This window comes from Rhamphochromis longiceps, linkage group LG3 (assembly GCF_057381845.1).
Source record: "Rhamphochromis longiceps isolate RC_006_pf linkage group LG3, R_longiceps_female_GT1.1, whole genome shotgun sequence".
In the NCBI taxonomy this organism is placed as follows: domain Eukaryota; kingdom Metazoa; phylum Chordata; class Actinopteri; order Cichliformes; family Cichlidae; genus Rhamphochromis; species Rhamphochromis longiceps.
Window position 1 is genome coordinate 53164494 of NC_140559.1, and position 72089 is coordinate 53236582.

General features: G+C 40.2%; 1 protein-coding gene and 4 non-coding genes across 6 annotated transcripts; 3 read left to right on the forward strand and 2 right to left on the reverse strand.

Annotated features, from left to right (window-relative positions):
- Window positions 1-5579: 5579 nt before the first annotated feature.
- On the reverse strand, window positions 5580-60180 carry m1ap (meiosis 1 associated protein). 2 transcript variants are annotated; one of them, XM_085400350.1, is made up of 11 exons: window positions 59920-60180; window positions 59545-59742; window positions 55201-55375; window positions 18556-18711; window positions 17428-17587; window positions 14552-14693; window positions 12246-12315; window positions 12007-12149; window positions 10191-10306; window positions 9902-9956; window positions 5580-8237 (listed from the first exon to the last, which is right to left on the reverse strand). In XM_085400350.1, the coding sequence occupies exons 1-11, from the start codon at window positions 60175-60177 to the stop codon at window positions 8007-8009; spliced, it is 1704 nt and encodes a 567-aa protein (XP_085256476.1). In that variant the 5' UTR covers window positions 60178-60180; the 3' UTR covers window positions 5580-8006. The 2 variants fall into 2 exon arrangements, with proteins under 2 accessions (XP_085256476.1, XP_085256477.1); XM_085400351.1 differs by lacking the exons at window positions 9902-9956; window positions 10191-10306.
- On the forward strand, window positions 35860-35931 carry trnaa-ugc (transfer RNA alanine (anticodon UGC)). Its single transcript has one exon. It is a non-coding gene; the product is annotated as a tRNA-Ala (tRNA).
- Window positions 36312-36383, reverse strand: trnaa-cgc (transfer RNA alanine (anticodon CGC)). The gene has a single exon. It is a non-coding gene; the product is annotated as a tRNA-Ala (tRNA).
- Window positions 38963-39034, forward strand: trnaa-ugc (transfer RNA alanine (anticodon UGC)). Its single transcript has one exon. It is a non-coding gene; the product is annotated as a tRNA-Ala (tRNA).
- trnaa-cgc (transfer RNA alanine (anticodon CGC)) lies at window positions 58853-58924 on the forward strand. Its single transcript has one exon. It is a non-coding gene; the product is annotated as a tRNA-Ala (tRNA).
- Window positions 60181-72089: the final 11909 nt, after the last annotated feature.

Consider the following 72089-nt stretch of genomic DNA (forward strand, 5'->3'; position numbering starts at 1 on the left):
TGCTGTCGTATCTCAAAAGTCTTGAGCCACCCTCTTTATATTTTGCCATGAAAATGGCAAATTGGTGCAGAAATTTGGGGGAAAGCCATCCAATGAATGCTAGTGCTCCACTGCATGTTGTTCTATTCATGAATACTTTTACTGCACTGGTGGTGTAGTTGGGATTACTGTCATGCATGCTGTCAATGAAGCCTTTTTTAATCCTACGCTTTCCAGATGGTATTGCACGATGGATGAATATCTGATTGTACTTTTGTGTATTCATATTTCCAGTTTTTAATGAGATCTCCAACACCACTGGCTGAATTTTAGCCCCAAATCATGGCAAATCATTAGCTGTACTTTTTATGCTTTACTGATTCAAAGGTCAATCATTAACAGAAAAAAACAAACAGAAAGAAACCTCTGAAAATGTCAGGTACAAATGTCCAGACCTTCAGAAAGCCTGGAGAACTATTGTTCAAGACCACTTAATTAAAAAAATCTTTAAGCAAAATATAAAAAATGGAGGGTTAGGGTTAGCACTGTACTTGTATAGCAGCTTTCTTGCATAGATGTGTATCTTATGCATGAAAGCACGATTTCATGCATATATCTCCCTTTCAAATGCTGCTACAACCGGCAGCCAGTTAACAACTTTGAGCTACCGTCACTTTTGAAGCTCGCCCAGTGACGCACTTAAATGCTCAATGTGTTCAAAAAGCAGTGCGCTAAAATATCAGCTTGTGGTTTTACAGTTTTTTATGTGCTGGGCTATCAAGCCTGTTTTGGTCATGTGCATTTCCTGAAGTGTGAAGCAGTTGCAGCGCAGCCTCGCAATGAACTCCACGACAGGCTGTAAAGCTAAACTGCCTCTTAACAGGTATGCAGAAGAGGGCTAGGCCGTCACAACTAAATCTGCATGTATCCCGTCAACATATGCTCAACAACAAACCGATGGATTTATCCGTTATCACCAGCTAAGATTCAGATCTTATTTCGACGTTACAGAAAGCACCCCGCTCTTTCTGTCACCTCCTCTTCATTTTTGTTCTTCACACTTTGCTCTTCATCTGTTTGACCTTTCACACATCTGCAACGGGCAAGGTGCACGAACACGTATGAACAACTCGATACTGATGTGTATCAGGGTGTTATTTGCATCTGCATGGATTCCACCATTTGTCCCTTGTTGTGTACATTGTTGTCTTGTATGTGTGTGTGTGTGTGTGTGGTAGCCTCATACTGAAAGGCTTTATCAGACTTCACTTCACAGTTTCAGATCAACTTCTGTGAGTTTTCTCACCGTAAAATGGAGAAAAATGACAAGTTCAACAGTGAGCGCTCTGCTGCAGGTTATGTGACACCAAAAGCATCGAAGTTAAGATGCTGTGAATGATCAACAGACAGCAGAAACATATAGAGGCTTTACTCTACCAGACATGACACCAGTTGTGTATGTGTGTGGGTGTGTTTGCACCATTTCTAGACACATGAGTCTCTCTGGCCAGACAGTTTTATCTGCAGCTTTGAGGTCTATGTGTTACTTACTGCATGTCTACACAAACACACACACTCACACATACTATATTAACTATTATCATGTCAGTCACAGCCTTCCTGTTCTTTTCACTGTCTATTCTCAACACTGCGTGACTGTCTTCTTCCCACCAAGGTCTCCTGCTCGTCCTCTTTAGTCAAAGGTCACGTCAGAGTTTAGTTTCGGAAAGAGAAAAGGACCAGCCCAACAACATGAGGCACTGAAACTTGTTGTTTTTTTTTCGCAAACACATGCTTCTGTGGAAAGAGAGAAGGAAAACAAAACTCCTTTCCAGAAGGCTTCATATTGAAGGGCAGTAGGTGCTTGGCCAACAGGGCAGTGCCCTATGATACGCAAATGTGCAACCAAATGAATCATAAAAATATGTAATAGATAATATATACATAGCTCACTGTAATGGTTTTTCTCTGTTCCTGTACGACAGAACACAAACCAGCAAAAAGAAACGAAACTGCTGCACTCATATTATCCTAGCTTTCCAAAGATGAGAGGAAAACTATGAGCAGAGGAAAACATCTGTCCCTGATGTCTGAGAAACAAAACAGAAATCCGTCCATCCATAGTTTAGCTAGTTAGCTAGCGCACAGCTGGCATGTTTGCAGTTAGGACACAACAAAGTCAGGAAGTCGGTATAGTAACCTCAAATTGACGTAGCCCCTGGGTTCTGTGCCTAATTTAGAATTGTGTATTCTTATTTAATGGGTGGATGGGTTTTATTTCTAGTTGCATTCATGATTGTTCCAGGGGCTTGTGATCCTTTTGGGTTCTGGGTAACGAGGGAAGTGGGAACGACTGGCGATAAAGGCACACAGGGGGTCATATTAAGAGAATCAGAGCAGGGAGGGAAAACACAAGACAGTGTGAACAATGAACTACCAAAATAAGACAGGCTTTTGCTTTTTATGCAATGTCCCTGATTATGCTTTGCCATGACCCTCGTATTTCTTTCCCTGATTACCCTTCTTTGTATAAATGGTCCTGTTGTGTCTGTAGTCTTTGTTGGATTCCCTGCTGTGGTGCTTCCCTTGTCTTGTTAATTTTTTTAGATTTCAAACTATGATATAAAGTCTTTCCTGCCCTACACACCAGTTAGTTCTTGTTTTCATTCCCCATCCACTTGTCATCTATTCTCAAAGGCCCATGAGCTGCTGAACAAGGCCTTCCAGACTGAAGCTGCTAGCCTAGCTCATTGCTTCTGAAATATCTGTCCACTTCATTATTAGTCAATTGCTTGGCTATCTGCAAATTGCATAAAACTGTGTGATTGTGGACAGTTGTGGTTACAGATTATCTCACCACCTCCATGCATTAGTACTTAAAGTTTACCTAATTTGCTAAAACGCACAAAACACAATATACAAAGGTCTACATATGGTCTCTACTCTGTGTTAATGCCTGTGAACTGACTCAACTGCATCAAATGAGGCTCTAAAAGGAAAATAATGAGCCGAAAGATTTACTGATGCATAGCTAATGACACTATTGATGGTGCAGCTTTGATGTAATCAGAGGAAACTTCATCCGAGAGATTCATCAGGTCAGGAATCCCAATAGCCTCTTAATGATGTAGTTACTCTACTGAATAAAGGAATAACAACAGTATTGTCAGGCTATGGCTTCAAATGTTAAGATCTGTGCAAATGCCATTTTTTATGTGAAACATGGCTGGGTTATTTTGGTCTTGTGAAAACTTGACACCTGTCAGCTGCACCTCTTAATATAAAAACGACTTTGAGCATCGTTTCCTCATTCTGTTTCAACTTTGCGATGCGTAGCATATGACACACTCCTGTTGTGGGCATCTGACAAGACGTTAGTGCTTTCTGACACGGGACACACATGAAACTGTCCGGTTTCCTCTCGTGTTTGACTTGGTCGACCACCAGCGCTCTATTTTTGGCTTTGCGTGGGCAAACCAATTCAGTCATGTGTGTCTGAAATAGAGGTTCATTCACTCTCGCTCTCTTTCAGTGCTACCTAAAGGAAATGTCAGTTTCCCATTCATGCTGCTTCATTTGCAAAACCTCAATGATTATCTGCACAGAGGTTATGTGTGGTGAAGAAGTGATTTTTCTCAGCGAGCTTCAGTGGACCACACTTCAGGTTCAGGTTCTCTAGTTTCTGTGCTTTTCATGATGATAATCACTGGGACGCATACTCTTCAGAGATTTGTGCTCCTGACTTTATGTCACACATGTGCATGCATTTCAGACATGTAGGAGTAGAGACCTTTCAAGATTTCTCTTACGGGTTTCCAATTCAGGTTCTGTAACCTTCTGACTTCACCTCCTCACTTCCTCCTCACAGAGATGAACTTCCTCTTTCAATTCTCGCTCAGCATTGCTGGTAAGACAGATAATTATTCTCTGCCTGTGTATGAACTGTGACTCCTGTGCTTATTCTTCCATGTGTATAGTATCAGAGTCCTGTGGCAAGTCAGGACAATCGCAGGAAAGAGACAATGCGTTACAGTCTGTGGGACAGACAGAGAGTCTGATGCATGTTTTTTTTTGTGCTCTGCAGATTGCAGCAAAAAAGGAAATGGAACATTGAGCATAAAGCAGGAAGTCAAAGCACTAATATTATCCTGACTCAGATATAGATGGCACAAAAAAGAATACAACCGCATTTTTAGACAGCTGAACCACAAAAGCCTTTTTACGCGGCTCAGAATTATCGAGTTTAGTTCGATGCACAGACACGTCTGCGAATTACGTCCCCCAAAAAACCCCAAACCAAAACAAAACACCACCCTTTTAGAAGTTATTAGAATGAATAACTTGGACATGAAGTTTTCCAATATGGTTTCTGCAAGGTGACGATGCATTGCTAATGACACTATTGATGGTGCAGCTTTGACGTGAAAACAAATAAAAGCTAACATTTTATTTTATTTTATAACTTTAACCAATACTTCTGGAGAATTTAATCTTGTCTATATTCATCTTGCTAAAAACAATGATTTAGTCTGTTCTTGAGCAATAAGCGTTACCAAAAAGGTTAAATAGACACTACTAAAAATAACAGTGGCAGAAAGTAGCTTCCTACGCTTAAAAAAACAAACAAATAAATAAAGTAAATTAAGCTTACAAAAGCAACACAGAGACTTGCACACACCATCGCTTCTCAAAATATCACTTCGTGCTCGGTAACAAATAGAGAAGTTTTACTGTGAAGCACCCTTGCTGAATGTTTGTCGGTTCCTATATAATCACTATCTTTTCTGTTAACAGTAACAGTCTGTGAGAGATGTCAGCGTGTATGATTACTAGTCTGAAGAAAATAACAGAATGTGGGAATTAACCACCAAACCCAACAAATATTCTCTGCAGACCAAAGTTCATTCTTTGTGTGGAGCGTTAACAGCTTAGGTCTAAAGACGTTTGTGTGTGTGTTGAAATAAATATGCTAACCAGTTAACTCCAGTAACTAACCACATGTAATGCTAGTTTGTAGCTAAAAGTGTTTTACAAGGTCTTGAACAATCAGGCCAGATCTTATCCTAAAGACCTCACAGTACCATATCACCATACAACATTAGGTGATACTGTATCCTCCCTTAGGTACACTGCAATAGGCCTAGGCTGCTTCCCATGACGCACCCATTAGTATTTCTTCTTCACGCACCTGTTTATACACCACTCAGCATTTAGTTTTCACCTGTCTCCTTTACCTCCACCCGGTCATGGCGGCCCCTCCTTGAGCCTGGTTCTGCTGGAGGTTTTTCCTTTTAAAAAGGAGTTTTTCCTTCCCACTATCACCACATGCTACTGCTACTACAGCATAGATGCTACTACTGCACATTCACCTAAGGTATATGTTATATATATAATATTCTACCTCTATCCCCCCCCCTCCTTTTTGGACAAGTCGAGGAGCGTGTCAGGTTACATTCCACTGTGTGTTTTGTGTTGGAGAAAAGGTGGTGAAAGAAACATTATATGTAACGATGGGTAAAGCTCCTGACAACAGACCACTTGAGAGCAGGATTTGGGCAGGATTGGTTTATTGCTTAGCACACTATTTTCAATGTCCTGTCCTCACCTACTAGTGATGTCTGGTGATAGTAGACAAAAAACCCAGCTGCTTCCTTTGTCACATACCACAGAAATTAAAGAAATATCGATGACAAAACAAAAGTAGCACCAGTTAAGACCCAGAGCTCATGAGTAAGGATAAGGTGCATACTGCACTTTTAAAAAGGTTAATTTCAATAGGTGAATGGCTTAAAACGAAAAGCGTTTTTAGGGTTTTAGTTACACACTGGATGCACTTAATTGTGCGGTGGAGTTTTTTAAGCGATAATGATGAAGATGACAAAGACAATCAATCATTAAATAATAATAAATGCAACAGTTTCATATTTATACACCTTTTCATTCTGCTCTCATCCTTGGGAAACTCAATAATGTTATTAATGTGCAGGGAAACCTGTGGGAGGTAAAAGGTTAAAGGCGGTTAGGTGCCCTTCTTCTACTATCAGCACCTTATGCTATAGAAATGTTACCGCAATCATCCGCCCACAAACTGGCATTTTATTATTCCACAGCAGATGAACAGATCAGATACAGGTTTATACATGTGTGTGTATATATATATATATATACACCTCATATATATGAAAGAAAGCTGAACAGGAACACGATTGAATTAACACTGTGAGATGAGGAAAAAAAGAACAACGAGAAATGCAAAACATTTTTCAGAGAAGACCTTTTGCTTTAGAGCGAAGAATCGAAAAAGTCACCTGACAAGCGGGACACTGTTAAACTTCCTGCAATTTCAAAAACAATTGAACTTTTGTCAGTTTCTGGTAATATCACATTTATCTGTAACAGTTGTGACATTTAATGAGGAGTGTGTCTAACAGTGTGCAGGTCACGCAGAAGAGCTCCGGCTCTAGCCTTCTGACCTCTCCGGGGACAGAGGGACTGCTGTCGTTGCATCTGAACAAATTTATGAAATTCACACCAGTTGACTCAGCTCTCCAGCGCTCGTGAGAATCAAAAAGAAAGTGAAGAGCGAGAGTGAAGAAGCGACGGGGGAGAGAGAGAGAGAGAGAGGGGGGGAAGTGGGGAAAATGTTAGTGGCTAGTTTTGAAGGTCCGGGTGAATTCTTCTCAGAGACAAAAGCATCGTTGTCGTCGTGAATGCGGAAGTAGTGTGACATCACAACGTCATGAAGTCACTGGCCACTGGGATGTGCCAAATGTTATAAGGTTCAGTAAGGGGGTGGAATGGCGGGAGACTCATTAAACTTATGTGTGACAAGGCTCATTCACGGGAAAGGAATTCATAACAGTGACGACGGACAAACGTAACTAATGTGTGAATGTGAATCACTGTCGGGGTGTAAATATAAAACTGTGCACAAACCAGCAGTGATGTAATAACTTCAAATCGCCTCACACACACTCACTCGCAGACACAACGGAGTGTTTTTTTCCAATGCAAAGTTGTCATATTCACGTTTTCACAGAACACACTGGAGATTTTATCAGTTTTCTTCCATCCACCCTCCTCCCCCTCACGCTGCCTTTAAACCCTCTGAGAGAGAGCTGGCGGCGGGGGTAAAGGCGAGCAGAGAGGCCTCTCTGTCTCTGGCTCGTTGAAACAGTGAAGCTGTGTTCGAACGGGAGCTCAAGATGGAATGTGCATGTGTGCGCACTATAAGTCTTTATGCAGCACGTCTCGTTTATTATGCATCAATTGTAGTTTTGTAGCTAGTTTCCTTTTGACTTAAAGCTGTGCGTGCCAGCGTGCGTGCTGTAGCGCGCAGACACTGCTTTTTATACATCCATCAGCTTTTAATCTTCCTCTGATCTCCCACACACCACCCACGTTTGTTCTTTTTTTTTGCAACTTCTTATTACTTCCCCCCATTTTTTTTGGGTGACTGTTTAAGGCTTTCATTGTCCTGCCGCTTCCCTTCTTTTCATCTTTTATCCTGCTTTTTTCTTTTTCATTGTTTACGGTGTGTGATTTTGACGTTTTGCTAACTCAGCAATCTGCACATGGCAGCGAGCTGAAACTTTCCTTTCTCACATTCACGCTCGCACACATACACGCACATGCTTGCAAATGCAGCGACGGAGGCTTGTTAAATTCAGATCTAACTAATATTGTTCGAGCGAGCGGTGAGAATAAATAGAGATGAAAGAAAGTGTCAGAAGAACCACCCAGAGTGCAGTGCAGAGTAAGTGTGCTCGCAGCGTGTTGCACGGCCTCCTGTGTGCATTTACGTGCAAATTAGCTTGTCTCTTCCTTTCTTTAAAGCCTTTATGAGCTGCCTGATTGCTCACCAGCTTTACAGTGGAGACCAATTAGCCAAATATGTGTGTGTGTATGTGTGTGTGTGTGTGTGTGAGGGCCTATATATTTGCAGGTGCGCTAATTCCACTGGAACCCCTTTGAAGTGTGCAACAATGGACTTTTCCTCACTTTCTGCTACTAACCCTGCAGCACTCTTACTGTATTAGCACAGAGTTATCATCATCATCATCATCGTTTCCCTCTTGCCGGGTAGGGGCCCGACTGCTGCCACTGCTGCTGCTGCTGAGGAAGTTCAGAGCTGGGCGGGAGGCCTTGCTGGGAGGAGGTCCCAGCAAGGAGGAAGAGGAGGCGGCGGAGGAGGAGGGTAGCGGAGCAACGGTGGCCCTGACCTTGTTCATTCCCAGTTGGCGACTGTAGTTTTGTAGCTGAATGGAGGCGACACACACACACACACACACACAGACACACACAGACACACACACATTCTGAATTTCAAACTCAAGATCACTTTCTTGTAGAAAACGGGAGATGAAAGAGTGGAAGAGGAGGATGTGAAGGAGTTGGGAGGAAGGACATGTGAACGCAGCAAAAAGGAACATTATGTTTGGACTTTAAGTCTGAGGTCAGCTGGAGTGACAGCTCGCCACAGAACAGAGCGAATAAACACTTTCCCTGCGTTTTCCCACTGAAGTGAACTATTTGCATGTGAGCAGCCTTATCAGCCCCGATGAGTCACCCTGCCAACAGCTATACACCCTCAGGACACAGCAGGCCTCAGTTGATGGGAATACATAAAAAAAAACATTAGGGTGAAAGTTCACGAGCGATACACTGCCTGTGAAATCCACAGGAAATACTACACTCTACTAGAAAATACTCGGAATATACTCCGAAGCACTGAATATTGGTCTGGAATTACAGTAAAAAAACCCAATAGGATGCCACCACAGCAGCGATACATTCAAAACACCAGACAAACCTCGAGTCGAATGATCTTCTGGAAAGTCTGAACCTTTTAGAAGAAGCCCTTGTGATATAAAACCACTTCATCTCAAAAGTGCTATCTTTGACAACATTGTAGAGTATCAGAAAGCACCACAGCACAGACTGTGTGCTCGTTTAATCAGAGTTTATGACTCACTTTGAAAACTCTAAAATAAAACTGAAGAATGATTCACTACACTATCGTTGTTTCACATCAGAAACGCAGTAATCCTCAGACTCAATGAGGTAACTTAACCACTTCCTGAAATAAAATTTAACTTTTAGGTTTTAACTAAACTTCTGACTTCATATGCATCCAAAATTATTCTTGTGATACTTTAGGCACTGAAGCTGCTTAAATGTTTATTTCGCAAACTTTTATCTGGCACTTTTAGTTTCTAGTTTCTTTCCAGGACATGATAAGATTATAAAACACAAAGCACCATTAAACATTAACCACAAGTTCACTTTGTGGCCTCCTTTAAAAACCTGTGATTGTTTTTACTTAGCATTCTCACATTATCTGACAGCTTTCATACATCTCTCAGATGCTCCCATTCAAACAAAACTGCTGACATCACACAACAGTTTACAAAAACAATACCCTCAGAGTGTTTGAGACTGGCTGACCTCTAGTTTACGACTACCTGGCTACAAACTGAGCAGTTAAAACTAGTTCCAGCTCAACCGAGTGCACCAATAATGCCCGATTATCTAAACTGCCTCCGGAGGGCACGCTCGCACAACGCCTTTATCTGTTTGCTTTAACTCGGACATCTGCTCGTCCTCAACCGCTGCCTCCAAACAACAATGTGGTTGTTTTATTGGATTATGTTGCTTTACTTCACATTTTTCATTCTCATGTTTATTTTCACGTTTTTGTCCAAAAGGCTTGTTTGTGTCTGACTGCAGCGAGTGCTGCCATCTAGTGATCAAATGAGGACGTGAGGCTGAAGGGCATTACTAAAGCACACGCTCCATAGAAAGATGTTTAATGTGGTTAATCAGAATGCGGTCAAATGGCTCTTGAACCATAAACTTCCCCCATCTTATATATAAGCATCGCAGAGTGACCTTCAGACTGTCATAAAGCTGCTGTGTTTACCTGCCGTGGCTGTCTGCTGCCTGTGCTTTTAGGGCCCTCCTGTGGTGGCTGAATCCTGGGAACACAAACAGCTTAGCTCCTCAGTATCATCTCCTTAACATATATCTGTAACCTGAACATAATCTTCTTAATAAGCTTCTTTATCATTGGCAACAGCTTGTGGTTACAATCACCTTCACTTAGCTACATCTTCACTAACGGCACTGATCACGTCATTCTTTAAATTAGAGCTTTGATCATCTCTATAAATATCATCACAGACTCATCATGATCCTCCCATGTTGCTGACCTGTATGGGTATCGTGGCTGGGAGAGCAGGCCTCGGCTCCTGAGGTGCTGGTAGAGGTTACTGCTCAGGGTGAGAGGGTTTAAAACAAACTCCTCATCCAGCTGAGTGAGACAGCTCTGACAGAGACAGAAGGCACACGAGTATCATTTGAATATTTCAACTGCGACCTGTTTCGACCTTTAGCGAGTACTCAGAATAAAAAAGTGAGTCACAGTAAATGACGAGGCACCGTGTCCTGTAATGTCCTGTCAAAAATACACATGACGTCTAATACTGTCATCATCACATTCACAGAAGCGTCATCCTGAGACGTCATCGAAACTTTGCGTGCTTCGCCTTCGCGATGATGAGTGTGCAGTTTAAGTAAAGGTCATAATATGAAATTACTATTATAATTCTTTAATATCAGGGCGCAAGTGATAATGTGAGGAAAGTGTTCGAAGGAACAGGGAAAGGAAGAAAGTAGACAGGAATAGTGGGAGTATACGGCAAAGAGAAAGGTGGCAAAGGAAAAGGAAAATGCTTACAGTGAGTTGTTTGTGAGACTAGATGCTAAAAGAAGGAAAAAAGAGGGCCTTTTGTCAGTTGGTTATAGAGAGACCGAGGTGGAAAAAAGATAAAGATGGAAATGTGCTAATGAGTGAAGAGAGTGTGTTGACAAGATGGAAGAAGTAATTTTGAGGAACTGATGGGTGTAGGAAATGTAAGAGAGAGGAAGACAGATGGAAGACAGTTGGTCACAAAGTGCAGATTAGAAAGGAGGAAGTGAGGGCAGCTATGAAGAGAATGAGTGGAAAGGTGGTTGGTCCAGAAGACCTACCTGTCAAGGTGGAGATGTCTGTGAAAGAGAGCAGGGCACTTTTTAACCAGATTGTTTAACATGATTTCTAGGGTACAAAATTTTTAGAATTTTGAAGGAAGAAGAGAAGGAAGCAAGAAATGGCAATGGTGAGGGTGCGACATGAGGACAGTGAGACAGTGCTGATGTGGATGGAGCTGCCCGGCAGGAGGAAATGAGGAAACCCTCAGAGAAGATTCATGGATGTGGTGAAGGAGGACATGAAGAAGGCTGGAGTGACACAAGAGGATGCTAGAGAAAGTGATTGATGGGTATGTGATCCAACAGGTGAAAGAAGAAGAAGACATATAAACAAATGGTGTGGTCCTTAGTTCCAGGTATATACAAATAGAATTGTATGATGATTCCATGGTTCAGTCTTTAAAAGGTTAACTGGTCATTCAGGCGAGTGTTAACATGATACCGAAATCCTCCATTGAGGGGACGTTGCAACAAATCCACCTGAAGAAGATGTAACTCTTAGAGCTGCATCAGAATCTATGGGCCTGAGTTAGCATGATAAATGTTAAAGTTCATGATAGTACAATTAGAAAAGACTGAACAAGTGCGGCTTATTTGTAAAGGCTGTCATAAGAAGGCATTTTCTCCCTAAAAAGAACAGCACAGCTTTGGACAGGTGAGAACCAAGTGGAGATGTTTGGCCACAATGCACAGTGTCCCCTCATATCAGCTTTCACCATGGAGATGGAGGCGTGATGATTTAGGCTCGCTTTGCAGGCACAAGACCCGGGCAGCTTGCAATCACAGAGTTGACCATGAACACCTCTGTATGCCAAAGTATTGTAGATTCAGATGTGAGGATGTCTGTCTAACTTGGCTCACAGCTTGCCTTGTATTAATGTAAAGGTAACCAGTGCTGATAGATTACTGAAGTTGAATCATCAACTTCTGCTTTGAGGTTCTCAGTGTCTCTATCTACTTCTCTAAATTGTTTAGAGCAACCGGAGCTCATCTAACCTGTATAGTCTGCATGGCGTGATGTGCAGGGTCCTGAGCCGAGACCAGCTGTGAGCACGGCAGCAGCAACTCTCTGGAGACCACAGGCTTCAGCAGCAGGGACAGAGATGGAGATGGCTGGAGGATGTAGTGGGAATACACACCTGTGTTGGACACATACACGCGGCCTATGATTGTTCACGAATGACCTTGATAAACAGTCATCTCTCTCACACATAAACATAAACACAAATACACACATGGACCTGAGGCTCCAGCTGCAGACTTCTGAGCCGGCTCCACCTGCAGCAGCAGGAACAGGTCACGACTCTGAAAGAGAGAAATCAAAAACTTTTCGAACCGTGGAGGGATATGCAGAATCTTGCAAGGCTGACAAGCTAAAATGAAAAGACGATCAAACGGTCCAAACAATTTTATGCTATGTTATTACTGCAGAAACACTGGGATGCTGTGTAAAATGTAAACATATCTTAAACACAGCAAATGTTCAAATTGGGACATTTGACTATTTCATGAAAAAAACAACAGAGAACATTTGAATTTAATGGCAGCAACACATCTCAAAAACAGGGCAACAAAAAGACTGGAAAAGTGTTACTGAAAAACAGCTGGAGGAACATTTTGGAACTATTTATATTAACTGGAAACAGAGAAAGAGCACGTTAGAGAGCCCGAGTTTCTTAGATGTAAAGATGGACAAACGTTCGCCTTTCTGCAAAAAAACTGCATCTACAAAGCGGGGATTGCTTTCAGAATAACAAGCCTCAACATTAAAATTGGGAAGTCTTTGAACATCTCATCAATAATATACAGTACATTATATCATCAAATGATTCGGAGAATCTGGAGAAATCTCTGTGTGCAAGTGACAAGGCTGAAAATCCACATTGTATGCCTGTGATCTTTGGGCTCTCGGGCAGCACTGTGTTAAAAACAGAAGCAGAAGCAGATACATTAACTTCAGTAGTGTATTAGCACCAGTTACATTAATATAGGGAACCAAAGAAGTATTAAAGTTGAGGGATATAAGCCATTATATCTGAGGTAAAGTTGGAATCCAAATACAGAAAAAGGCTCAAGGTGGCTCTTATTTACAGATACTCAGAATCATGTAAATATAAAGTACACAGTTTCATTTCTGAGCTTTTATGCATTAGGACATACCGGTACCAGCTCTTTATGATTATGTTATGTTTGACTACATGGGCTTAGGGACACTTCCAGAAAGTTCACTGAGTCGTCCACAAATTCCCTTCCTGTCTCTATCATGCAGAGAAGAAGTTGCGCAGTATGTGAACATGATCCAGAAACCTCTTCTCTGGGTTAAAGCTAAAATGGACAACTGTTGTGTGGTCAGATGAATTTATTGTGAAATTCCTTTGGGGAAAAAAAGCTACATCATCCAGACTAAAGAGCAGAGACCTGACAGCTTGTTATCATCATTATCATTTTAAAAAGTCTTGCATATTTCAGTCATATTTTCAGCCAATGTTAAATCACATGCTGCAGCTAATCCAACAGCATGGCTTCGCAGCAGAAGAGTCTGGGTGCTGAACTGCCTTGCCACCAGTCCAGACCTTTCACCAGTTGAAAACATGAAATGAAAATACAACAAGAAGACGTGGGACTGCTGAGTAGCTAGAATCCTTTATCAGACAAGAACGGGACAACATTCCTCTCTCGAATGTGAAGCAACCGGTCTCTGCAGCTTGCAGACAGTTAAAAATACCCGCCACCTCTAACCCTAGATGCACCTTTGGTAACAATTAAAAATTCTAGATGATTTTCAGAAAAGTTGACCTCTGACCTCTAACATGTCTGAGATTTTTAAGTAGATCCACCTGAGCTATCAATTTGAAAGTCCTCTGTCACCTCGTTCTTAAGTAAGACGGCGCTGGCACGGCTGGCAGCCTTAACCCAATTTCCCTCAGGATGAATAAAGTATGATCAATCAATCACATTCAAGAAATCGCATTTTCAGAAAATGTGACCTCTGCACACCCCCCCCCAGCAGACTGATGTCAATACTCCATCAGCCCTTTATAGCCGAGGGGTAAAAAAACCTGTTGTTAAACAAATAGGCGATGCTTTTTAGTGCTGAACATGGAGCTGTCCCAATTTGTTGAGATGTGTTACTACCATAAACCACAAGATTATTTAATACTGTTCTTAAACTGGCACATTTTCTCTGTTTGATATGTTTACTATGTTCTGCTGTAAACAAAATATGGATTTATGAAATTTACAAACCACTGCATTTTATTTGTACTTGAATTCGCACAACTTTCCAGTGTTTTTGGTGTTGGTTTGTATGAGTTGAGAATCACAACCGTCAAACAAAAGCACAAACATGAATATGATTGCTCTATTCTACCATGACTCCCACGTTCCCACATTCGCTAAAACGGGAACCAGATTTGCATTATGCAAATTCTTTCATGTAGACTGGTCAAATGGGTTTTACTTCTGCATCACATGCGGCCATAAAATGTCAGTTTCTCTTAATAAAGACAATTGTCACAAGATGAAAAAACAGAAACTACACCCTGAGTGTGTGGCAGAGGGCATGGAACAAGTTCTGGTTGTTCTCCATTTCATCCCAGTCCAGCTGCCAGCAGGTGGTTGGGCGGATCACCAGCGGAAGGCCGTACAACACACTCTCACACACTCCGTCTGCACGCAGAACTCTGAAAGACACACACACACACACGCCAACAATGGAAAAAACAATGAAATCCTTTTCATTTCTGAAATGAGCTCCAGCAGAAAACTGTAAGTATGCAAATATATGGAAAACATCATGAGCAGAGAGAATGACATCATCCCTGCTGAGGTGCGTTTGCAGTGTGACCCATTTTCTAACTCAAGTACATAAACAGCACAATTTTCCAACCGTCTGGTATGCAAAACGAATGCCCATTCGTTCACACAAACGCACATTACTTCCTACTGTAGGTCCTGAAAATGTAAAACAAATGCAAATCAAGTTTCTACCTCAGCGCCTGCTTTCTATCATTAGCGTGTGTGTAGCATGCGTGTGCGCATTTAGGGAAAAATTACATCAGCTGTTCACCGAGTTGGAAATAAATTCAGCATTACCTCAACTGCATGAAAACATTACCACCCCACACAGCAGGCAGGTCTGGCCCGGATCTGGTATCAAGCCGGCACTGCTGGTTGACTTCTGGCATGATAAGACGTATGTCATCCAGATATGGGCCAGGCCCGGCATAGATGGCAATGTCTATGTGATGGCATGCCATATCTGGCTCGATTGTGGTTTGGTTTATGTGGCCCAGGCTCATAGAAAACAAGTCTGGGCCAGACTTGGCAACAAGCTGGCACTTCTGACTAACTGGTGTCACAGCAGGGTGTATGTCAATCCAGATGTGGGCCAGGTCTGGCAATGATTGCACTATTTATGTTCCTATTTTCCTATTTTAATTAGAAGAACCAAATGCCATGTTGCAATACTGCTATAGTAGCCAACGTTTCAAAATAAGGTTTGACAGGTTTGTGACTGTACACTTTATCCAAAACCTAGTGACGGTTTACTCATCTGTCACGGTCCACAGTGGCAGACCGTGTGGAGAGTGTGAGGAGGACTCAGGTGCAGACACAAGTGAGGATACGGGAGTGAACTTTAAACAAAAGCGAGCCTTTTATTGTGGCTGATGAACACAAAAGAAACAAACAAGAATGAGGGCAGCACAAGAGCAGTAACTAAACAGAAACCTAAACTGGGAACAAACTATGGTAAGGCTATGGCTTGGAATACAAAAGACTGGGCATGGAAACACGGAGGGTGGGAACACAGACGACGCGACACAGACTACATGAAACACAGAGACTAAATACACATGAGGGATGATCAGGGGAAGTGGCCACACATGGGAGCACAGCTGACACACATGAACCTAACGACAGGACAGGAGAGGTGAAACTAAATACACTGACCTTGAATACAGACTTTCAAAGTAAAACAGGAAACATGGAGATTAGACATGACATGAACTAAACATAACCACGCAGACATGACTCATGACAGGTAGACGCACGAACCAGGGAGACGGAGTACAGGGGAAGATGACAGAAGCGACAGCATGAACTTGACAACACAAGACACACAGACATAAACACATGAAGGGCAAGGGAGGCTTAATACAAGGGTCATATAATTACAAATGAGCTGGAATAACTTAATGAACCTAAACAAACAATAAACATCAAAATAGACTAAACACAAAACACTGGGTCGCACGACCCAGGACCATGACACTCATCTTTGCCAGTGGGTGGCTGTAGCTCGGGAGGTAGAGCAGGTCACCTACTGATCGGAAGGTTAGTAGTTTGATCCCTGGCTTCTCCAGTCCGCATGTCAAGAGTATGAATGCAGTTAGGAAGCGCTCAGTTTAGAGAAAGTGTGTGAATGTTGTATAGAGCACTTTAAGTAATCTGGGAGAGTAGAAAAGCACTACGAAAGAGTCAGTACATTCCTTGTCTAAACAGGGTTTTTCATGTTACTTTTGCACTATTATGTTCCGGCACATGTTGTTATTACATGGCTTGATTAAGGTACACATTAGGCTGACATATGGGCCAGCACAGGGCCAGCAGTGTGTCTGCAACTGGCCCGTGGCTGCACACAACCTACACATGGATTACATACCGGAAAGAGTGACGGCCCTTTGGTGGTCCAGATCAGGATTGTCAGAGGTGGCCCACACATGGGCCAGCACAGGACCACCAGTGTGTCTGCAACTGGCCTTGCGCTGGCCCATGAAACAATCTTCAGTGCACTGCATGAGTTTGTGAGAAAAAAATGGCACGTACACATTCCTCTACTGACAGGTAGGAAAGAGAAGAAAGTGAAAATGTACTGCGCTACATTCAGTTCGTGTGTCCACAATCCCTGTGAGGTTTAAAATAACATGACGAGTTTGTTTTGTAGGAAGCAAATGTAGCTCATTTTTTGTATGACACTGTCCACAGAGGCTATTTTTGACCTACAAGCTTGTAAAACTCTCCATATTTGTTTTGTGATTGGTATGAAAGATTTTATTCATTTGTCAGACTTTTACGATGAGCATTTTCCTGTCCTCTGGAATATATTTTATCTTCTGGTTTCCTCGTCCATCATGCTGATTGTACATTTACGAGGCCAACAAAATTCCTTACAAAAGCGACTGAACTTTGTGCTCATATTGCTTTTACAGCCTCGGAGCACTAACTCCAGCAGAACAAAGTGCACTCAGATGCTCCCAAGTCAAACAAAGGAGCTGTGCATTCAGAGAACGCGTGTTATTGGATCTTGCACACACAAGTCTTCCTTTCTCCTAACAAAGTGATTGTGAGCTGATCCTAAAAACTTTTATTTGTGCTTATAGTTCGAAGGCCCTCAGCATCGATGCCCACGCTTACTTGATCACTTTCAGTGTCTGCGGTGCTGGGCTTTGATTGGCCAAGCCCTTAGGGCCAGGCAGGAAGTCCCGAATGCTCTCAGTCTTCACTCCCAGGTTCGGGGTCAGCGGGATGAGCGCCGGGCTTATCATGCGCTCCTGCATGTCACACTTCACGCACACTGCACATGCAACAGAAACATGCAGTCATGTTAAAAACAAAGTACACGCCATGATTCAGTAGTTTGTAGAACTTAGAACTGTAGAAATTCTAAGTTCCCCATAGGTGAGAAAGTGAATCCAAATGGTTTGTCTCTGTGTGACAGACTGGTGACCAGTCTAGGGTGTTTGTTGATGAATGGCCAACTCTTCTTTATAATGTTGCTTCAGTTCATTGAGGTTTATGGATATTTGTTTCTAAACTGCTCTCGGGTCGGGTTGAGGCCTTTAAAAACTTAAAATCTTGTCTTTTTCAGCTATTCTGCTGTAGATCATATCGGACTCTAGAATACTTCTGTATTCAGAGGAGTTCGTGGTCAACCCAGTAACTATAAGGTGCCCAGACATCTCAACTTTAGTCTCATTTGTCCAAAGGACACTGTTCCAAGAGTCACACTGTTCAGATGTAGCTTTACAAACCTAAGCCATGCTGCCATGTTCTTTTTAGAAAGAAGAGGCTTTCTCCAGGCAACCCAGTTTTTTAGGCTTTCTCTAATTGTACTGCCATGAACTTTAACATTTAACACACTAACTGAGGTCTGTAGAGTCTGAGTTCTTCTGAGCACTTTGGAGATGCTGGGATATCTACTACTGGGAAGGGTTTTCAACAGAAGAAACAATTGCTTCTGCTGCCAAAACCTCTGCTCCTAATGAGATGCTCACACTTGCTTATGATCAGGTAATGAAGTGCATTTGATTAGCAGCATCTGGCTGCAACTTACCCTCTTAATTTCTATGGAAGCTGTAAATTTGTACTTTTTCACGACTACACAGAGTCATGTGAAAACTGTATTTGTCATGTGGCTGTATTTATGTGCATTAAAAACCTTTTTTTCTTTCATGTATTTGTTAAAGTCATAAACTGTAATGCATTTCTGACTTCCTAAAACATCAGTGTGTTCAAGTTCTGTGTGTGGCTGTAGATTTTAACCTGGAATCAGGTTATCCATGGGGCTTGGTAGCAAGAGGTGAAGGTGCTCTCTGTCTCCACCCTGTTCTTGAAGCCATGCCTTGAACACAGTCTCTATGGCAAACACAGTGTTCTCCACCTGCTGCAGGTCGACCTCTGTCCCCAGCATCAGAGAGTCTGCAAACACACATGCACACACATAGTGTTAAAAAGCTGTATCAGACTGTCTGAGGCTCTGTATGTGATAAGTGCATTGTTCTAAAGATTTTAACCTCTTTCATTAGTTTGACATATGTTAATTAAACAATGTCAATTAGAACAAACTGACACTAACATTCTCTTTGACCTGTATTTTGACATTTTTAACATTTTTATAAACTTGTTCAACAACTCCCCAACTTTCAAAGAAGGATTTTTTTAGCCACTAGATGGCAGCAACATATGATAAATCCAAAGTACAGTAGCAAATGGCCTCGGTGAACTTATCAGTACAAGGGTTCAGTGTTTGTGGATTATCTGAAAGCCTTCTTCAGCCTGTCTGATTAAGAATGAATAAAAGCCTCCAAGACTGAAGATGGTTATATTTTGAAGCTTTTTATGCAAACAAATGTGCTTCTGTTCTGCTTCTGAGCTTTTCCCTCATCCCAAAGGACGCAACATACTAAAAGGCCTAACTTGTCTTCCTTTTTTGCCTGATGACTCCCACTCATCATCAGACGAGCAAAAGAGACCCCACGGACTTGCTCCACCCTCATCTCCTGCTTTCTCGCTTATCTCACCCCCTGATATCCATTACCAAATGACTATAGGCAAGCCTTGCAGAATGCCCCTCTCCTCTCTTTCCGTCATTCTGCTCTTTAATAGTTAATGAGCCATCAGGACATGACTAATGGGACTAAAGGGAGAGCAGGAGATCAGGAAGGACGGAGGAGAAGGTTGACAGAAGGGAGGATGGAGAAGAGTAGGCAAAGTGCTTAATCTCATCCTGTGAGGAGCACTGCGGAGAAAGTAAGAAAGTTGAAATTCCTAGACTAAAATATGCCGATGCTTCTTTCATCTGTCAGATGGAACTACAGCACAGAAGATATTTTTGGTTCTTGGCCAAAGTTTGCAAAAGTGCCTTATCTAGAAATAAGTACATCCTCTGAGGGTGGGGGAGGAGGGGGAGATTAGGTTTGCTACTTTTTTTGCTGATGGACACTTGCGGTAGGATTCCTACTGTGTGAAGCCGAGAAGGATGAAGGCTGAGAGGGAGGATTTAGAGGATAACAAAACATGCACTAATGACACTTTAGCTTTACAAGTTGTCCTTTTATGTGTCAGGGAAAGCACACTGTCCTGACACATGCTATGTTGCTCTTGCTCTGAACACGGATAAAGAAGTTTTGGAAATTCTCTGGTACTCGGGGCGAGCTGTGCATCTCACTTTACAACACTGCAATGTTACTGAGCAAAAACCCAGCGACTGCAGAAAAAGAGTCTAAAAGAACAAAGAGACAAATAGAGAGAAAGAATGGTGTATACAGAAGAGACAGGGGAGAAAGTATAAATACAGAAAGACCAAGACCAGGAGGAGGAAGGAGGAGGAGGCAGATGAAGACCAGATGAGTTAGGGAAGAGACGGGTGGGTGTGGTGGGTGATGGATGGTGGACCACACTCTAGCTGTGTGGTCCATCCAGAAGGAAAAAGGAAAGAGAAAATGAGGTGTATTCCTTTTCACTGCGGCATAAATAATTCGAGATGCACCCTTTGTGTCTGCTCTTTGCTGAGCAATACACTGAAGACCGAAGAGAATAGGTGAAAGTAGTTAACCCTGATATATGTGTCTGTGTGTTTGGAGAGATGGCAATGAGCTGAAGTAATGATGCTCTCTGTTTCTCTTTGGCAGGATTATCAGCGCTCATGAAGAATGTGTTTACACTGCTAAATCCTCACACAGATCTCCCTCTGCTCGGTTCACCAAGTGTGTGTGTTTATTGCAAGTGTGCAAGATCAAAAAAATCAATTATGTGTTATCGTTAAATCCTCCTATCGCTATCTCTTCTCGCTCCCTCTGTTTCTGTTCTCTGTGATCTGGTGGTATGAGACACCAAGACGCCATTAAATTGTGAGTCAGAGCAAGTGACCCATACCGCTGATCCACAAGTCTAATAGTGCTCCTGAATTTCATTAGCATTTGCTTGTGTGTGTGTGTACCTGAGAAGATAAACCATGACATGCATGCTGAGGTAAGCATGCAGGGTGGCAGTCGAATCTCATTAAGTGTGTGTGTGTCTCTATCAGATGTCAGAAAGTCAGGGTGGTCACGAAGGGATTTATGATTGCTCCCCTCTTACACTAAGCACTGCACTGTAACCGTGGTGTTTAAATCCAGCAAAAAGACTAAAAATGTGACTAATAAATGAGTGAGATCTACAGTAAGTGATGTGAAGATGTCAAAATAAACAGTTTCTGTGTCAGCTGTAAAATTCATGAACAGGAAATTTAAACGTTCATTTGACTTTTCAGTGCACTGCAACTTTATATATTTGCAGATCATGCTCATTTTTAACACAAAACTATTTTTTTGCAAAAGCATAACACACAATTGTGTGTTGAATAAACCTCAATACTACATATGGATGAGATCACATTTCAAAATGTGGTACTTAAAGACAGAATTATGAAGCTCTATTTAAGAAACACAATAAAACAGCATCCATACTCACATTTTCATTAACGTTTACAACCTGCTTTAGTATGAGAAATGCGTATCTAGTTAGGGTGTGGTTTCTCTTCCAAAGAGCCCGTCATGTGTTTTTACATTAGCACACATCATTTCCGTGTTTTTAAATGATAATAACTGTAGATTCTCTTACAAAAATATACAAAAACACTCCGAATCTAAGTTTAATAAAGGCACAGTTATATCCACTCATCATGGACATCACTTTAATGGTAACTTTGGGCTTTTAATCACTTCTTTGAACTGTTCTTTTCTCCAGGGTGGAATGATTGCACAGCAGACATCTTTAATGGGCACACAACTAATCCACACAGGGTCAAAAGTATACCTACACCTCCACTTCTATTTGGCCAACTGTCCCATAGCAAGTTGCTCTTCAATCAGACGCTTTTGCACATCAACAAGTATAATTCTTTCTCAACTCATTATTATGGTATTAAAACTTTGGGTATATACTCACTAACCTGTTCCCAGCAGCTACAGAAAGCTGATGTGACTGAAAAAGGTGCTTTAAGCCCATTGCACACTTGCTCCTTGCACCAAATACCAGACAGACAAACAGCCACTTATTTTCCCTGGTAAAGTCCAAAACAAACATTAAAAGTGTCTCTACTTTATACTGAGCAGCATCCCATAGCAGCTGTATCCCTCTCAGTCTTGTAGTCTCTATGCATTTGTTAAATAAGATTGCACAAATAGCAGAAACTCTGTTTCTTTAACATAAGTCGCACATTAATAGTTTAATAGTTTAATTATTTATATAGCACATTTAATTACAACAGGAGCGTTGACCAAAGTGCTGTACAAGTGAGGGGTTACATTCATTAGCTGATGAATCTGATGCTGACTTACCAAACGCAGTCAAGTGCAAGATGGCTTCCTTTTACATTAGTGTTCCTCGTCTGTCTCCATTGATCCAATTCTCTGATATCCTCCTGACTCATATGTGATTAAATACCAAATAGATGCAACTAAGTTGCTTCCGATGACATCTTAGAGGGATGTAATTTTTAAAAAAATGATCACACAAACACACAGACACACATATATATACACACAAAAAAAAGAGTCGAATAATTCAGCCGATGAAAATGAAATGAATTCAGATTTTGCTGAAATTTCCCACAAGACTGTTTTCAGAAAAGGGCGGGAGGAGAAATCATTTTGAGTTTGACCGACAGTTTTTTTGCAAGATGCCAAGGGATTTGGCCACCTGCAACACCAAACACATTGGTGTATCTTTACTAATGCACTAATGCAACTATTTCCTTTTGCTTTTCACCTTGGTCATGTACGAGATTACTACCCTGCTGACTCTATGTGTGCGCGTCTTCTAAATCTCCATTCCACGTCCAGTAAAACGTCCTTTTACTCTGTGCATTAGGAAGAGCACATCATTGTCATGACCGCTGACCAGTGCAACATTAGCTTGTGAGTTCAAATTAATGACACTAATGCTCAATTAGAAGAGAAAGCTGAGCTCTTCCATGGAGCCCTGTTTTTACCCCTTCATAGAGATATGGATCAGCATGATGGACACTGTGGCCTGTAATGCCATGAAAGCTTCTGACAGTCATTTTCTAATTCCAGAGAGCTCATGCAAATGGGGGGTTTTAAAGTATGCTACTATGCACATCAATAGTTTGGAATTATGTCCTGTATATTTAGCCATTTAAATTCCTTTAATGCAATCACAACATATATATGAACATTTATATGCAACATTTTAAATTTTATGCAAAACAAGCCATTTAACTTCCCCACCACTGAAGAACAGGACACAAATGTTCTAACCTGGATCTTAATTTTGTAGATGTGGTCTATAATTTTAGAAGTCTTAGTCATCTGTTAGATATGGTTCTATCACTTAAAGTACATTTATCAAAATTATTATCCCATATTCCCAAACATAGACAATTCTTTGCTTCAAAAACAATGACTGCAGCAAAATAACCAACACAGAGATATCATCTCTGGAGTCAAGTTGAGAGGGTTTTTTTTTAACTTAATCATTTACCAGATAATTACCTGATGCATGTGGGTGACATAAATTATGTGTAGTGTATTCTACTGTGGTTAATAGCTGTTAATTAAGTGAATAAAATGTCTGCTTTTTTCAGCCGAGCATCAGAATGGGGAAGAAAGAAGATTTAAATAACTTTAAATGTGGTACGGTTGTTGGTGTCAGCTAGGCTGGGCTGAGTATTTCAGAAAGTGCTGATCTACAGGGATTTTCCAACAAAAACCATCTCTACAGTCCAGAGAGAACGGTCTGAAATGGTCCAAAAGGGAGAAAATGTCAACTAATTGAGTGAATGGCCAGATTGCTTTGGACTGATAGGAAGGAAACGATAACTCAAAGCTATATGCTACAGCTAGGTATGCAAAAAAGCATCTCTGAACCCACAATAGGAATGAAGCAGAAGCTACAGCAGCAGAAGGCTACATCAGCACCTGTTAGCTAAAGAAATCTTGGCACATTTTGGGCCATTTAGTGTAACTGACAGTGATTTAATTTCACGTTCTTTGTTTTATATTTGTTGGAAACATTTTTGTGATTTTGAATGAGCCGCTTATTGTGAGGTATGAAGTGCAGCTTCCAAGATGAACATGCTTTCCTGTTTGGCTACATCAGTCAATGAGGTGCGTTCAATGTGTCTCTGTTAATTTGAGTTTCCATGTAAAACATGTACATTTATATTTGCTGGATTTATCTTGCCATCAGTGTTTTTTGGAAACCCTGTCACACATAATGGTTTAAATTATTTCATTTTCACTGGATATATGAGACAAGCTAAAAGAGAATTATCATTTTATGTTTAAGAAACTGATGTTTCTATATACAATTGCTTTATTTTAATAGTTCTCACGATGACAATGCTGAGTGATCCTGTTGGTGAGCTTGGAATAAGCCATCTGTAAACAAAGAACTTGTCCGCATGGTGACTGGCGGGAGTAACACTTCAGTACCAACTAAACATCATTTAAACACCACAGGCTAGCTGAGTGTTGGTGCTGACCATCTCCTTCATATTATGAGCACAATGTACCAATCTGTACCAATCTACTTTGAACTGCTTTTATCTTTAAAGTCGTGCCTTCTGCTTTTTATTTCTTTGTGAATACTATTTCTATTTCTAACATTCACACTCCAGCAAATGCATCAAGAGCAACGTGTGGTTCAATATCTTGCCGAAGGATACTTTGGCATGCAGACTGAGCAGCAGTGATTGGTAGATTACCTGCTCTACCTCCTGAGCCACAGCCACTACTTTTAATAAGTAATAAGCTTTGAATAAGTAATTTCATTCGTTTAACAGTTACATACAAATAACAGTAACATAGTTATCACAGAGTTACCTCTATTAATTTGTTTCCTTCAAAATGATATTAAGTAAGCAATAATTTTCATTTAACTCAAAAGTATGTTTTGTTTGAACTCTTATCAAATTAATATAGAGAGGAGGCATTACAGCTATGAGCAACAACCTGAAATGAACTCTGATAAATGTACATAAACATAAAGGAAGGGTCGATGAACGTCTGTCTGTGGAATTTCCCTCTGACATCCTTGTTTCAGCACCCACTCTGTCCTCTGTCAGTACGTCTGTGTGAGCGTTAATGATGAATACTTCACTGATGTACTTTGAGACTGTGACAAATAGGACATTGATCATATGGTCTGAAACACGGGCACTCAACAAACCAGCCGCTGTGTGACCCAGTTGCCTCACAGACATTTGTGTTAAAGCCATGCGGTCATGGGGACAATTAAGGAAGACAGACACTTGAAGAGTACAAGCGGATGAGGGGGAAGAACAGCCCTGTTATCTAGCTGTCATCTTAAGAGGAAGAACAAAGGGAGAGAGAAAAGGGAGCGCCAGAACAAGAAATACTACAGAGCTGGTTGAATAATAGGACTATTCATATTTGATGGCTGATTGGGTGTGTTACAGGATTCTGGAGAATTTATTTGCAAGTGGATGTAACGTGAAAAATATTTGAACACAACATGCTACATTAATTAGCACCAAGATATACTTAAGTCAGATGGAGCTACCACAGAAAAAAACTTAGCCTATGAATCTTAGCAGTCAAGTGTTAAAGCTTGCAATCTTTCCACTGGCAACCAGAGGGAGACTTGTCAGGTTGCAAAAACATCAGACTGTATAGAAGTCTATGAGAAAACACCCCAACTGCTCACTTACTATAAAGTAAATACTTTGACGATATAGGCTTAGTTTGTGTTGAATAAATATCGACAGTGTCATATTCCATGCGGTGTGCTATCTGATGTTGTATTTACTTAATTTTAAGCCATGCTCAGGACCAGATTATTTTTTATTAAGTCCTGATACACAAAACCTTATAATTGAAAAAGGGTGCAATTTGTTTTTACCATGACTGTAAGGTCTCTTAAGAGATTTGTTCCCATCCCAGTTCAATAAATCTGAGAACCAGATTCAAATTGAAACCAAGGATATTATTCACAGCTATGTAAACCAGGGGATACGTATATGAATGACATAGAAAACTACAAACTTTGGTTTTATTTCCAAACCAGCCATGGTACACTGAAGATGGCCAATGGATGGAAATAAAGTGACGGCAAAAGATCAACTGCCTCACTACAAGCAGAATCTGGAAATAGCAGGTGGTTAGTTGGAAGAGAAAGACACAGAAAGCCAGAGAGGATGGCAGCTGGGTGACTTCTTTGAAGCACTTGAAAAAGACAAGAGGACAGAGGAGAGGAAGCACTCTGCAGACTGCACTTCATGGAGGCACATAAGAGAGAAGAGGGTTAGAGGAAATGAAAGGAAACCAGAAAAGATGATGCACCAAATAATCTCCTTCAAAGCATACTTTTTATAAGACCTAAAAATGACAACAGCTAATAACGAGTAAAAAAACACTAAAAAGCTCCAGGAATCAAAAAACTGCTTTTGTTTTTTGTGTGCATGTGTCAAAGTGATGTCATTCTGTCATTCTGTTCCTTGCTGGTTTCGGTGAGATGCACCTGACAGTGATTGAGGGAGTAAAAGTGCATGCACAACATTTACCATAGGGGCTAAAGACTGATGAACCTTGTGGAACCCATAGCATTGACCCCAAATAAGTACAACCACACGAACATTTAGTTTGTGCATCTCACCCTGTATTCATATAGAAAATCTGGGCAATGTCAAATAGAGTGCAGCATGCAGAAGACAACAGAAATATTTTCACTACAAAAAAAACTTGATCTCAGACAAGAAGCTGCTATTTGTGTTCTCATATACAATTATGCATAGGAACAACAAGAAAGGTCAGCCTGTGTGAGAGAGCTGTGCTTACCCTTGCACACAAGCTGAGAGACAGAGACCTCACTTTTGTCCGAAGCTGCCCTTTTATACACACAGCACACAACAGGAAGTTGACCCTTAGAGATGCTTTTTCATTACTGGAAATACTTTGTTTGGTTCAGGCGAGGGTGTTCTTTGGATGGAGTGTGCAGGGGGCGGGATATATGACTGCAAATATTGTTATATGGATTCCAACTGATATTAAACTGACTCTGTCCATGGGACTTGGAAGGATTATCACTGCTTAATGTCCAATCTGGCACAATTTATGCTGGGTAATGTCTCAGAAAACTCAGGCGTGAATGTTGGAAACAACCATCTATTAATATTACTGCAAATTAGAAACAAATTGGTCAGGATAAATGTTATTATGTAGATGGTATTTCTGTTTAGGGAATTCTCCAGTTTCTCAGTGAGCTACTCACAAACAGCTTGAGAGACATGTGCAGTGGTAATCTTGTGCGTGCCTGCTGTTGTGACTTGTACAGAAAAATGACCAGGGTGCTCATTCAGACATGAAACCAGCCCGTTTAGATTGCATGAATGCATGTCTGAAAGAGGCTCAGTGACACCCACACACTTCTGTCCTCAAACCATAGAGGACCATAAGCACATGTGGCTTCATGTGAAAGAAAACAGGCAGGAAAAAATATGGGGCGACAGAACAGACCTACACAACAGGGTATAGCAAAGAAATGAGAGCAGATGCTAAAAAAAGAAGAAAACAACACGATCCTTTACTTTGCCTTATATTTTCCACCACAATCAGAATTTTAAGTCTGATTTCCAGTCCTGATGGAGCTGATGGCAGAGGCGAGATGTGACTGATGGAGCAGGACAGTGACAGACAGTGGCAGGTAGATAGAGGATGGTGTTTAATTGCTGTGAACCACTTTGAGTAACCTTGTTTTTTTCTTTCTCTGCTCACTCTTTTGACATTCTCTTTTCCAACTTTGTGTGAACCCAAGAAAGAAAGAAAGAAAGAAAGAAAGAAAGAAAGAAAGAAAGCAAGAAAGAAAGAAAGAAAGAAGATAACTGAAACTGCTTCTTTTGGCTGCCAAAATACTGCACGTGTCTGCAAACCACAACTACAGGAAAATGATGTGGGACCCCACCCTATGTTTTACCAGAGGCTTCCTTTCATGAATAGAAACTGTAGATTTATTTTCTCAAACAGGTGGGGCTAAAATGATTTAAAAAGATCTAGAAGAATGAAGACAGAAGTGTTAGGAGAGATTAGATAAATGATTTTTTGTATTTTAGCGTGACCATGAACCTGAGCAACCAGCCAATCTCAGCAAGATACTAATAGACACCATATACTGGTGTGAACGGTGATACCAGTCTCCATCTGTGAGGCCACCTGCTACTCTGCTAATACAGTGGTGTGAACCGCCTGACCTTGCCGATGTCTGTGTGTAGTGAAAAGAAAAATACGGATTCTGATTTTCAGACAATAAAAAAAAGGTTTCTCTCTCCTTCTGTCCTCTGTACGCATTTAAAGACACAATTATCTAAGCATGTGCTTTCTCTCTTGGTGAAAGCTTTGCGATGGCTACAGTGTGTGCGTCTCTCAGGAGGTCTGGGTGGGGTTTCCTTTGGAGGACCTCTGTGCACATTTAGCCACAATGCACTAAACTGAACTAGCTGACTATGATGGAAAATGAACTGAATGGGAGAGACGGGGAGAAACTGAAGAAAAAAGTTTGTGAGGGAGAAAAGACCCTCGGGTGAAAGACTGCAGGTATGTTGAAATAGTAGCTGAGAAGGAAACGGTTTGGTGGAAAGTTGTTTTTACACAGAGCCAACTACACAAAAGTGTAGAAATGGTGTTTATTAACAGCTCAGAGTTGAGTTGGAGTGAGCTGTATGAGGTTCAAGAAGTGACCCGATCAGAAATACCTTCACTGTTCAGTTTCCTTGTTGAGGTGCTTTGGTGGAAAAAATTAATTTATACCAGACTCTCACATTTGACTCTGTAGTGCAGCATTAAATAGAACTGAGTGGCGTGGTTTGTATGCCTCAAGTGGAGTTGTATCTGTAATTCATCAACGTGTCTTTTAGACCCCATTCCTACAAAACTGCTCAAAGAAGTCCTGCCATTAATCAATGCTTCGATCTTAAATATGATCAACCTATCTCTAATAATCGGCTATGTACCACAGGCCTTCAAGCTGGCTGTAGTTAAACCTTTACTCAAAAAGCCATCTCTAGACCCAGCAGTCTTAGCTAATTATAGGCCAATCTCCAACCTTCCTTTCATATCAAAAATCCTTGAAAGAGTAGTTGTCAAACAGCTAACTGATCATCTGCAGAGGAATGGCTTATTTGAAGAGTTTCAGTCAGGTTTCAGAGCTCATCACAGCACAGAAACAGCTTTAGTGAAGGTTACAAATGATCTTCTTATGGCCTCTGACAGTGGACTCATCTCTGTGCTTGTCCTGCTAGACCTCAGTGCAGCGTTCGATACTGTCGACCATAATATCCTATTAGAGCGATTAGAACATGCTGTAGGTATTACAGGTACTGCACTGCAGTGGTTTGTATCATATCTATCTAATAGACTCCAATTTGTGCATGTAAATGGAGAGTCCTCTTCACACACTGAGGTTAATTCTGTTTACATTATACATGCTTCTCCTAGGAAGTATTATTAGAAGACATAGCATACATTTTCACTGCTATACAGATGACACGCAGCTCTATCTATCTATGAAGCCAGATAACACACACCAATTAGCTAAACTGCAGGAATGTCTTAAAGACATAAAGACCTGGATGGCCGCTAACTTTCTGCTTCTTAATTCAGACAAAACTGAGGTTATTGTACTCGGCCCTGAAAATCTTAGAAATATGGTATCTAACCAGATTCTTACTCTGGATGGCATTACCTTGGCCTCCAGTAACACAGTGAGGAACCTTGGAGTCATTTTTGACCAGGATATGTCCTTCAATGCACATATTAAACTTTTTAATGAGTCAAAAATACACAACAGTGGCAGTGCAGATGTGAAGTTTTACTACTGTTTACATTCAGTTCCGCCATCTTGGATTGTTTTATATTGGTCTGCTCTTTATAAGTGGGCTATACATTTCTCATTGGGAGCTTCCAGTTGCAAATTTCCAACTTTCGACCTCTTGAATAAGTACAGTTACAGTACAACCCAGTAATGGTGTCGCAGCCTACAACTTTTGAGAAATAGAAATATGAATATTACTTTTTTTTCAAAGTTAAACACTAAAAGAAAGACTGTATGTTTTCCTTCATTAGGATACGGATTTGTGCCAGCCAGTGTATGGGACTGTAGCCTAAGGTTTCATTAACATTGAGCTCCTAACTTTGCTGTCTCTGCAGAGAACATCTGAAGCTTTCTGAATGACGTTTAGATCCCTAGTCAACTTCCTAACCACCTTTATACATAATGACAAAATGCTAACAGTGCCCTAGCGTCTGTCAGTGACGGAATACCAAATTATGTTTTCATTAAAAAAAAATAATTCTGGCTACCTGCCCAACTAGAACTCCTTCATGTGACCTAACATATAGCATCAGGATGAAGGGACAACATTCTTCACAACTCCAAATGACCAGAGTTAACATAGCCTCATCTCCAAGCATCATTTCTGGCAAAGCATCTCCAAGCATCGATTTTGCTAAGGCATCGATAGAAAAGCTCACAGGTTTCTTTTATATTAGTATTAACTTCTTGTACAGAGGAAGCCAACTGAGGGGAGTAGTCGCCTCTGGGGATCGATGAAGTTTCATATTATCATTGTAATGTAATACAAGAAATATGACTCATTGTGAGCCCTGAGGATGAAGTCTTGCCTTACTCTTTTTATAATTCTTGACTGTGGGCCAGTGGATTATAATCCTCCTCTCAAGGGACAAAAATTTTCACAGTTATTATTCTTGCGACTCGAAATGGATTTGTGGGATGTGTGCTGATCCAAGTGCAACTGTGTGGGGTGTGGAAATGGCTTAAGTGTTCTGAAGGAGGCAAATAAGGAGAAGGAAAACACTTCTAAACAAAAAGAGCATTTCTTATCCGAGGTGGCAGCCACAACGATAACAAGGCATACAGCACATACTCCAGGCACTGTAACAGTTAATGTGATTACACAATACAGAACACCCACCACAGTTCGTGAAACGAAGATATGGAACCCAAATTCTTCTAAAGAGTTTCCTTGAGGAATGGAGCAGGCAGGTCAGATATTCAATAGGAAAGTATTCCATAAGAATTATGTACCAGATTGTTTTGCTGGGGGTTTGTCATTTATCCAAGATAGAAAAAATGTTTTCCTTATAGCATATGCAGGGATATCGTAAAGTCTATTAAAGATGCCATCAGTAATATTATCCCGACTCGGATGTCCCAACAGCAGAGATACAGTGTCCACTTTCAAGTATTCTTTCCATATCCTGCAAAATATCTATCCAATCGGATTAATTATTTTGGCATGACCAAACACAGTGTATGTAGGTTTCGACTGAAGTCTTACACTTCAGTACGAAAGTTGATGATTCATCTGGTGCCTTTTATTGTGAGCATTTGATCAATGGCCGTGAGTACCATTCACAGATAGTTAGAGAAAAGCTGTAAGCACAGCATTGTAAGATGGTGAAAGATGTACCCTTAGATGTACCCTTAGGCCCCCTCCTCGACTCAGAGATGGTCTTTCCCCTTGACTCAAGATAAGACAAGATATACCTTTATTAGTCCCACGAGTGGGACCGCTCAAACCAGCATTCCTTCCTGTTGAGATATGTGACTTTCAGCTAATAACTCTTTGGGAATTACCTCGTTGGCGCAAAAAATATTCTCTTATTGCTGTCAAACTGTGTTTTCTTTAGTATTTTTCATAGATGCAACTAACAAAATGGGGAAAAAATGATATGCTTTTGCAACCGACTACTAGTAACAAAGTGCCTAAAGATAAAATTTAAAATTGGTTCTTTGCTAAGTTGTCTGTCTTATGTAGATCCCTGGAGTTAGGTCTCTTTTTTTATGTTTGAATGATTTATAGTTCAGTGTTAAGTGGCTTAGAAATTTAAAAAAACATTCCTCTGAAAACGGTCAAGTACAAGGACATTATATAATTGTAATCTGATGCAGAATGTATAGACTGTGGACAGGATTCCTTGACTGTATACATGCTGCCATACTTCTCTTTTTGTAGCATTAATATGCTGATCATTTCATCCTGTCATGCACAAAGTGCAGAATTCCCTTGCAGCTTATCTTCCACAGTTATAGACTGAAAGTAGCGTTTTGCTGAAAGGAGTTTAGTTTTAATCTGAGCAGACCCACTTTTTGAAAAATCACAGATGGTTAAGGCAGAGAGGCACAATAAATCTAGGTTAATACATCGTAAATCTATGGTAATACAAGAGAGATAAAGTGAAAGAAGATAAAAAGAAAGAAGAAATGGAATACTTCACAGAAGTATCCCATTTCACAGAAAGCAAGAAGTATGAGGGAGGGGCAACAGTTAGAGACAAAACTTTCTCCTCCAAAAAAGAACGGGAAAGAGGAAAAGGGAGGTGGTAAGGAGCAGAAAGTAAATAGGTAGTTGGAGAAAGAAGAGAAGAAATGAGGTAAAAAGTCCTATCATCTTTCTGTTACGCTTTGACAGAGCAAGGCAGAAGGGTATGATTAAAAGAAAAGTGAAAATTAACACTGGGAAGGACCACACATGCTTGTAATATATATAAATATGTGCACACATACACACACACAGACTGGAGAAAGGTTCAAAGAAAGACTCATGAGTCATTTAGACATATTTGCACATAGGACACACAAAAGTGTATGATGATTCATAAGCAAATCTAAAAATACAAAAGCAACAACACAACCTGCAAAAACGGAGACATATAAACAGAATTACAAACGCACACAGTTCTGTGTTCCTTTAGGCCTAAAAACAAGACCTGTCATCTGTCCCCCATAAAAGCTTCTTATCACTTGTACAAACTGGACAGACAGCAAAAGAAAACAAAAATCTGGAGGGGAAAAGACTGAGCTGTAGCACTGTGGTTTTGTGAACAGTGAGAAAGATATGAAAAGGACAGGGGAGTGAGAGATGGTAAGAAAAGGAGAGAGAGGATTAGGGGAGATATAATGGGCTATAATCCTTTTCTATTGAGAGATGGATCCCAGAACCGCTGACAGGGTGTCAGTTTGAAAGAGCTATTTGCCCAAGATATGAGACTGCTTTTAGACTGCTTCTACCTTCAGCTCTGAGGTCTTAGGGAAAAAAAAACCAACAACCCCAAAACACAAAAGCACAAAGAGACCAATCTATTTCACTTAATGCTTTTTAAATGAATTGTTTTAATTTAGTAATAATTTTCATTACTATAATCGAACATATACATTAGTAATAGTCATATTAGTGTTTTTAAGAAGGAACTATAGGAAATTCAAACATTGAAACAAAGTCTAATTTATTTTGCTTATGATCAGTAAGCTGTCAACACTATAGATGTAAAATTACATGTAGTTATGGGATGATTTGACAAGGTGAAGAAAATCCCCAGCCATGTAACAGGCTTTTTATCGCTACAACTCAAGACTCCCTGTACTAACAGGGAGATGGAAAAGTCTGGTGTGAAATGGTTTTCTTACATTTTAGAGAAAGGCAAAAAAATATATTTTTAATGTGCGTCAGTCAGAATGATTTTTCTTTTCTCTGATCCGTGACTGTCAAGACATGGGGGAGCAAAAACAAAAATGACATATTCTGATTGCCTTGGGTTAGAAAAAAGGTTAGGGTTAAAGTTATCACCTAACATAATAATACCAGGGCTAATGATAAAAAAATATTAGTGACCATTTTCTTAATGAGTTTCTGCTCCTCAGTGGTGAGTTGGTAATGGTCGTACTAATAGTCTCTTTGAGAATGACATGAAAATGATTTATTGAGAAGAATTTATCTCTTGCATCACTGCACAGTAGACAGTCATGAAAACTATGTGGGTATACAGTTGTTTGTTCCAGAAGACTGCTTCTACAATGGTTTATCAAAGAATGGGTCCTTCTCAGGAGCTCAGTTAATTGCAGGGTGGTACTATGGTAGGATGCCACTAGTCCAGCTGTAAAATTTCCTTGTTATGAATATTCCATAGTCAGTTAATGGTATTTTAACAAAGTGCCACAAGATGGTAGGCCACCTGAGGTGCATAGTGCGCATAGGTCGCCAACTTTCTGCAGAGTCAATTACTACAGATGTCCAAATTTCACATGGCCTTCAGATTAGCTCAAGAACAGTGCATAGAGAGCTTCATGGAATGTGTTTCCATGGCCAAGCAGCTGCATCCAAGCCTTACATCACCACGTTCATTGCAAAGTGTTTGATCCAGTGATAAAAGCTACTGGACTCTAGAGCAGTGGAGATGTGTTCTTTGAAGTGATGAATCACGCTTCTTCATCTGGCAATCGGATAGACGATTCTGGGTTTGGCGGTTGCTTTTGTGGGATTATGGTTTTGGGTTGCTTGTTAGGAGCTGGGCTCAGCCCCTTTGTTCCAGTGAAAAGAACTCTTTACAGTTTTTTCTGAATGCTTAAACCCTAACTGTGATTCCTGTAGCACAATCTCTAAAACTATTCAGACTTATAGCAAAACCACTCACTGAGTTTGCAAAACTAAAAGCACAAAAACTGCTTTGCACTCAGTTTGCAATTTTGTAACACACACTTTGCAAAACTGTAGGCACAATTCACTGCACAACACTCAATTACCAAATTTCCAACACACTCCTAGCAAAAGTATACACATGTATGGCTATCATTAACACTAATTTGCCAACTGTCTGGCACACTTTCACATGTGAAAACTTTTTTAGATAATTAGTTCACTTTGCAATCAGCCTAAGCACTATAATACAGGTAAGCTGTGTGTGCGGAGTACAATGGAGGGAGCAGAAAGAGTGAGAAGTAGAGGAGGCCGAGGAAGAGGACGTGGAGGTGAAGAAGTAGGATGAAGAGGACGACAAGGACAAGGAGGAGCAAGAGGAAGACGAGGAGGGAGGAGAGGAAGATGAGGAGGGGTGAGAGGAAGGGTAGGAAGAGTAAGAAATAGAATCACTGATGACATCAGAGCTACAATAGTGGACCATGTAATCAACCGTGGAATGACCCTGAGGGTAGCTGGCCAACGGGTCCAGCCTAACTCGAGCCGCTACACTGTAGCAAGCACCATAAGGACATCTTGAAATGAGAATCGGTGAGTATAGTCACTTCGCACAAAGATTTGTAGCACTGCCATATGCCAATGAGAAACACACCAATACCATTGATGTAAAAATACTGAAATTGTTACTTTACAGAATTGCTAGATGACCAGATGCTGGGGCAGAGGAAGCATGTTCACTGCAGACCAAGTAACCCATATAGTCATTATGGCGGTTGCAAATAATCCTATACTTGGAAATAAACACTTGTGTTTGTTTTGATGTGTTTGAATAAACACCAGTACTTGAAGTTTGGATCCCTCTATGCTTATGGATCTATGACAGCAGTATGAGCTCAAACTGACATAGCCTACCTTGTGCACAGAGAAAGCAAAAGCCAGATGTGTTTTGTATTCATACCATCAGTGTGCAGTTGGCGCATTGTGTGCTTAGTAGATGATGGCTTGTGTGTACTGTTTGATACGGAAACACCATTTTTACGAAGGTGTGAAGAGTTAATCTAGCTGTGTTTGCTTTTACAAGAGAACTACAATGTTTTGATTATTGGGTGACAGGTTTTCTTATTTGTGTGAAGAGTTTTGCAAAATTAGCCAATAGTTACAAAAAATGTGCTTAAGCAATCAGAAAAAACTGTAATGTTTAAGCATACCAAGGTGTTTTGGACAATTTCATGCTCCCAGATTAGTGGGAACAGTTTGGGGATGGCTCGTTCCTATTCCAACTCAACTGCACAGCAAATGCATAAAGCAAGGCCCATAAAGACATGGATGAACGAATCTGGTGTGGAAAAACTCGACTGGCCTGCACAGAGTCCTTACCTCAACCATCTAGAACACCTTTTGGATGAATTAGTGCGGAGACTTTGAGCTAGGACTTTTAGAAGAACAGTCAAAAATACAAAATATGTATCACCTGTTCATCTTCAGTTACTGGACATCCAGACTAGTCATTTGTAGTCCAAAGAATAAAAGACAGTTTAACCTCTTGTATGACCATCTCACAAGCAACCAAAGGCTAAACAGCGGGATAATATTATGGGATCAGGTACCTGCTACAAGGGGATGTAGCTCAGTGGTAGAGCGCATGCTTTGCATGTATGAGGTCCTGGGTTCAATCCCCAGCATCTCCAACTTTTTAATGCTGTAAGTAGCTTTGGATTGACATTGCTGTGATAAACTATATGTTAGGCCTGCTTTGTAGTAATATAGGTCACCAACACAGTATACTGATTGGCATGACATGCTAATGAAGTTGGTTTTCTCTATTTCTTAATTCTGCATTTTATTAAAAAGAACTGTTGTTAAAAGGTACTTAGGTAGTGACTGCCTTAACATTTGGGTCTCACAAATTATTGTAATTTATTGGACCTCAGCCTCAGGTCATACTATAAGAGAATCAACTTATATTTGGTAGTTATGATGACGATTCATGTTGTATTACTTTAACCCCGGTGAATATGAAAATTGTATATATTTTGACAGTCTAAAGCTGATTAAAGGACTGAAAAACTGGAGATGCTGGGGATTGAACCCAGGGCCTCATACATGCGAAGCATGCACTCTACCACTGAGCTACATCCCCTTCGCCTTGCTTTTGTTATGGCAGCTTTTATGTCAAAGACATTTTGTCTTCTCACATCCTGACTTTGATTTTTTTTAAGTGAACCCCCTACAAAAATAATAACAAAGTATCAATTTTGAATCTTATTGTCACCACTGTTATATCTAGGGATAGGAATTGATAAGAATTTAGCGATTTTGATTCCATTATCCTCATTGATTCGATTCCTTATCGATTGTCATTGGGTTCTCATTGGCTCTGTTGTGAGTCACCACCTTTGCTAAGCAGCAATAAATAAATTACAAATTTATTTCCTCCCTTAGTTGTGATCAGTCTTCACTCAAAAGTCATTATTACATATCCATCCATCCATTCGCTTCCGCTTGTCCTTTTCAGGGTCGCGGGGGGCGCTGGAGCCTATCCCAGCTGTCATAGGGCGAGAGGCGGGGTACACCCTGGACAGGTCGCCAGTCTGTCGCAGGGCCAACACACAGGGACAGACAACCATTCGCACTCACATTCATCCGCACATTCACACCTAGTGACAATTTGGATTATCCAATTAACCTATCCCCACAAGCTGCATGTCTTTGGACGGTGGGAGGAAGCCGGAGTACCCGGAGAGAACCCACGCAAACACGGGGAGAACATGCAAACTCCACACAGAAAGACCCCGGCCTTATTACATATATTACACATATTACACATTACTTCAAAGTAATGTAGTATGTTTCTTAATTACTCCCGGGAAAAAGTAATTTGTTATACTACTCGATGTATTACTTTCACGTTACTCATTAAAATAGCTGAAACACAGTCTCATTATCACCATTTAACAATATAAACCTGAGGCTACAAGCCCATACACCAACACAAATCCCTAATGAGGACACAAATCTAAGATCTTTCTCCTAGAAGAATACAAAGCTGACCGCACAAAGCAAAGATAAAAAAAAAACAACCCTTGTGTGTGTTTTTTCTGAGACAGGAGGATCTGGCAATGACCTTCAGGTGTGGCAGAGGGCAGCCCATGATTTTTTGGGTGGTGTTAATTACCCTCTGCACAGCCTTCCTGTTCTCAGTTGTGGCCCCTGCAAACCAGGAAGTAGGAGAGCACGCTCTCCACTGAGGAGCAGCGTCTGGTCCAAGTTGTTCTTCCTCAGGACACGGAGGAAGTGCAGCTGCTGCTGGGCATTCTTTACCAGGCTGATGTTTTTTTTATATATATGTATAGATTTCTCTGTAATACTTGATATACATAAAATAATGCATTTTTGGTTTTTTTTTCATTAAAAAATGAAAATAACAAAAACAACAAAAAACATTAACAGCATAATAAAAACTAATAAGTAAATGGTTAAAATTCTGAAGCATCTGAACAGTTATAATCAGGAATAAAGGCTGTAAAAACTCATAAAATAATGTTAATTTATACAATGTTGACATTTTTTCCCTCACTGACACCATAACTATATATTTTTAAAGTGATAGGGTTATGTGCTCCTTGCTGAACCTGGGTGCAGGCCTGGGAGTCTGTGTGAGAAAATAGGTTTTCCTCCAAGCTACAGCAGAGAAGCAATAAAGAGGCTTATTGATGTGAGACTAATGCATGGAGGAATGGAGGATAGATCAATGACGGGATAATACACAACCTCCACAATCCATAACAAACACACTGTGGATGGTGTTTTAGTTGAATAAAGGCTGTCACTTGAAAGCTGGATTTTGGGACTAAATGTGGGTGAAATGGTTGTTTTGTCACTTCGAGAAGCATTTGAAAATTCTATATTTGAATAAGATAAATGCTCTGACAAAGCTCAGAAGTGATGTGCAAAAGACTAGAACTGTTTGAATGAGTATTTTGTCAAAATATGACGATAAAGAAACGCATTTTGTCAGCCATTTGAAAGGGATTTTCAGAGAAGCTCAAGAAGCCTGCGTCACATGGATTTTCATAGGACTTAACTCTATCATCAGGCAAATTGTAAATGAGAAAAGATGTTAAAATCTGACACATATACAAGCACAGTTTGGCATGCCGATTTAAATGACTAGTGTAAAAGCAACACAAAAGTTGTGTTCAGTCACATAAACAAAACAGCTACACAATATTTGTGTGAATGCATTACCTTTATGTAGAGCATTTATCAGCCACAGTTCTTAGCTCAGAAATAAATGTGAAGGTTAAAACTTCAAAAAGTTCAAAAAACAGGCTACAAAAATAAAATACTGCTTTTATGGTTAAAACACAGCTATTCCCTGGTATGTGCTAATTTACTACGACTGTGGCATCCAATAAAAAGTGTAGAGTGGAGGTGAAGGAGGAGTGCTTGTGTCAGTGTTTATCTAGTATCTTTCAAAACAATTTTCAGCTCCACACTTCACCTTCTTCGCTGAAAGCACAGTGCCTCTCAGTGCTGCCAACTTGGTGGTAACTAGCGTGGTGAACACAGACAAGTGTGCCTGAAAAAATTTAGGCCAGTTACTGCACAAGTGAGTATCGTGGCCACTGGAAAATAGCTTGTCAAACGCTTTTGCAACGTTTCTGTAAGCTAAAAAGTGAAGCTCAGGACAAAGAGACATTGAGTATAAGCAGAGTTGGGGATGTAGCTCAGTGGTAGAGCGCCTTCTTTGCATGTATGAGGTCCTGGGTTCGGTCCCCAGCGTCTCCAACCTCATCGCTTTTTAATGTGAACAGAAGAGGTTGGCAGCAGCTTAGTGCAGGTAGACATGCTCAAGAAAACCTGCTGAAGCTCAAACTGAGTATCAGAATGGGAAAGAAAATGTTGATTTTGAATATGGTATGGTTGTTAGTGTCAGAGGGGCTCATCTGAGTATTTTAAGAAACTGCTGCTCGATCCACCACTTCACAAAACTCAGTCTGAAACTGCTTTCTACAGTGAATTCACTGTACTCAAACGGCCTCCATAGTCAGCAGATCTCAATCCAATCGAGCAAATCTGGGATGTGGTGGAGCGAGAGATTTGTATCATGATTGCAGCTGCCAAATCTGCAGCAACTGTGTGATGCTATCATGTCAATATGAGCCAAAATCTTTCAGGCATGTTTCCAGCACCTTGTTGAATCTGTGAAGAATTAAAACAAAGAAAAGATGAACAACCTGGAACTGGTAAATTCTAAGTTATGAAGTGGCTGGTAAGTGTATGGTGCCCTCGTCACTTTCCAGATAATTCACTAATATACAACAGAGGCATTAACAATGACCCAATCAGTCTCTGCTGTTGTATATGCTGCAATGGCATTTTAAGGTCTAAAAATCAGCACTGCATTGTAATTCAGATGTTTTTAGCGATAGCTGAATGGCTCTGCCCTGCAAAAGAGCAAAATGTTGCTGGAAAAAGGATCGCAACATACGTGTTCTTGCATTAAACATCCTGCTGCGCTGATAGAGACACATCTGTCAAGCTCTAGGAAGAGCACACTTGTCGAGCATCTTTGATTTGCAATTAAAAAGGCGAGAAACTACTCATGGGATTAACAACTCAGTAAAATAAATATCACAAATGATAATGTCACTAACTCAATAGACAGGTTGGAAAAAGAGACATACATATTAGAGTTGGATGTCTCGAGACCGGTCTTTTACACGGTCTTGGTCTTGTCTTGATCTCGGATCCCTCGGTCTTGTCTTGGTCTCGCTGTCTTGCTGTCTCAGATCGACATAGTGGTCGGGAGATTTGGAGTCAACAGTATCCTGACACACAACGTAACGTTTGATAATGTGTCATGCGCAAAAGCATCAGCTCCAAGAGCCGTGCTTAGAGAGTGCTTTGTAGTGAATCAGAAGAGTCGACTCCCATTCAGCGAGAGCCGGCTCCTCACTTAATTTCCTTTCGCTGCTCAGCTCTCACACAGTGGCTCAGCTATGCTCCAATCCCTCTATATTGTGGCCAATCACATGCGAGCATATAGGACAATATCATTATGTGAAAAACAGAGAGGGTGAGCGACGCGACAGTCAAGTGGAGCGAGCGTCTGTCCTCTCAGTAAGTGAGTGAGACAGTAGGCAGCGGTGAGGAGGGCTGCGCGAGTGCATCGCAAAAACACATAAATATGCCTGACACCCGTAAACGAAGCAGTTTACGGGTGTCAGGCTGCAGTTTAAAGACTTTTTTGTCTTGGTCTTGGTCTCGTCTCGATTTTGTCTTGGTCTTGACTCAGTCTGTCTTGGTCTTGTCTGGGTCTCGATACCCTCTGGTCTTGGTATTGTCTCGGTCTTGGTTTAGGCGGTCTTGACTACAAATCTAATATATATATATATATAATCAGCAAGGAAAACAGTGAAATTCACCCTGCTGTCCACTAATATTTAAAGCTTTCAGCATCTCTTAAGTTAAATTAATTACACAATTAGTTGAATCAGTCTCCAGCATATCAAGCTTGAATTTATTGTCTTCTCTTTGGTCTGTTTTGCAGACGAGGGAAGGAAACACTACCCAGCAAAGGCATGTGGCACAAGGGGGCAGCAGTGACAGTGTGTGCTTGTTGTATGAGGCATGGGGAACAATCTCCAGCATCTCCATTTCCTTTAATCACACATTTAAAAACAGGCTTTAATCACCTCACCAACGCCGAACTAAAAACACTTAAAAAACAAAAGCATAATTAATCACTGTGCATGTGTAATGGCAGCCCTTCATCAGGGTGCTGTCACACAATCAGAGGCTGACAGAAGCTTATGTATGTGGCTATAATTGCAGAATTAAGAAATGCATGTATATGTAATAATAAGTCCGTGTTCACTCTCTGAATGTAGTGTCTTGCTGAGCACAGTTAGCAAAAAGCTCTCTCCAGTGAGAATCTTATAAAGTAAAAAGGCTCTGCTGGGATTCCCTGAGGAACAGCAGGAGATGAGCTGTTCAGAATCATTATGTGAGACTATAAAATACCAAATGATGACATTTTCAGTGGGGAAAAGGTGTCACATTCCATTAAGGGAGTTTTAAAGTGTATTTAGTTTAACAAGCCAATAGCTGCAAGCTATTGCATAGAGATACTTCAGATAGGAGAAGAAACTCAGTAGAAGTACAAACTGTTTGTCAGGTGCGTATTTTTTTTCCAAAGAAAACTATACAATTGGAAATGTCTATTTTTGAGTCAAGCCATTCATGTGCCAGCTAACTCCACGATTCACAGAGAGGTGCAATTTATTTTTTTATTTTTTATCTGGGCTGAATTCTTTTACTCACAGTGTCTTTATGCTTCAGAAGACAGACTCAGCACAGCTCTGAAATGCTGTAAAGAAGTCATACTGTGTCTCACAGCAAATCACCATTACATAACAGACCCGTAACACTGTTACAGTTTCGTAAAGCCAAAAATCAGCAGAACAGCAGCAAACTCCTTTTCCTATAAAGCTAAGACTGCTCCAGTCAGTTGATTTGTGCTATTCAGCTTAGTTTTTAGTTTCAGATATACATATATTTTATGTAATGATGCATACAGACTTTAGTTTAGACATAACTAAAAGTGTACCAGAATCAAAGATATGCTAAGTTATGTCAACAGCCGCTCCAATCAAGATTTTATGCACCCCGTAGAAAAACAGCGAGAAAAACACAGACTGAGATATTGGTAAGATACAGCACAACACATCAAGTTTTGAAGCCTGTTATTTGTTCTAGTCCCACTGCATTTGCATTTAGGTTATTTGCACAGGGCCACTCAAAACCGCACCTGGCACCGAATGCAGCAGAAGAGAGACGGAGGGAACATTTGGCTGATATTATATTCAGGTTTGGTGTAAAGCTGACTGACAAAAAAATCAGATTTTTTACTTTACTTTTTATTAATCTGTGTACAGAATCACCCTGATGTAGTTGCCAATGATTTTGCTGAGTTAAGTTAGAGTCATTTATAAAGCTGTGCTTTGAAGACCCTCTTAGTGCTGGATTCCCTAGATCGCACAGGTGTAATAGGCTATTACCTTCACTACTGCTATGAAGTAAATATATTCTTTAAATCTGAAGCTGGAGGCTTATAGTGTCTCATTAAGTCTTTCGGGGACTAAGTTAAATCCAACAGAGTCTCAAGGTAGTTGAGAAATGGAAAATTGATTTACTTATAAAAAAAGAAAATTGAATCTTTCCAGTCTAGATCGACTGTTGGTGACCTGGCAGCCTATCCCAGATATTCTGTTATACACATACACAAACATATAGAAGACGTAAGGTAGAGAAGTTGTACTGAAATTTTCTAGTCAAAAAACAACTATATTGTTAAGGACAGAGCAGGATCTCATACTATTTGCAATTTAAAGTGTTTCATGATACTTCATCTTGGCACTCTCGATTAGTGTTCCTGTAATTTAACTCTTGCATTGTGTCTACGACACAGAAGCCACACAAACTTCCCTTCAATATCTTACAGTATTTATAGAAACAAGCCTGCAGCATCGCAAAGCAGTTATTTTGATCTAATATGTATGTATTGACTTAATCTCAGTGGTCAAATAAAGAATGCATGTATATAATTACCACTGAAATCTGACAGCAACACTTACATTTTTCTCTTGTGGAATTCTCCAATAAATTTACATGCAGGAATCTTAAAGTGCCATTTCTCTCTCTTATAATATGTCTGTTTATAGCCGGTGCTTTTATGCCTGTTGTCTAAGCACTGCATGATAACATGCACGCTATGCAAGCAGTAGCAGATGACAACACATAGGCACTTTACAACTAGTGATAATAGTCTTTGGGTAACCAACTAAATGCGGGAGATTAAATCCTCTATGCAATCATACTGTTTGTGATTAAACAGGCCCAGAAACAGAAAGAGAGAGAGAAAGATCGAGCTCAGATCACAAAGGTCCAGGTGTTCATAAGAGACACATGGTAATAATCTGTCAGTCTAGCTGCTCCAGATGGTGTTTTTGAGTGACTATGGGTATCTATCACAGAGGTGGCCTCCAGTGCCAACAGTGACTTTGCAAAAAACACTAAAGCATTTTACTTTTCTCATGAATCCCAATCACGATCAAGACTCGTGTATAGAAGTTGCACTGCGCTGAAAACAACACCTAATATTAAAGTGTGAATAGAAACTGTTGAATGGGCTGTATGTAACAGACTGAACATGCACCTGCACGTTCTTTTTCTAAGGAACTAAGAAACAGCAACAGATGGATGAAGTCTGAGAGCTGCAGAAGAGTTCATATTTCTCCAGTCTGAAGGGAGGAAAGTGTTACCCTGTTAAGGCTGGCAGAAACATGATTTGGCATGCTGAATTCATCTTGGATCCAGTCCATCATATTATCTACTCCTAACTTTTAGCAAGCACATCCCAATTGTCTTTGCTTTTGTCTGCCACAAACCCTTAAGATAATCAGTATTTTTAAACTACTGGGGACATTTGTATTTCATTATAAAACTACTAATTGCAGCTGTTTAGTAACGGATTACCCTGCTTTGCTCATCTACGACCAGCTTAATGGCAAAACAAAACAACAACGAAAAAAATCCCAGACTGGTGTAGAAAAGCAAACAGACTCAAAAATTAACTTCATTTCCTGAACACAGGGATTTTTTATCTCATAGTCTCTTTTTTTGGTGACAATCTCTTTATATTATTGAGCCCCAGATGGTGTGAACCAGTCACATATACATCTACTATCTATCTATAGGAGTTTAAATAGGCGTGCTAACAATAGGAGTTTTGAGGTAAAGAAAGCTTTGCATATATGATGTATAGATGTATTTCCTTAGCATTTCCAGGCTATGGAAATAACAGAGAAACACATACAATTTACAGGTCAAGTTATCCTGTGTGATATCTGTTACGTGAAATAATTACATGAAATAATTATTAGGTAAGCATAAGGTGAGGGTTCCACCTCTACCTTGGTTGGAGTTTCTTTTTTCCAGAGGAATCTTTGACTGGTCTCTCCTGCTTCTCACACAAAGGATGTAGTATAAACTGCAAATGGCTATTTGGATTATAGTCAGTCAGCCTCCAGTGACCCCAATGTATTGACTTCAATCAGGTAAAAAGCAAGAGGCTATCTGCCTACCTACTGATACCATTATCAACACCTGTCAGTCAAAATGTGGTCTTTTTTTTCCTGTTTCCTTCTTCTTCTTCTTCTTTTTTCTGGAATCAGGCCTTTATCACCCTTTCTCTGTACTTCTATATATACCATCGCCTCCTCCCCTCTTATTGGTGGAACTATTGCAAAGCAAAAATCCAATTATGTGTTGCTGTATGGAAATGTGTTTATTATTTTTGGTGGGATTGCTGCAAAGAAAACATTCTCACTAATTGTTGTGTTTGCTAAAAATCTGTAAAATTTTTCTCGTACCAAATCAGCATCCTTGGTATTAAGATGGACTGCCATTAGGGATGGGTGATATAGCCTCAAAATTCAATTTAATCAAAAGACTAATAACAGTGAAAACGACATTTCTAACAATACAGAAAACTGTTTTTTTCAGTGCTTGCAGCTTGCATTTATACGCATAAGTAAATGAAGGCTATTTTCCAGCCTTCTTTACGAATTACTTGTCAGGAGCTGCACAGTACTGTCACATGCTTCGTGGCCTGGATGACTCAGCGATGTGTTTTTGCCTTAAGTGGTGCAAAGATTGTTGTTACCAAAGTATTGTGCTTTTAGAAGGTTTTTAAGTAGCCTCCTTTTTAGGTACTAAACATCATTGGAGACAAGCGCAGGCTCTTCTCGTTCCTGCACACATTCGGGAACATAGATGGTGTTGCTATAGCAATGGTATTACGATGTAACATTTATATAGTACGTAAAAAATTATTCTGGTATTATCGTGGATGACATGATGATTTTTTTACTAAACAAAAATGTGTTTTCTCTTAAACAACGTTGTTCACAAAGCCAACATCCTGAGCCTTTTGCTCTGCAGGCACTTGAGTGAGAGGAGTGCCATCTAACAGCTTTATGTAGACCCATTATAATTTGATCAAGGCTTTTTAGCTTTTACCTTGCATCTGTGACATGTTTTTAAAGCTAGGAACACAAACAGAAACACCCCACAGGTCTATAGAGCAACTTTCTCAGGACAGTTTTTGTAGATACAACTTGCTCCTCTAACTTTACAATCAGTATCTTGCGGGTGGTGCTGAAGCAATTTACCAAGATTTTGCTGTCAGTTACACAGAATGCAATCAATATGTTAACTTTAGCTGCCAATTCATTTAATCTTTACATCTAATTGGTTGATTTGAATCTTCTCTCTTGTAATTGGTTGTTACTTGTTGTGTGTTCACATGAGCTTTGCATGCTCTAAAAAGTAGTTTAGATAAAATAGTATGTTTTTTTTTACTAGTTTCATCTCACCGTATATTCACGCCTGGTAAGCGATTTGAGTTATGAGCTAAATGCAGTGATCTGATTGGATTCGGATCTAAAAAATCATTAAAATCCGGCTTGGTTCGCAAAACTAAATGCTGCTAATTCGTGCAATAAAAATAAATGGTCAGTTCGAACTACTACATTAAGAAAGGTGAGTGCGAAAAATCCTTTAAACACACAAAATATTCACAGGGATTTGTTGTGGTAGGTGTGTGAAGACCTTACACTTGAAACTGAAATGGATTTACATACCATTTCTCCTCTGCAAAGGAGCAGAGCATCTGTCTGTTAGTGCCTCTAATAATTCATAATGTGAAAATGACAATTTCAGCTCAGCCAAACTGGAGGATATTTGCTCTGCTGCCAAAGAGGCATTTAGATTAACTGGCATCTGGACACCCAACCAAAATACATGCTTGAGTCTTGGTAGAGGGAGTCCTGTACAATACTGTACTAGCAAACATGTTTTTAAAAACATGTCACATACTATATTATTTTGGCAGACTTCAGCCTCCTCATCAGACTTTCCCTCTACTGAAACCTCTTTGAATGGTCAGTTGTAACCCATATTCTACAAGATACCACCATTCTGCTTCTCTCTCTGTGTAGTTGCAGTGGTGTATGATACTGCAAAAAATACAATTTGGTTATCACAGATACTCCTACTTGTAAGTTATAAAAGCAGTGTATGCAGGGGAGAGCAGTGGGCCATGATTTATGAAGTCTGCATCATCAATATACTTCATGTGGATATATTTTAATGACAACTAGATGTCTGAATTTCGTTTTCTACTGTGAGTGTGTTTTGCTGTATTAATGTGTTTGCATGAAAAGCACTTTAGATCAACTTCTAATGTGCTACATAAATAAAAATAACTTGACAGTCACCATAAAAGGGTATTATATTCAGACATATTCATACTTCAAGTTTGAAGTATTTTTCTTTTTTATTCAATTTCATTAAAATAATTTATGTAGTATGTTTCATATGGGTTGAATATATTATTTTAATGTCTGACTGCAGTTTTTTTTTATAGGTAGTCAGTCTGGTAAAGTAACAGTTATGATGACCAATAACACTGTGGTAACTAACCTTAACTAATGTTGAAGAGTCATGATTGAAACATTACTCTTGCCACTAAATGAGCTACCTGGATATTCTGTGTATCTCTGACAGGACTCTGTCAGTGACCTCTGACCTCTGTGTGGAGGTCTAGGTGTGTCTAAAGGATTTCCCTCTTCCTTTGTTTCTTTTGTGGCCTGTTTTGGGGAAAATAAAAATGTATTTAATAAATCAGTAGTGTTGACAAAGTATGAAATTTCTTTCATACATATATTGCTGTTTGCACTGTTTTCATTAACAGCTGTAAAGTCTCTCTACACAATGCTCCTCTTTCTCACTCTGCAGCCCACATGTGTTTTGTCAGTGCAGCTGAGCGACCGCACATCAGCAAAACACATCGGAGCCGGAAGGAGGGGGCGGAGCATAAAGTGCCAGCATGAGAGGAGCTGTGTTTGCACAGACAGAGCTACTTTTTCATGAAACGCAAACAATGTATTGAAACATTGAAACAAACTAAATCATCAAGCTGGTCACTTTAGTACTGATTCGACACCAATACCAATGTTGGCATCGATATTACTGACATTTGGATCAATCTGTCCACGCCTAGCATGCAGCTTAGCAACAGTTGTCGTTTGATCAAAAATCCAACTATAAGAATCAATTGCAGGAAGAGTATGTAGCCAGGCATGTGTCCAGGTCTTTTATAGATAGAAACTTCAATGGAAAAAAATGACAATCTTTCATATTTCAAAGACAGACAGTAGAGGAAAAAAGCGTAATGCATATAAATGAGACAGTGTCGCAGGCTAGCAGAGTAGCGCTAATGCTAGTAACTAGAAAACAGAGATAAGACACAAACAGCAGTGTGCTTTCAACCCAGTATGACAGCAAAACATGTAATAGACACACCGGTCCACCGTGTTCTTTTCACGCTTTGCCTTTCTAAAACGTGAAATGGACACGCGTGCAGAAGTTGCAGTAAGCTGCAGTAACAGTAAAGGAAAAAATATTTTATTTCAAGCCAAAATTAAAATAACCACAGGAAAGCTTTAAACAGACATTAAGAACACATTTATGTGTAAATACATATTAGTCATCTAGCTTAATCATTTCTGGTGATTAAGGATCCTGGAATGTACTTCAGACCTTCGTGGCTTTAAATATATCATCTCCCCCTGCTGGTACTGCAACTCCTGCACGTATATTACACGCTGTCTCAGTCGGGGGTTTCCTTCTCCTACAAGAAATTTCACGACCTGACAGCATCGCAGCTCAAATTCAGTGAACAACAACCCATTCTTTCACAGATGCTTGTAAAGGCTAGGTACTCGATTTACACCTGTGGAAATTGGATTGAATGGACAATACTGTCAAGCTACACTATATTGTCAATGCACCATTTCGCTCAGGTACAGCTTCAGTGAGCACAGTTGTAGTTTTAAATTGTTGAATGGAGGTTAAATTGATGAGTGACATAAATTAGGATACTTTCATCAAATTCTGACATCAGTATTATAATGAATTATAACACAAAGGCCCTTTTAGACTGTTTATGAGTGAATGAAATGATTAAAAAAAAAAGCAGCCTTTCACAAAGGAAACAACCATCTGATTTTGCTTTCATTATCCTGTGTGTGTACTTTGAAAATGCAGCTGGAAATATGGTTTGCAGAAAATGTCAACTTAAATGTCAAGTTTACAATTACAATCATATTTAATAAAAATCAGATTGATACTGCCAATGATAAACACCTTTTAATGTCTCAATCTAAAACACACACTTCACTAGATTTTAATGTAATGCATAACATTTATAATAAACTGACATCTGACATCACAAAATAGTGCATCAGATTGATGCACTATTTTGCAGAGACGAATGACAAAGGATGAGATGTGTTTGAATACAGCTAAACAATGCCATATAATTTTTCGCTCATCAATCAGCACAGAAATAATTAGTTTTCACGCCTGACTATCTCTGACTATCCCTTAGGAGCAGCTGCATTCAGAGTGGGACAGCTTGTTGACTCTGTTTCAGTCAACAATGTTGCTGTTTAGCTGTGAAGAGGAAACCAAAACCACTGGTGCCATAATCATCCCTGTCTCTGTCTCACTCCGTGACCCATTTCTGTATCGTCTCCCTGATGCTCAGCTGTAAAATTACAGAACAGACCTAACATTTAAGGAGTTTCAACAAAAACCGGATGCTCGTCAAGGCGTTGGCTTACAGACACTCACATATCTATACTTTCATTTTTGTGAGGACCGTTAACTCGGCCCTCTCCTAACCTTGACTGTAAAACCAAATTAAAAAGTGCTCGTAAGAGAGATTCAAACAAAATCTGGAACACTTAAAAATTATGTTTGAAATTGAGTGTCAAGGTGAGAAATCTTAACAACTCCATTAAGAGCTGATTTTTCATCTGTAAGGTCAGATATAATAATAACAAATACTGCTTCTCAGGCACAAATGCACACAGACAGAAAATGACAGTATAAATCTGCCGCATGCCCTTTCAGACATGATATAAGACAACAAGTTAGAATGACAAGCGAAACAGAGACAGAGGGAAAAAAATAGTTATGGTTTTTGTTTTACTTTGTACAAAAGAAAAATGGATATCCCACCCATTTCCTGCACTATGCCTCACTCTGTGGAATAAATAACTGACACACACACACACACACACACACACACACACACACACACACACACACACACACACACACACACACACACACACACACACACACACACACACACACACAAACAGAGCTAAACCAAATTGTCTGGTGTTGAATGATGCGCCCAGATTCAAGAGTATCAACACGGCTTCCAAAAATGTTTGTGAAGCGGGGCCGGTGTCTAGCCGCACACTGCTTTTTGTAACTGAAAATGGAGAAATGACAAAAGAAATCGACTAATAACTGAAAAGGTACAGCAGCAGTATCTCTCTGTGTGTCACATCTGAGCAGCTCTGCATTTACTACTGCGGGTTAGACCCCATCAAAGGTGTCAGAGCAGCAATCAACCTGTCACGCTTCCACTAGGGTGTTCAACAGACTGACTAAACACAATTTGGACCTCTTAGAGCATCCAGTGAATGTGAGTTGAATTCATACTGGCTAGACACCCAGACTTCTTATGTCTTGATTAAACCCTGCTTTGGTTTTTCAGCCAGATGAACTCTGAGGTCAGTGTAGCTCTTGGATGAAGCACTGACCCCATTCCCTTTTCTGTACTGGCTGACTCTTATCCAAAACATTTGAGGTTTTCCTGTTAGTAAGAGACTAAAATGTAACACATTCATGTCAAAGTTTATCATACAAATAGAGCATGTGATGTATTATAATCTCTCTCTTGCTTTATTTAAATAAATTATTGTACTGTATGTTCTGTTACAATAGATGTTCATATTAAATTTGGCCGGAGTCTCAAATAATGAGGTCAGGCTCAAAAATCTGTGGTTTTCTCCTACTGGATCAATATGATGTCATTTACAGCACATATCCCTAATATGGTCGCGTCAGGTACATAAGCTCCACCCGCTGTTCTAATCTTCTTGTTTATGACGAGCAGCCAATCAAAAGAATTCTGGTCTAAAAGGCAGCTGAAGGGTGTTGAAACAACTTATTTAAGACAGAGGATGAAGTAAGAGGATGCACCAAGGCACAGTATAAGATATATAAAGATTATTTCTAAATGAATCATGGAAAGCTACTCTAGTCGAGTCTAAGAATAAAGATATGGAACTGTTGAATGAGCTGGGAATTACAAGCCCCTTTCAAGTTCTTTAATTAAAACAAATAAAATAAGTCAAACAAGCTCTTTAAGCGTGATTGCACAACAATCAAAATGCACAGAAGAGTGGAACCACTACGAACTAGTGGAACCAATAACTCTGTGCAGACATTAGGGTTTCAACAATCCTGCCCACTCTACTATGGAAAGAATGAATGCTAACAGCTTTTTGTGGGACATCAAAGGTCTAGGAGGACCACTGGTACTGATATATCTCTGATGATGGAAGCCGTAGTATCATCAAGTTAGAGTGACTGTCATGTTTCAAACACTCTGTGCTATAAACAGTTCAACAACACTGCGGAGGAACACAGTGATGTATTCCCAGTGGCATCCTCATCAAAGTCAATCATCAGACTGCAGTAACTACAAAACCACATCTCCAAGGCTCTTTCCAAACATCTCTATGTTGAATGGCATTGCTGTTTGATTAGATACAGGGGAGAGATCGGAATGAGTGCCCCCGCATATTGATCTACAAATACAATAACACAAAAACACAAAAAAATGTGTACTTGAGGCACTGATTCAGGGACACTTATTTTGTGGTTCCTCAATATTTTATTCTAAATACTTTTAGTTCTAAAAAACGCACATGTAACACACTATCCTCTCTTTCACCTGACTGCCTGTGCAAGGACTAAGTACCTCTGTTTTTTTAAAGGCCGCTTCACGCTAACATTGACTCCATGGGGAGCAAAGGCCTCACGAGGACTAATGGAACAAAGCAACAACGTTTTTCCTTAGATATTATATAAAAGCTGTAGCAGGGGATCAGGTATAAGAGCAGTTTTGCAGGCAGCATTGCATAACTGATACAACTGTCTCGAATGAGTTAAAGGGTATGTATAACACTGTACACGTTTACAAGAAGTTACATTTCAAATGCTAGTATAACATGTATAAGTCAAAATCTTGTTTTTGGTAAACAAGATTTTTTTCTATATCCAACTTCCATCAATATCATGGGATATATCCTAGTTTTGAATATCATCAACAACAACAACAACAATCTTTATTTATAGAGCACATTTAAAAACCAGCGGTATACCAAAGTGCTTAACATAAGAGACAGAGAAGTAACACGAGTATTATAAGGCCTTAGCAAAGTATCAAATATACTCACAGGTCAATGCCACTAATACACAGGGGTAATATAAAATGCATATCAAAATAAAAACATAATAAAAGCACAAGCCATAAAAAATATGTATAAGAAAAAATAGAGTAAGTCTAAGAGTCAGGTGCGAGCATTAACAAGCAGGACAGGCGAGATTAAACAAATAGGTTTTTAACCGTGATTTAAAAGATTGGATAGAATCGGACGTCCGGATCACAATCGGAAGGTTATTCCACAACTCTGGTGCAGCCAGGGCAAACGCCCGGTCACCTCTAGACTTCAGCCGAGATCTAGGCTGCACCAAGAGTAACTGAGTAGATGATCTTAATGCTCTGGCAGGAACATACGATTTAAGGAGTTCCTTGAGGTGGCTCGGTGCTGTGTTGTTGGTCATTTTAAACGTAAGCAGCAGTATTTTAAATTGGATGCGGTATTTTATGAGTAGCCAATGCAGGTCAGCTAGAACAGGAGTGATACAGGCAAACTTCCCAGTTCTGGTCAGAATGCGTGCCGCAGCATTTTGGACTGTCTGCAGTCTATGAAGGAGGGCAGAAGGAAGACCAAAATAAAGTGAGTTGCAGTAATCCAGCCTTGAGGTCACAAAGGCATGGATGAGCTTTTCCAGGTCCTTATGCAGAACATACTGCCTAGCCTTAGAGATGAGACGGAGTTGGTAGAAACTAGATCTGACTACAGCTGACACTTGTTTATCGAGTTTGAACGAGCTGTCAAGCAACACGCCCAGATTGCTAACAGTGTCAGAAAGGGAGCTGGTAAGGGAACCAAAGGCTTCACGAAGTTGGCCACGAGGAACGTTGCTGCCAAATACCACGATTTCAGTTTTCTTATCATTTAGGATAAGAGAGTTTGCTAGGAGCCATTCTTTGACCTCGCGCATGCACTCTTGGAAACAATGGAAGGACAAAGCAAGATCATCATTTAGTTCAAAGTAGATCTGTATATCGTCAGCATAGCAGTGGAAAGCGGTGCGGTATTTCTCAAAGATTGCACTTAGAGGGAGCATATACAGTGAGAAAAGAATAGGGCCTAACACAGATCCTTGAGGCACACCACAGCAGACAGGTGCAGCGGAGGAAGAGCAAGTGCCCAGGTTGACAGAGAAGAACCTATTGGAGAGGTATGATTTAAACCAATCAAGGGCAACACCTTTAATGCCTACAGTATGCTCAAGCCTCGCTAATAAGATGTTGTGATCTACCATATCGAAGGCCGAGGATAAATCCAATAAAACTAGGACCGCAGAGCGTCCATTATCAGCAATTAGAAGCAATTATCAAGTACAAATTTAATGTATGAAATTGAAAGTAAGAATAAAATAGGAAGTACAGAATTTTGTTTCAGCCCTGTATACCATGAGGAACTCTGAAAATGTTAAAAATATGAAGGTTGAATTTCTCTCTATCCTCTAGCTTGAGGATCCTGTGCAGTATCTCAGCTGTTCTTAGGACTGCGCTCTTCTGAACAGAGATCTCTGGGAGTCCTAGTGCTCCGCTTCCCACTGGGACCACTGTTACCTTCACCCTCCACATCTTCTCAAGCTCTTCTCCGAGCCCTTGGTACTTCACGAGCTTCTTGTGTTCCTTCTTCATGATGTTGCTGTCATTCAGTATGGCTACATCTATCACTATGGCTGTCTTCTTCTGTTTGCCTAACACCGCTATGTCCGGTTGGTTAGCCATCCCCATTTTGTCCGTCTGTATCTTGAAGTCTCACATGATCTTAGCTCAATTATTCTCAACCACCCTAGGGGGCGTCTCCCATTTTGACCTCGGGAGATGTTTCTGTATACTATGCTGAACACTTGGTTATGGCGATCCATGTATGCCCTGCCTGCTAGCATCTTGCACCCTGTTGTTATGTGCTGGATTGTCTCAGGGGCATCTTTACACAGCCTGCACCTGGGGTCTTGCCAGGTGTGGTAGACCCCAGCTTCTATGGATCTTGTGCTCAGAGCTTGTTCCTGTGCTGGCATGATTAGTGCCTGTACTGTCTTTCAGTCCAGCTTTGTCCAGCCACTGGTAGGATTTCTGGATGTCAGCCACTTCCTCTAACTGTCGGTGGTACATACCGTGCAAGTTTTTTATCTTGTGGTATTATAGGTAATTTAAGGCTATAAAACTGATTATGATTCAGACAGATGATTGGCAACATGATGTTTTCTATGCTATCCATTCTTAACACCTTGGAACATGCTTTCTGGTGCAAATTACAGTTGAAAGTCCAAAATTACACCTTCCTTCTCCAATCTTCACACTCTGCAAATCCATCCAGAGGGCCAGACTCTACTCTTTGATGGGTTAGTTCAGACCTGCAGGCTGTATGTTCAACAAAGTTAACAGAACACTACTCCAGCAAGAAAATAACAATGGCGAACTGCATCTGTTTATTTATGATTTAAGAGCTCTCTTTGGCAGTCAGGAGCTGTGGTTATCCCCTTTTAACGTTAAAAGCCGCTCAAAATCTGAATGGCTCATTCAGACACACATATTCTGATCTATGGAGAAAGCAAAGAAACTTTCTCATGACTTCTGGGCCTCTAGACACAGTGGGGACACTTAATTATGTTCAAGAACAATGAGAGTGGATTTTGCATAATACAGTTTGTCTCCTCTGAAACATCATTAGTATAATGTTTCCAGCATCGCTCTCTCATACACACACACACACACACACACACACACACACACACACACACACACACACACACACACACACACACACACACACACACACACACACACACACTTCTGAGAAAAAAACAACCCAATCTTAAAGTCTGCTAAGTCATTTTCTCCACAGATACAAATAACTATTTATGATCAAGGAATAAACAGACGATGCACAAATAGTTTTATATGAAACGCCTCAGTCCTCATTATTTGCTCCCACTTGGATGTTTCTTTCTCACTTTCTGTTCTTCTCCCTTTTCACCCCTTTATTCCTACGCAGCCCTCATTGCACCCTCTACTTACTCAAACCAAACCACATCACTTGAACCTTCGTGTAATTAAAAAACATGACATGTGATTATGAAATCAGGCTCTCTAAGAGAGGACTGGCAAATGTTTGGATTGTAGCCAAGTTATACAAACCGTGACATATGTGATGAGTGTGGCGCGCAGATATGCTGAAAACAGTAAAAAAATAGTAAAAATAGGGTGTTATAAATGGGTCAGTGCTACACAGCTTCGCAGAGCATGATTAAGAAAGCACGGGGGGGGGGGGGGGGGGGGGGGGGAGATATGTGGAAAGTGCGGAGGAGTCAAGTCTGCTTTGGAAATAGATAACAGACTTCATGAGGACTGAGTGTTTGTTAATGCTTTTTGCTTGTTGTTTTAAACTGAGTTACATGCACTCCTGGTTAGCCTGCAGTAACAGCTGACAGCCTGTCTCCTCTTTAATGACCCTACAGTCTCAATTTGTGTGGGTCTGAGTGTGTGTGCATGTTCCAGTCTTGTGTTTTGTGTGTGTATTTGTATTTCCTACCTTCAGTCTCTGAGGGTGCGGCGGCCTCAGGTGAGAGAGTGTCTTGGCCCCAGTCTCCTGTACTGTAGATCTGCACTACCAGGAGTCGCTTCAGTGAAACCAGGTCAGCATCTTTGAGCCCCATCTCCAGCTGATGAACAATGCTACGGCCTGGCTGGCTGGTCACCAGAGTAACCTGGGGAAGCAGCACAAATATTGCTCCCAGGAGCACAGACATAGACATTTCATTAGGTTTCCAATGTCAAGGGGCAAGCTGACCTCAATGCAACACAGTGCAAAAAAGTCATCAGGCTCAAAAAGAACTGAGAGGTGCCCTCTTAATGCTTCTTTAAACCACACTGCACAATATTCTGGCCACTACTTGTTTTATGCGCCGACTGATGAGAATGACATCCATGCCATTCACACTACTTCAACTCAAGTGTGCTGCAATTAATCTGTGATGTCTTGCGATGATGTAACCCATTCGCTGCTCTTCCACAACCACACTACACAAACACTATCACTTTTCATTAGCAAGCCACATTGATGTTCTTTGCCACAACTCTTTTCCAAAACCTTTCTGTATTTGAAGTGTTCCAGCTGGTTTTATGAAGGATTATATCAGAGTCACAGGACACAGCAACACCACAACAAAGCATTCTTTATGTCTGACAGTGCTGTGTCTGTTGGGAGTTTGGGGACATGACATGCAGTAAATTACAGTTACTAAAATGAACATGTGATGTCACAACCACTAGATACAAAACAATGTCAGCCCAAAAGGAAAGTGGTACATGCATACTCAACTCTACATTTAAAGACACTCTAAAGGTGTATGACTGTATGTACTGTATCTCTAAGTTTTTGTTATGTGTTAAGCCTCTTAACACTCATTCAAGCATATAAAGGCAACTAACTCAAGAGCTGAACCTGATAAACGACCTAAGAGATACAGCTGGTCCTTGTGTTATTCGATCTACAATTCACTGAAGCCTCATACGAACTAATTTCAGTGGAAGAGTGGCTGTCAAGAAGCCAATCCCAATTTAAGGAAGGGAAACAACTAGAAAAGACTTAGATATGCTAAATTACACATAAACTGGTTTGAAAATCAGAAGCAACAGCTGATAAATCCACATGTTTGGTTCAAACTATCGTCAATATTTCAGAAGAAGGATAATGATAGAATAGTGCCTACATTATAGGTAAAAACATACCTTGATGGAAAAACATAAAACTACTACTATGGACTACTATCAGTGATGGATTAGCATACACAGAGCCTGAACCTCAACATTATTGAGGTAGTGCCGGAAAGAACAGAACAAAAGTCAGCCAACATTAAAAGAAGACTTTTGAATGTCCTTTAAAAACCTTGGAAAAGTATTCCTGAAGACTACTTCAAGAAACTGCAATAACACTTGTCTGAGACAGTTCACACTGTGTTATAGAACAAAGATGGTCACATCACACACTGACTTTCAAGTTGTTAGAGTTGCATTTCTGTATCTCTATTTGCATGTTTCAGTAAACTACCTCGCATTTGTTTTACAAAAACACAAAGAAGTGAGGGCAGTTCAACATTTTTGCACAATACTGCACCTTGACAAAAAATATTTTAAAAACTGTCTCTTTGCAGAAATCCTGAGCTAGTCACTCATCTGAGTTTATTAATGGCTTTTCATTTGAAGATGATGTGAAGATTAATGGCTTCCCCTCTGAATGACCTGTAATGTTGGGTTCTGTATGGAACAAGGTTTGAGGGTCTTTGTGAGTAACTGGGTTACTCAAGATTTCTAGAGAGAGACATTACTGCTGAGATTTTCAAATGTATTTGAGCACCAAAGCAGATGCCTTCAGGTCCTGTTATATTCAAGGGAAGGCGGTATTCTACAGCAGATAAAACTGGAAAACACAACAAAACAATCTAAACAGATAAACAGCATCACAGCCCAAGAGGGAAAACATGTCAACTCGATTTGGGAGCGAGCTATCCCTTTAATTTATTTTTTTTCTCTAACTGAGCTCTCATTATCTGTAAATGAACAAAACTACTGGTAATACGTTTTAAAATGTTTTTACTCATCCGTTATCTTTTTAATAATGAAGATTTCGGCTGAACATTTGGACTAAAGACAGCAACTTAAAATAAGCAGAAAAATGTGATCATGGGAAGAGATGAAATTAGTTTTCTGTGTCATTTACATGCCTAATGGGGGAAAAAAGATAAAATAATGCTAGGCTGACATTTAGCATTCTACTGAATCACATTAACAGTAGCAGGAAATGATGATTGTATTTCGGTTATTGATGAGAGCTGCTCTCGGCTTCCGGCTGTTTAGAAAAAGTGGATGGAAACTGCTGCTCAAGGAGAACACATGCATGCATTAAGCGTCATGTATCTGAATGAAAACATGCATTGTATTGGTGGGCTAGCAAGGCACACACTGACACACATGCAAAGGGCCATGCTTCTGTTTTTTCCTTCACTGTCTCCTAACAGCGTTATTCATATCTCCTACCCTTGGAAGCAGTGGGTCTTAGTGCAATCATCTGTCCAGTGCCTCATAAAAAGCTGGCTGGAATTTACAAAATCTCGTCAACAACCTACAGCCTGGTGTCCAGAGGACACAATGTTCAGCAGCTACCACAGTTCTTACTGGCTGACTGCCGGCCTGACCCGTACATTTAACAAATTAGATGTTTTCAGTGAGCTGAAAGCATCTAATTTGTTAAAGTGAGAGTGAACACATGCCATAAACTATCACTTGGTGACACCAAAAATGTTTTCTGCGGTGCGTTATGAGCCTGCATGTTTTTGCATACCATTAGCAAAAAACATTACACAACATTAATAGAATTGAACGGATCTATGAACTTCAGCAGCAGATATGAGCTTTTAGTGAAACTTGTAATGTTACACTTAACTGTTCAATAATGAGTCAATACAACAGGATACAAGAGGATTTACTTTTTGAAACTGACTGCACGAAGCTCACTAAGGAAACTGGCTTCACTATTTCGTACACTGGCGTTAAGTACCTGATCCGATTTCCCCTTCAAATGGGGAAACACTGAAACTACTAAAGCTTTTTGCGATGTCCTCTTTCTACAGAGATGGTTCACAAGCAGATAAATAGTAGCTCTTTTGCTCCATTTCATATGTGGACAGGCTTATTTTAAGTGCACTGTTTCATATAAAACATGAAGAGCCATTAGCAGAGGGTTGTTAACAGAGACATGCTAATGAGATTGCCTTGTTCAGTCTGTTTTTTGCAGCTGCTTAATACACTGAATTGGACCTGAGGACAGCTCATTTAATAGGTATGAGTGGAACCTCTATCTTGAATATCCAAAGGGGATCTATTTAGCGTGAGCTGGTCTGCAGCTGAAAAGATTATCCTTGATAATGAAAATGAAGATAAAGTTTAAAAAAAAAAAGAAATCCAGTGACAACAACTGCAGAGAAAGAAAAATATGTAAATGAAAAACTGTGCCTATTATTCTCCTCACAGATCTAATTGACAGTTCAGGGGATGGAAAGAAGTAATTTACCTGCCGCAGGTAATGCTTCGGTTTCGATGGAAATTTCTCAATGTGTTCTCCTACTTAGAAAGCGCTGATGAATCTCATAAAGCTTTTATGATCAACATGCTCCCTGTGCCTCATAGGGGATGTAGCTCAGTGGTAGAGCGCATGCTTCGCATGTATGAGGTCCTGGGTTCAATCCCCAGCATCTCCACTTCTGTTGCCATTTAGAACTATTTAGACTCAGATTTCTGTGCTACAAAGTGGAATTTGAGGACAAGAAACACGATTATGGTTTAATGCTTTGTATTTACTGTAACAGTTACCAGGGTACTCTTATACCACAGATCTAACTGGCTCTCTAGCAGTGTGTGTTCAGTATAATCGATCAGCACTTACAAACCTACTAAGCAATTTTTTGAAAATAGTAACTGAAAGAGCCTGTTAACCTCTTTGTGCAGATAGTTAGAGGCTTTATATGTGTTTATTACTCCACTAACCATCAGCAAAGTTAAACAGGCTGTGTGTGACACCCTTTCTAAAAGCTGTTTGCCAACTGTAAATGAAAACCAAAGTTAAATTATTCACTAAAAGTTACAGAAGTGTGTACGGTGTTTGTGTCTTCTTTCACTATAAAGACAGAGCTTTCACACATGTGTGTTTCTTTGGAAGATGATCAGGATAGTTGCTCTCTGCTTTGTACTGTGGGGCTGATTCCTAAGTCAATGGTAAGAGTGGTCTCTGAGAGGAGCTCGCTACCCAGTCCCTGTGACTTGTACAAATGTGCAGTTTTACATAGAAATTCATTTCTTGCTGTGAAGTGTCGCTTCTCACCTCCACAGAGATGTTGCTGCCGGCCTGACTGCCAGCGCTGGTGTGTCTGATGTACTGTTTAAACTGCTGCAGACTGTCCAGCACTGCCTGTCGCAGCAGATCAGCTCCCGCGGCTGCTCCTCTGATACAACCTTCACTTGGAATAGACCTCAGCTCTTCAACACAGGAATGCAGCCTGGCGAAGTTACCACGAACTTGCTAAAATAACAAAAGTGACAGGGAATGAAAAATGGATAAAAATGGGAGATAATGTGGATGACAGAATGCAAAGCAGGAAAAGGGCTGATATTTATGTATGAAAGAAAAAGCAATTATAGGAGAGAAATAATGTGTTTTGCACTGCTTTCAGGAATATTACACTTTTATCCATCTTACCACAAGTGGCAATAGACATTCCCGCTGCCTGCTGACGGCATACAGGCTCAGTAGAGGTATCCTACAGGGCCCATCCAGACTAGAGGCCAGAGACAAGAAGTTGTCGAGAGCATCGCAAAGAACTGTGCGGGTCTCTGACCATCGGGGCGGCAGCGCCTCCACAATTAGGACCCTGGCTGGTTGCCGTGGGAACGACGAGGACCAGAAAACCAAACTTGGAGAGTTGGAAGAAGCTGCTGCCCTCTTTCTGCTCTCCATGATAGCCTGCAAACCACAAACACAATGCTGAAGGAACACATAAAGTACACAAAGACAACAAAAGAAAAATGTAAGGTCTCTTCCCCTGTAATGACAATCACCCTTAGGAATTAACAAGATTCATTAAATAAGTACATTATCTGCAGTCCTAATCATCAGTAGGGAAACTAGAACAGAACAAAATAAGCAGAATAAATGAGTTATGCTGCATATGAAAATATGTAGCGAGAAACTAGGTTATAAATCAGTCCATTCTTACATAACTCAGGGCTTTCCTTTAGATCTGAGGAGGATGGTGGGAAAAGAAGTAGTTGAACACTGAAAACATAAGAATATAATCTGAAATGATAACACAGCCAGCTCTGCTGCTCTCAAATGTTCACTTAATCAGAATCATGTTACTATGCTGGAATAAATCATAAATGAAAATATGTAAAACCAAAATGGACAAAATGGAGCATATAAAGAAGACTAAAGTAAGCAACGCTAATGTGTCGAATGCTCCAAATACTGATCAATTTTATCACTGCTGTTTTAAAGATATGATACCGGCAACATGTTTAATATTTTAGAACCTTTAAATTATCTGTTTTGCATAACCAGCAATCCAAAACGCAAAAAAAAACCCCCATTATAATATGAAATGTAGTAATTGACAGCTGGGAAATGGGTCTTTGTGAGGGTGACTATGCACATAAGCACAATTCCATGCTTGAGAAAATAAAACCCACTTAAAAAAGGGACTACAACACATTTGAAAAATATCAGTACCTCATTTTTTCCTTTTGCATCCGCATTCGGGGAAAACCCCCAAACATATCCTTGCAATATTTCCTGTAGATTTCAGAGGGGTAGATGACTGAACAGTCTGAACATATATATTTTGTAAGAAGGGCCATCTGTGTGGCTGTCAAAAGGAAGCAATCAGTCATCCATCACACAGGATGTGCCCAAAGGGTTAAAGAGGGAAACCCCCTAATCTTTCTATAAACAGTTACTCCATCAGAAACCCGTCATTATGGAATATATATCTGCAGCATCGTTGTCTCCCTTTACTGACACACAGCTACTCAGCTGGTTGTTTAATTTCCACAGCTTGTTGAGTGCAGCTGATGGCATTTTGTTGTGTAGTTTACACATAAGGGACTGTGACGTGAATTTCATTTTAAGCAAATAACTGATTAAATTGCTGAATTAATTGCTGTTTGTCAAATATGAAGATTTGATCATTTTTTCAATTCATTGTAAACAGAATATCCTTTGGTATGGGACTGATTGTTATAGTAATTAAGCTTTGACTGGGATGTGCAAATTAGCACACTATTTGACTGATATGTTACAAAATGAAATTACTCTGAGACATAGGATAGATCATGTCTATGTAAAACACACTTAAAAACTTGAAATAGTAAAGGCAAGTCATAGGCCTGACTCAAGGCTAAAAACAGAAGCAAATACAACCGATTTAGAGCAATTACTAGAGAGCTTGGAGTGGACTTATCAGGGCAAAACCATTGACAGAAATAATCCCTCAAAGGCTGAGCTCCGAGCACTCTTTATCATCCCGGGTCTTTTAATCCTGTATCCCCAGGCCCTGCTCTATTGTTGTCTTCAATATAAAGGGCACATTGTGTAAATATGTGCATTGTTTGATTGTGTGCCCTTTTCATCTACCTCTGACTCAATTCTCCTCTTCTAAGCCAAATTCTGTGCTTCCCACCACCCAGATCAAATATCTTTCACCTTCACACCTTGATCTTGCATCACCTCTAAGACTACTGTTCAAAGACAAATAAATGTAATCAGATTCAACCCAGTAGCTAAAAAAATGAATCCTTTTGCCACAGGGGTTTTGGGTTGGTTATTCACTGACCTAAAAAATATTTCAGGCATTACTTAGTGGTGTGAATTTAACATCACACTACAGTGACACAAACACAGCTCTTTTTGTGCAGCTTTAATAAGCCAAGCAGTCCATACTGCCTGTGGTCATGTCTTTAATTAAATGATTTTGACACAAATAATAGGTGGCAAGAAACATTAATTTATTAGTATTTAAAAACTAAACACATGTAAATTAGATTATTCTTAGATTAGAAAGCTGTTATATTAATTTTAGCTAGGATTAGCAATTTATACCTTGCAAAGTTTAGCTAACATTACCTTGCTGAGTTTAAGTTCCAACTTCTCTCAAAATAGCTTCTGCTGGACGGTCTGTTATGTCAAGTAGACAGGTTAATAAAAGTATATAGAAAAGAGAAAACCAACAAACTTTTGCGATACAACATGCACAGGCTCTGCTTCTTATCAACAAAATAGCTAACCTAGACCTGAGAGTTAGTCGGTTAGCATGCTAACGTTAGCTAGCTAACAGTAGGCCTGTAACCTGAATCCAGAACAGCTTCAATACAAAAGGGCATAAATAACATAATAGAGACACAGCACCAATAATGTTACACTGGGAGTTAACTAAACTTACTTTGAAACAATTTCTAGTTTACTCTGCTAATTTATTAATGCTGAATAAAACTGACATATGTGGGGAATTTTGCAGGTATATAAAACTGATAATTCATTTTTAGAGAATTTCATCTACATTTTAATATTATTTGAATTAAACATCTGTAATAGATGGTAGAGAGTTGTTTTTTTTTTTAAATTCAAGACAAACAGATTTTTATTAAGTTGCTGAGACGTTATTATTTTCAGTTGTTGTGTTAAATTTCTTTAATCTTAGTAAGCAGCAATTTCAATGTTTCATCTACCCAACTGATTGTTATTACTCCTTAAATACATTGTGGTATTATCTTCTCAGAACAACCACTTTGCGGTCTGCCTCTGACATCCTCTGTTGTATGGAAACTGGCCTTCAATTTGGAGATGTACTATGGCTCACTCCAAACGACGCTACAACTTGGTTTTGCAGAACAAATGCTTGAAGTTTCTCTGTGCACAAGCCCTATCCAGATCAGTCAAATATGGCATGCTTGTAGCAGGTACTGTTAATCAGGTACCAGTCAGGCACTTGATTGTTAGCTCCAGGGGTACCAGAAGCTCAAAACAAGAGTCAGTATCAGAATAACCTGTTTGGCATTGACAGAGAAGATTTGGCAAGTTTTTCACAGGCATCTTACATATGCAACTATGCAGCTCAACCCACAGTTGTATTTTTCTTACAAATGCAGTACCACTTAAGAGGACATAAACAGGCTTTCCAATGGTAAAAGATTTATATCAAAGAAGCATTGTTACAGAAATGAAATACACAACCAAATACAAATTTCCTTACCTGTTGAGCTAAGTTTATATTAAAGAATAAAAAAATCCCCATAAAGTTTTTCGAAATGTTAACTCAAAAACCCCATTTGCATCTTGTTCTGCCCCGCTTCTGTGTTTATTTCTATTCATCATTTGTAGATGAATACAGAAAAAGATCAATGAGAGGCAAAGTGCAGGGACAGAATAAAAGGCATGGAAATGTGTTCCTGATTGCTGGTTTGCTTGATTCAAGTGCTTTCTTGGACTTTGTGGCTGTTTATATGTGAGAGAGCCAGATGGTCCGAGCTGTAAAGGTGCAATCAAGATGTGCAGGGAGCTGCAGTCTTGGAAAATGGAATACAAGGTTTTTGATGAATGTGTGTGTATGCGTGGATGAAGGGGCTTTGTAAAGGGGTCTGCATAAAAGGCTTTGGTGAGAGCTCTGTCGTGAAATGAGAGCTGCTGCAATCGTGCACAGTCATACTCGCCGTCTCTCTCTCGCTCCCCGTCACTCTCTCTCAGGCACACACAAATGCTCCCAGTGAAACATGTCACTGCCAGGGTATATGAGTTTGTCATGAAGAAACTGGAACATGCACATCTGTTTAAGGGAGATAAGAGGTATGTGTGTTTTTTGGTGGAAAAAAGGAAAAAAATAAAATAAACTTAACTTCTGCCAACCCACTGCACCTGGCAAAACCATTTGGGGATAAATATGTAGCCGGTCCTGATGTGAAAACACACTCTGTCTTTCTGTGCGTATATCTATGTGTGTGTTTGCGTGTCAGCAGCTGATTAGGGCTTAATGTCACCCATTGGGCGGTGGCTTCTTGAAGGCACTGGCAGTTCTCCATCTTGCCTTTTTCTTTTTTGGCTAAACTTTTCATATCCCACGCACCTGCACCATCTTCCAGGTTTTTTTTTCCAGTCACTCTTTATACCTCCTGTCAACATCCCACTTGCCTGCCCTTGCTCAAAGCTCTATTTTTATCCTAAATGTATATGTTGTGCATCCTGTTGCAGGGACTTCACTGTGAGGAGCTTGACTGGGATGGATGTTGAGCAGTCAGTCTGAACTATGAGGGTCTGTGTAAAGGGATTAGGTGCACTGATATGATTGGAGCTTAATCAGTCTTACACAAAGAGCACACACACACACACACACACATGTGCACAAAATGCACACATGAATTTGCTTCCCAATTTTGTTGTGATGAACGCACACACTTCTAGGTCAATAGGAGCTTTGCACCAACATACTAATCCGCTGTGTCTTTTTGATTTACTCCTGGGGATCAGGCAAAGTTTGCCCGGTGGTTTTTAGCACTTTTCGTGCACACTAGTTGCTCTTTTCGCTCGTTTTTGCCCAATTTTGAATTTCACTTCCGTCTTAGTTTTATTCACTGAGCAACTGAGGTTAAATGAACGTTAAGTCGGTTCTGCTAAGTTGTTTGCTTCCTTGAGAGGTTTTAGTTAAATTCCCTAAGATGGGAACAAGAGCATGAAATTAGAAAATCCTCTACATCCTAGCAGTTTTGGCGGAAGGGGGTCAGATGGAAGCTGTTGACAGAAGCTATTTTCATAACTTAGGTTTTTAATTATCTGAAAAAAGGCACTGGGACAAATCACATTATTTTTGGAAACAGCTTAAATTATACCTGTTTTAGTTCCACACCCCTATCAATGTTTAGCCCATTTATATTATACTCTTCAAAATATGGCTGCATACATATATTTACGGAAGTATCAGTTTGCCTAGACTCAGATGAGGATATTTATATTTGTATGATGTCTGTGCACTAAATATAAAGCTAAAGTCAGCAGAGCATAAAGGCTTGTAGACTGTAAATAAAAGATGGATGTAGCCCTGTGGTATCATGCACTAGTGAAGTCTGAAGTGTTTTCAGATGTGAATTTAGATGTGATGAGCAATAGGTGGGTCTGACAGAGAATCCAAGGGATTCTACCTTTTTTATTGTAATGTAATTTTTTTTATGTAACATCCACTAGGGGGCTCCCTAGCCACAAGCTCAGCCACAGTCTTTCTTCAATTATAGCTAGCTGAACCACTTCATCTACGTAGTGAAGTAAGTATATAAGCTAAAAATTAAATGTACGATATAAACACATTTAATTTGTAACCAAAAAATAAAAGGTGAAGATTGACAGATAGATTGCTGCAGTATCTACAGCAGAGGTTCCCAATCCCAGTCCTCGAGAGCTACCGTCCTACAGCTTTTAGATGCATCCTTGTTCCGACACACCTGAATCAAATGAATGGCTTGTTATCAGGCCTTTGCCAAACTTGATGGCATGCTGAAGAGGTAATCAAACCATTTGATTCAGCTGTGTTGGAGTAGGGATGCATCTAGCTCTCAAGGACTGGGATTGGGCACCCCTGATCTACAGCGATGCAGATGTTGTACTGGTCCGTCATGAAGTTTTTAACTTTTTCCTCGTTTTATTGGTCTATCTACGTCCATACCCTTATCGATGGCTATGAACTCTGGGTAATGATCGAAAGAATGACATCTTGAGCTTTCTCTGAAGGGTTCCTGGGTTCAGCCTTAGAGATAGGGTGAGATGTTCAGTCATCCAGGTAGGACTCGAAATAGACCCGTTGACTCCTCCACATCCAAAGGAGCCAACTAAAGTGTTTCAGGCATTTGATTAGGCTTGCTTCCTAGGCACCTCCTGGGCAAGATGTTTCAGGCCTGTTTTATCTTGAGCAGAGAGTGGTCTGTCGTGCAATAATTAACGTCTGCCAACAGGTGTGATTTGGATGACTAACAGCTGCATGTCATGTCAGGAGGAGAAAAATAGTTGCCCAAAACAATGATATCATCAAAAAGGGCACAGCCTTATTGGGTGAAAGAATGAATCAGGACGAAAACTGAAGAAGAAAAATGTGCACAGAATAATCATATAAGGTTGTATAATCCACCTTCTATACCTATTATATACTTATTGGATTATATTCCCTTTGGATTAAGCCAGGGAAGCCATTTTTGCACTCTACTTCTTCTTCTTCTTTCTTAAACAACTATATTTCAAAAACCCTCAGCCACCGCAATTATTACATTGAAAGATTTCAGTGTACAAATCAAAAGCATGCTTCAGCATGTTATGCTTTGCATTAAAGAAAAACAAGTAATCAGGAACTGTGAAATCTGCTTGTTTATATTATTAGAACAGCATATCGATCATGCATCCTTGATTGCACAAGACAGACTTCCACTGAACTACTGCAGGTATTTTCTTGTAGACTCAGGCGATATAATCTCACAGTGGGACTTCACAGATTTGATTTTGTTTTGTTGAAACTAGATTGTCTTCCTCGAGGGCACGAAAGACATGAGAGGGAGGTAATCATAATTCTGAAGGATTTCGTCAGAATATTTCCTGAGAATATAAAGACGTGCGCTCAAATGCACGGCAGGGTCGCGTGGGATGCCATTTACAGTAAGAGCAACAAAATGCTACCTGACATGTAGAGCACATGTGTGTAAACGTGTGAGTATGGAAGCATAATTGTGGAAGGAATTTACATAAAGCACCTACAGCCATTTGCCCTCAGAAGAAACTGGGACTGACTTGCAAAAGAATAGCATTCTTACATTAACGTTAACTCAGGATGACGGTATTCCCTCTGTAAGTCTTTCAGGTCATAAAATATATCATATATCAGAAAGAAAGAAATATATCACTGGGCGTTTTGAGGGAATCATTAATATACCAATCTCCTGCTTTTTCTCAGAAGTACCACTAAGGACAAGTCAAGCTGCTCTTTTATTTGCATGAGTACTGTTTTGGAGCCAATCCAGTCCTATTGTTACTTGACAAGCATTATTGGAATTGCTGTTCTGGTATATGTGTGTGTGCGTGCTTGGAGCTTAGAGATGGTAAGCTTTAATTCTTTGAGCATTTGCACTAATCTCAGTGGGAAAGCAAGTTCATTTGGTATCCTTCTTGGCCGTGTGTGGAGCACAAAGCCAGAGCAGCTTACTGTGTGTGTGTTTTTGTAACTGTGGTTAGCTCTGACTGTATATGGTCTCTGGATAAGCTAAAGTGGTGCATAACTACCTGGATGGGAATGTTTTCGAAAAGGGCTAATGGAAATTCAGCTTTCTTTGAGGAGGAGAGGGCCATTATCAAATGTGGGAGACAGTTGTTCTCTAGTTTAGTCCGAAACAAACGAGCTCAGATGTTTTCAACAGAAGACAAAAGCATGAGCAATCTCAGAGCACAGTTTATGTTACCAGTAGGTCACCATGGACTACTAATGTCTTTGTAAGTGCTACCAAGTGCTGCCTTCAGCACTCTTTCCAGAGCTTTACATAACCTGAAGGCTTTAAGAGTTATGACAGTGGTGGCTATACAGAGGTCAAAGGGCACAAATCCCAGACCTCCTCAGAAACAGCTGCTGCGATTAAAAGACTCTAGAGTCATTCCATCTCGAGTCAGCAAATCTTTAGAATATTTTCTGCTGCAATTTATGATCCAAAGTTTGAACATATATACTGAGTGCTGTGAAATTTAGCAAGCTTTCAACATATATTCTTTAGAAAACTCATCCATCGACCAAGTTTCAGGTGTGAACTTGAGTAACTTGAGCACTTTTAAACATAAAGCCTGAAATTTTCACTGATTTTTCTCATTATCAACATGAATCGTGATCTGTAATTTGGGACACATATATATATAGAAAAAATGAGTATTGGATGGTTAAAAAAAAGGCCCACATTTCAGCCCTCATATGGCAAAAGACAACCAGTGAGTATGTCTGAATAGTACACAGTTCAATTTCACAATACTACAAAATATGGAAAATATTTTACCATGAAATTTTAAATCAAAAAATGAAGCAAATGCAATTTTTTCATCAAGTTTTGTTCATCACTAAAACAAAAATATCAGCTTAGAACAAAATTCTGGAGTTTCAGGAATATTCTAATTTTGGGAAATTACAAGGTCGTTTCAGCCTTGCAAGAGTAGTAGTGTGCCGCAGCTTTGAATCGCAAATACACTGAGGCTGACAATCAATCAAAAGTGCAAATACGTGTGCAAACAAACATGGAAATGTCATAATATTGTAAATAATAGCAGCTTTAAAACAGAAGAAAACCCTGAGCCACATTTCAAAGAAATACATTCAAACTTGTTGAAAATCACAACTTAATAAAACGGCTCGTGGTACACTTTGTCTATTTTTAGCCGCCCACTCGTGCTTGAAACCGACTGCTCCTGTGAGATTTGAGTACGATCCCAGTCCCAATGCAGGACTGTAAAATTTTTATGCAAATCGGAGACACGTGACTTAAAAGGTAAGGATCAGTGCTGCCTATACAGATAGTGTGCTTGACTCTAAGTGGACAAACAATATTATTTTCCCATGTTTAAATTAGGTTTAATGTTGGCTGATTAAACCAGTGTTTAAACCTTTGTTTGTCACTTTCTCTCCTTCTTGTGCATAATGGACTTAATGTGTACTTTGGTTGGTAAAATACTAAAAAGGCTGGAGCAGTGAATTCTGCAGCTCTCCACCTGCTTCTTCAGCATGTAACTGATACCATTAAAATCGCTGCTAAATGCAATTATCCATTACATATCAAGCAGCAATCTAATTTGTTCTTGAAAATCAGGGGACACTCCCCCACCTCTAATGGGATGATGGATGGAGAGCTTTAGCTGATCTGCTACCAGAGGCTGGTAATGATAAAAGCTGTTTTTACAGCCTTTTCTTTCCCGTTATTGTTTTTATTTTAACAACTTGCTTGTCGTCCTCTGGGCTGTACTGGAACAGATTCATGACGTCTGTTTCCAATGGCAGGAGTTCATTTCAAAGGGCATTGTGTCAGTGCTGTGAAAAGATGGCGGGGAAACAGGCTGTCTGCTGAATACAGGGAGCTCCTGATGATCCTGTGACTGGAGCCTCATCAATAAGTTAGTGTTCCTAATGTACCACATGAACAGGAGTGATGCTCTCTGGAGGAAAACTCCTGAGTGAGTTCAACATGGATGACTCATCTTTGACTGAACATAAACATCTCCAGGGCTGATGACGTGAGTTAGATGACGTTATTCTTATCAGGTCATCTTTCTCAGTTCTATTCGCTTTAAGTGTATTATTACCACATTACTTCTAACATAACCATTATATCAAAGTTTTGACTTCTAAGCTAACAAGGGCTATTTCCCTATCACATTTCTCCCATTGGGGTCCCCTATCTTTGAAAAACACCTCAGTCTGGACCTTTAACTTTTTGTCCAATCATATTTCCCCTGAAGAAAAAAGTGGTTCAAAAATCTGTTGTAAAAAAATAATGTACTTGCTACAATTTAAAAATAGCAATTCATACATTCATTTAATCTTTGTTACATCACTGGAGTGCTCTTGTGCATTATGCAGCAAAGCCTCACTAAGCCTCAGATGTAGAAACTCATAAGCAAGTCCAGCAGGAGAGAAAACATCTGAGTGGTTTTAAAGTCACTTCACTATAGATCCCAGATTATTGTGGAGCTGACTTTAAAATTGTATTGCTTACTTTTGATACAGCTTCAAGATATATTGCTGATCTTCTGACCTCCTGCCCACTGGGTTTCAAACATTTAAAGTAGAAAAGTTTTCCTTTTGCAGCACATTTGCACAGTGGTTAGCACTGTTGCCGCACAGCAAGAAGATCCTGAGTTCAATTCCACCATCAGGCCGGGGTCTTTCTGTGTGGAGTTTGCATGTTCTCCCCGTGTTTGCGTGGGTTCCCTCGGGGTACTCCGGCTTCCTCCCACCGTCCAAAGACATGCAGTTTGTGGGGATAGGTTAATTGATTCATCTAAATTGCCCATAGAAGCGAATGTGAGTGTGAGTGGTTGTGTGTCTCTGTGTGTTAGCCCTGCAAAAGACTGGTAATCTGTCCAAGGTGAAAAAATAGCACTAATGGGAGAACTCTACAGGAGGATAGAAAAGGCCAGAAGGAGTTGGTCTGTTGTTGTGGGCTTAGAGAGAGCACATGACAGAGTGCAGAGAGACGAGGCGCAGTATCACAGAAAAGAATTCAGCTGACAGAGAAGCAGATAAGAGCGCTGCAGGATATGGACGAAGGCAGTGAGACAGTGGTGAGGTGTGCAGTAGGAGTGACAGATGGGTTCAAGGTGGAGGGGGGATTACACGGGGGGTTGCCTGTAAGCCCTCTCTGTTTGCCAGGGTGATAGACAGGTTGAAGTCAGCCAAGAATCTCTGTGGATTATAATGTTTGTTTTAATGATCGGTAGAGTGAGTAGGAAACAGGTTTAGGAGAGCCTGGAAAGAATAGTAATGAAAGTCAGAAAGAGAATGGTTGGTACTTCACCAGTAAGTGAGACCAGTAAGAGTAAAGGACGAGGTTTTCAACATGTTAGTGAGTACAATTACATTAAATGGGTGCATAAGTATAGACAACTGAGCTAAAGATGCTAAGATTTGTGTTGGAAGTGACAAACTAGGGGTTTATACTTCAGTAGGAAATCTACATCATAGCTATGTTGTAACCGCAAAACCCACTGAAACTGACGTAACCTACAACGTACACCTGCCTAGAAATGTAACTACACATTGGGCCTGTTCAGTGTCACCAAATCCTCCTTACGTATCTGTGACAGAATAACAATCGTCCTCCCAATATAAGGACCAAGATATTCCTTGGAGGGGAAATATTGGAATAGTCAAAAAACAAAAATATGTATCCACGAAAAACAAAGGAAAAAAGTGCCAGCGTTTTATTTTCTTTCTATTGGCTGTGACCATATATAAAACACGGGGACATGACCACACAGTAATTAACATGTAATGCATGGATACACCAATAACTTTCGCCAACTACATCAGCCGCATACGTAGGTTACGTCACGGGATCTGCAAAAATTCACCACAGAAGTTTATAGATGCACGATTTGTAATAGAAATCTGTTGCATGTGGTGAAATGACAACAATCAGAGCACACCGTCCTCTCTGTTGTTGATGTAGGCAACAAATGCACGCTGATCTTCTTTGTGTCTCGCGTGTAATGTTGAGATGTCCGGAAACACTTCCATCTCATCTCTGCAGAGGGACAGTATGTACAGTATAGCTCTGTACAGTAACAGTAACAGCACCGCATCTTCCCTTTTAATCTCCTGATGGGTCATGTGACTCTGGAACAATCCACTCTGTTGTTGCTCTTAACTCTGTTTTACACACTCAGAACGGGAAGCAGCAGCAGCAGCAGCATAGACAGGCCCAGCTGTGCTAGTGTGACGTGCAAATACATTAAAACTAATGGATTTGCTTTCTGCATTTACTTTTTAAGGGTCACACATTACATTATTGACTGCACTGCTGATCAATGCATTTGTTGATCAATGCAAGACTTGGTGATTACTAAGTTAGAAAGGAGATTAAAAAAATAAAAAAGGACACTTATGAGATTTATTAGCAAATGTGAGATGAGCCACTAAGTGTAAAGTGGGTTTCTTTTTAATTAAAAGCACAACTTGTTAATCTGATGGCACAAGGCCTTGTTTAATTTCCCATCAGTGTTTGCCTGCTCTCTCTCGTGTGCGAGCTAAAGGTTGATACTGGAGCTGAGTGCATCATGGCGGCGATGTCGCTGCTCTCTGTGTTTCATCAGGTCATTGTCCG

Bases quoted from the DNA above. Each gene is read 5' to 3' on its own strand.
- m1ap (XM_085400350.1), bottom strand. From the start codon at position 60,177: ATGGAGAGCAGAAAGAGGGCAGCAGCTTCTTCCAACTCTCCAAGTTTG. The intron at 55,376-59,544 runs GTGAGAAGCGAC...CTGCTTCCCCAG, and splicing joins GCAGCAACATCTCTGTGGAG to GTTACTCTGGTGACCAGCCA. The intron at 8,238-9,901 runs GTAAACACAGCA...GCCTCCATTCAG, and splicing joins GCAGCAGACAGCCACGGCAG to CTACAAAACTACAGTCGCCA.